At 42.7% G+C, this 53,309-nt stretch overlaps 2 protein-coding genes across 10 annotated transcripts; one reads left to right on the top strand and one right to left on the bottom strand.

The window, feature by feature from the left end:
- The first annotated feature begins 27,198 nt into the window (after window positions 1–27,198).
- Window positions 27,199–43,630, top strand: TMEM263 (transmembrane protein 263). 8 transcript variants are annotated; one of them, XM_050323726.1, is made up of 5 exons: window positions 27,220–27,236; window positions 30,873–30,934; window positions 32,231–32,354; window positions 35,814–35,883; window positions 40,937–43,630. In XM_050323726.1, the coding sequence occupies exons 4-5, from the start codon at window positions 35,820–35,822 to the stop codon at window positions 41,221–41,223; spliced, it is 351 nt and encodes a 116-aa protein (XP_050179683.1). In that variant the 5' UTR covers window positions 27,220–27,236; window positions 30,873–30,934; window positions 32,231–32,354; window positions 35,814–35,819; the 3' UTR covers window positions 41,224–43,630. The 8 variants fall into 8 exon arrangements, with proteins under 8 accessions (XP_050179686.1, XP_050179683.1, XP_050179678.1 ...); XM_050323721.1 differs by lacking the exon at window positions 27,220–27,236 and adding an exon at window positions 27,373–27,478 and having other exon boundaries at window positions 32,234–32,354; XM_050323722.1 differs by lacking the exon at window positions 27,220–27,236 and adding an exon at window positions 27,373–27,478.
- A 1,876-nt stretch (window positions 43,631–45,506) lies between these two features.
- On the bottom strand, window positions 45,507–51,529 carry MTERF2 (mitochondrial transcription termination factor 2). Of its 2 annotated transcripts, none has more exons than XM_050323715.1 (2): window positions 51,500–51,529; window positions 45,507–47,469 (listed from the first exon to the last, which is right to left on the bottom strand). In XM_050323715.1, exon 2 carries the CDS (start codon window positions 47,453–47,455, stop codon window positions 46,262–46,264), a length of 1,194 nt encoding a protein of 397 aa, XP_050179672.1. In that variant the 5' UTR covers window positions 47,456–47,469; window positions 51,500–51,529; the 3' UTR covers window positions 45,507–46,261. The 2 variants fall into 2 exon arrangements, with proteins under 2 accessions (XP_050179672.1, XP_050179673.1); XM_050323716.1 differs by having other exon boundaries at window positions 45,507–47,486; window positions 51,500–51,519.
- Between the last annotated feature and the right edge of the window lie 1,780 nt (window positions 51,530–53,309).

Raw genomic sequence — 53,309 nt, 5'->3', positions numbered from 1 at the left:
CTGAAAAGAAAACAACCAGTGCACTGCTGTCCTCTCAGCAGTGAAGTTTATGCTTCCAAAGGACAGTTTCCAGCCACAGCAACGTCCTTCCCACCCCCTGCCCCCCAAAAAAGTTGGAGCTTAGAGAAATGTATACGATTAATAGTCTCTGTGCTGGCACCTTTCTGAATGTTGATGATATTTTGGGTTGTGACTTGGCTCAGTCTATATTTGCTGCATCCACAGGGAGGATCACAATTTGCTGAGGGGGGAAAAGGAAGCCACCTTTCCCACACAGCAATAGCTAAAGAAAAAACATGTATTGATAATACTGTGATTGTACCTATTCCTCCTCCAAAAGTGGGAGGGAGAAGTTGTCCAGGAGCAAGAAATATGCTTGGCTGCATCTAAGCTGGATCTCGAAAATGTAATTCTGGATTTAGCACCATTCACTGACTGCTTTGAGCTCAGCACAGGCAAGTATAAAGTGCCCTGCAGGTGCAAAGAATTTGTGAACCTTCCCTGAGGAGGAAAACTGAACTAGCTCTGCTAATGAGGAAGTGGGCACTGTGGGGGTATCAGCTGAGGCTGATTGTTGGGACTGGGGAAGCTGTTATTTGAGTAACTGGCCTCTAAATGGATTGCTATAGAGGGCTAAGTACAGAGCATGAAAAAGAGCAAAATCCCAGTTTGTTGCTTTACAAGCTGTAGAATATGCTCCCAGAATTAGCTGATTAAAGAGATTAATAAAACAATAATGGGTCCAGGGACCTTGTTACAAGTGGTATAGCGTGAGGCTTTTGTGATCTGTCTCCTATCATTTGCCACAGGGCAGCAATATTTGAAATAAACAGTTCTTCTCTTTAGTTTATCTTGGGAAACAGGTGCTTTTAGGTTCTACAGACATAAGATGCTGCTTCAAGTAGAAAGAAATTAAGACCAAGCACAGAAGGTTCTGCCTGAATGCTCTAGCTCGAGTGATGGTCATAACTGGGTTCCTGTACTGCAGGCTCATGTAGTCAAATTAATAACTTGTGCTACTGCAGTGCCCCAAAGCTTCCCCTGTTCCAAGGTGATAGTTTGTGGAAAGGGTGCTGCAGGATTCTTTGGCTTATCTTTGAAATGTGACATAGGTCCAAACTTAGCTGTGCTGGCTGGAGATCTGGGAATATCTTGGGACAAAGGTCCCTCAACTCATCGGTGCATCTGCTTCCTTTTGTGCTGTATGGTATTTTCTCTTCAAAGGAACTATGCCTGTGGTAAGATTTCTCTTGGAGGGAGTCTGGACAAAAGTGAGTATTTGTAGGTTAAAGAAACCCAAAAGCCAAAAGAGCTCCCTGGAATTTTTTTGTTTACTGTGAAATTAGGATTTGCTCCTGAATTTATTTTCGAAGTTGAACCTCCAAAATTGGAGGCTTGGGCACATGAGCCTTACTTGAACTGGCAAACTGGGCAGTGAGTCTGACTGGTTTGGGGAATGCTCTCTTTTCCCTCCTCAGCCAGGCACAGAGGTGCTGCATCTGCATTTGAGTCAGTGCCGGACGTTCCTGGCTGATGTGACCGTGCAGTCTGCTGCAGTCTACCACGCTGTAATACCTGGCAGTCTCAAGCCTGGACAGCGATGGAAGGTTTGCTGCCTCAGCAGGTCTGACAGGGTCATCATGAATGTATCTGATTCTGTTATTTCATTCAATTATATGAAATAATGATATTTGATGATATAAGCACATACTTTCATACTGTAATCAGGAAAAGGATCCCTTCTGAGTAAAATGTCAATAGATTTTCTAGCGGTGACTGTAAAGGTAGGTAGTGGCTTTCAGATACGTGTACTTTCATTTCCAAAAAGCCTCTCCCAGTCAGTCCCAAAAACAAAACCTTGTGTTTCAATCTTTATTTTGGCATCAACAATCCAAAGCAACATAGTTCTCATTAAAGCTCGTCAATGATTTGGAAGCTTTGCTTTTCTTTGTTTCCCATTAGAGTTATGAAACAAAAGATGATGGGAAATTGCTGAAATTTGACAGAACACTTTGTTCTTTTGCAAAATAATGCAGATGCATTTGTTTAAATGTTCATGAAAACTTCCTGGCAGGTATTCTCAAATGCTAATTGAAACTTTATGTGCCCCAAAAGTGGTTTTCAGGAAAAAGGGACATTTACAATCTGTTAAAAATGTTGTTGTGAGAAAATGACCAGAACTTTAAAGAAAGTTGCCAAAGGGGAAAACCACATTAGCTTCAATGTTTTGAATATGCAACGTTGCTGTATATGTGTGTGGCCAAAGTATATTTTTCACCCTATATCTGGAGTTTTTTCAAGTATCTGAAAATCTGCAATGGCTTTAAAATACCAAAAAATCCCCAAACCAAACCCCAAACAAATGAACCAGGCAATAGTATATTTCTCTTACAGTTCTTTAAGTAATAATTTTCCCCTACCTGGGTGAAAAATCAATTGTCAAAAGTGGCTTTAAGGAAGAGAATATTACAATGAAGCTGTAGAATTAGTGGGTTGCCAAGCACCCAAGTCTGAAAGAAGAAAGTAAACCCCAAAGTATACAAGATCCCAAATCTCCTGAAGGAGCATTCCACAACATTGTACTGCACCTTATTACCACAAAACAGCTAATAAAATCCTGTGCTTTAATAAGACTGGCTGTAAAAAGACTGTTCCACTGTTCAAACAGTTGAAAGCCAGACTTTGCTGGTCTTTGATGAGCAGCAAGTTAAACAGCTGCCCAGGTCAGATTCTTTTCTGGTCAAGCATGGAAAAGCGATGATTTAGTAGCAGTGCAAAGATGCAGCTCACTTTCAGATGAAAAGAAAGAAAGAGGCACAATTTAATCCTGCAAATGAAAATCTTTGTTGCATTAACATCTTAGTTACTTGGATGACTCTGGCCCTTATGAAAAGTGATAGGGGATATTTCCTGGTCTCTTCGTGCAAAAGAATTTGCTCATCCTGAAGCTGGTTCTCTCCAAAATGCATGTAGTCACTCTAGTGGTGCAATATTTAGACCAGGAATTTTGGGGGGAAGTGAGGTCCTTTTAGCTTTTCCATGTGTTCTCCAGCTGGCTGTGCCCAAGAAGCAGCTCTCTCAGCAGTGGCAGAAGAGCAAGCAGAAGATCCTGGAAAGGTATGCTGGAACTCCCTCCCGACCTCTTCTGCCAGCCAGCTGCCGGGGGGTGACCTGAGTGAGGGCAGCAGAGGCCCTGCCTGGCAGCGGTGGGACCTGGGAGGCCACACTGCCCATCTCCTACTGAGGGCCTGTGGGAAACCAGGGCAGGCACGAGGCTGCAGGGCAGCTGGGGAGATACAGGTGGATATGTGGTGTAGGAAAAGGTGGTGATTGCCTACTTGTAGTAAAGCTGGGTATTTTTCAGGACTCCTCCTCTCACCACCAGCAACGCTGTCTGCAGGTGAGTCCTGTTAATCCTCTGCTTTTACCTGTTACTTGGCTCAGTGGAAGGCTGTGCCTTCCTTAGGTTATTGCCTTTGGTTTGGAGAATTGGTGATGCTTTGGCTGTTGCTTGTCTGTCCCTCGTTTGGGAGGTGTGCTGTGCCTCCATGGCTTGCTTTTCTTCTTGAGAACAAGCCCCTCTTCCTTGCTCTGTACAAGTGAGGAGGAGGGGGTCCCTCAAGAAGGAATCAAACTCATTTGTTGGGAAGGAGGTAGGAGCAGCTCTGTTTCCTGTCTATGCAGCACCAGAGCCACTTTCAATTCCACCATGAGACAACTCTGAGGGCCAGGCTGACCTACAGCTATTCCCATCTCAGTGGCCTCTGTCCGTGCTTGAGGACAGGAGATAGAGTCTGACAGGTAGGGGGAAATAAGCATAAGCCAAACCTGACCATTGCCATAACCAGTCCAACAGCATCATCTGACAACACATGGGTCAGGTCGGCTGCCTGTCCTGGTTGGCAGCTACAGGGTCCAACAGGATCGGGTAAGTTCCTCGAGCATCCTGGCTTTCTCTAGAGCAGGCATGAGCACAGATTACTGAACTGCTGATGTGCTTGGGAATCAATCCCTCCGACAGCATGCCGATCTCTGTGGGGTACCTAGGCAGGCTTTTAGAGGTTGGTGGGGAAGGAATTATTCAGACCACCCATCTTAGCTGGCTAAATTACCCCGGTAGTCTCTTCTAACTCCTTTTCCAGTCACGGATGAGAGAGAGGACAATTCAGAGTAAGGCTAATTTGGGTGCACTGAATGACCCTCTGCAGGAGCTTTGCTTTCCCTCCCTCGACTACAGAGGGAGCCTGGGGAGACCAGCTGGTTACATTTAACTGCTAAATTGGTTGCCAAAAGATGGGTGGTGAGAATTCCTTCCAGTTTCCACTTTGCCATGGACCACACTCTTCCCACAGCAGGATGCTCGCTTGCTCTCTCCTGCAAATTTGGAGACTGCTCAGTGCAATGGGATACAGGCCCCCAGGAGCCACCACAAGACAAAAGCTGCATTACACAGTTGGCAGGTACTGTACAGAGCTGTGTGCAGCGTTTCATGGACTTTAAAGCAGCTTTGCTTTTGGGAGCCTCTTTAACAACGTGAATTGGTATAAGCCAAGTTTTATGTATGTTCTGAAATTTAAAAAACAAAGTGAAACCTCGAGCAAAAGTTGTCACTAGGGAGGGACAGACAATAGAAAAGACTTTCAAGTCCATTCCAGATGTTACAAATGGAGAGGAAGGTGAAGCCATTCAAAATAAATGCTGCTGAGGTTGCCCCTTCCTCTTTGCCTGATAAACCCATTACAAATTAAAACAAAAGCTTCAGGGCATCCATTAGCCCTCTTTTACCTTTTAGAGCTCATAACAGACACTGACTCTGTGTTAGTACTTTTTTAATCAAAAAGGCCAGTTCTTCATTCTAGAAGCTTATAATACAAATTTCTTCTGTATAAAAGCCAGCAAGTGTAAGAATTCAAACCTAAACCTAAACTACCATAATTCCCAGGCTTCAGGATTATTTTATGCTCAAGAAGTGATCTTGTCTGGTAAATCACAGTGCTGTGGTGCATCACACTTCCAAAGGCATTTGAAAAAGCGCAGTAGTTTATTCGTGTTTTTTTCCTTTTTGAGAAGAGAGTAGTGACTGTCTGGATTCCCTCCTGTTTTCTCAGTCCCCAAATGTTCATAACACCCTGTTGGGGAGGAATAATTCCCATCCAAGTTGTAAAACACACTTATAAGTAGATGGGAAAAGCATGAACAGAGCTGTACGGAAAACAAAACCGCCAGGAACAAGATCTTATTTTGCATGCTTCTCACTGTTGTATTTTTGCCCCAATTAGCATATTTTAAAGACAAGGCATTTTTAAAAAAATTCTGCTATATGCCTGAACTGTTCTCAAGCTTTGAACTTTTCCATCCTCTCTATTGATTATGGCCAAGTGACCCATATTTAAAAAGCATTTACAATAAAATTATAGCACTTTCTTTTGTGCTGCCGGCTTTCCCAGTGAAAAGCTAAAATGTTTTAAAATTGTCACTTTTTGACAGAGGTAATGGCTGTAATATATTTAGTCTCTTCCCCCTTGTTGTGCTTAAAATGGCTATGCTAATAAAGGGCACAGCTGTCGATACTTTATGGCCTGCTGGGGGAAAGAGGGGGAACGAAGGCAAAAAACAGATTGACTGTGTGTCAACAAATGCAGCTGGGAAAGAAAAAAAGAAGCCCCTTGAAGGCCCCTGCAACTTAAAGTCCAAGATAAATGATGTCCCTATGCTTAAAAAAAAAAAAAAATGGAGGTTGGAATTCAATAAAGGGAAACTGAAAAGGAAACTGCTTAAAACTGAAAGCCTTTTCTCTGCCTCTAGACAGCTTACAAGAGAAATGAGCAAAACTGACCACAGAAAGAGGGTGAGCGGCCAAGAAAGAAAACAAAAGCCTATCCTGGAAAATATATTGCGTCAACGAATTATCTGAAGTGCATTACTGCCGGCGGGCGGAGTGCGTACAGTTTAATGGAGATGCGGCAACTTTTACGTGCCGCTGCCTTTTGGGGACCAGGCTGCTTTGTGCACAGCAGAGGGAAAAAGGGAGCTGGATTTATTCATAACAAAGCAACAGGGCTGGTACAAAATGGCCAGCGGGGTGATGGTGGATGTCACTCCTCAGGGATCTGGGCTGGGCTGCCCCCAGGGCTTTTGCCCGTCTCAGCAGTGCCTGCTCCTTGTGCTTTAAGGGTTCTTTTTACCCCAGGGCTGCTGTGGTATGAGCCCCTCTGGACTTTGGGAGGCAACACGAAAAGAAAAAGTAACGCTTCTCCCCTTCCTGGGGGCAGCAGCCGTAGGAGGGAATGCCATTTTACACCCGGCAGCCCTGCCAGGCCTCGCTCCATTGCCCGCGGGGAGCTGGGCCCACACAGCACGGCACCACGGCCCCTTGTGCCCACCTGCACAAGCAGTGAATGAGGGAGGCCAGCAGAGACTGGCCGCTCTTCCCAAGCCCTGCACTGGGAGCTGTGTCCCAGCAGGCTGGGGAGGGCAGAGGGAGAGGCACCGTTGCCGTCGGGAAGCCCTGTGGGTCACGGCTGGCCTGTCCTTGCCACCCTGGCTGCGCTGCAGCCGGGTGGGTTCCAGAGATGGCAAACCCCAAGGATGTACATGGGTGGGATCGTGGTGCTTTTGCTATTTGTTAACTAATGGTCTGTCTTTTTATTTTCACAGCCATGTCAGGACCCAGCACAGCACTTCAGACAGAGATGGCTCCTTAAATGCCCAGCTGGGAGGCAGAAACCCTGGGCTGTCCCTGCGAGGGGCTGCAGCAGATCCTGCCTGGCTGGTCATGGGGGACCTGGGCACACCATAGAATGGCTTGGGGCCCTTCCTGAAGCACAGCGAGAGGAGCAATAGGGTTGTAAGGGGTGTAGGGATGGGAAGCTTGAATTAATGCTGTGAGGAAATGGCAACACTGGGTGCAAACCTGCAACAATCAGGCGGTTTTCGTTCCCCGGGTCATGAGGCAGCTTGTTTGCATGGAAGCAAACTCATAATAAAATAACAAGTGACAGGGAGCCATTTGTTCATTGTCATTTCTTAGACAATTATGGAAGATGAGGACAGTTTTTCCCAGCCTTAGGCTGGGAAAATGGCTTTGTAAGTAGTCTTGTTTCCTGGAGGTATGCGGAGAGAACGACTCAGTGCCACCATAGCTCCTGTATCCCTTGGTAAGAACCACGACCCAGGCACTCCTGCTACCTGTTTTGGATCTGGAAAGAGGCTTTCTGGGAAACAAAGGTTTGACAGCAGGTGAGGCCAGGAGAGCTGGTCAGCCTGAATATAACCTCTGCTTCTGCAGTTGGAGGGTGAGGAGACACAGTCTGAGATGGGATGTCCTGCTTTTAGAAACCATCTGCTCTTCTCTTTCACTTTCCTACTTCTGTCATTCTTGAGTTGCACCACCTTTCTTTTTATTTATTTTTCACTCAAGGCCTTTTTTGCTCAATTGCTTGTTCCTATTCAAGAATATTTGAAAAAGTTAGTCAGATGGAAAAAAGAGTTATCTGTTTTGTCAGTTTCCCAATTTTTGCATGTGTGTATTCTTTTTAACCTCTGCAAATTCTCTAAGAATAAGAGGAAGGAAAAATGAAGTAACCAAATACGGGGCAAAATCAGGAAATCGAAAAAAATCCTGAAATTAAATGCCATATCAAATCTTTACTAAAACAGTGGGTTGTTAAAATGGCATAGGATGTGCTCATTTCCATCTGTAATTATTTGGAAGAGTTTTAAAAAGCCTTAATTTTTACTATTCCTGCTAGATTTCATTTGGTAAAGCCCTTGCACCAGTAAAGGTCAATACCTCCCAGTGATTCTGCATCTGTGGGATGAACAGTTTGGTTTTGATTTTCCTTAGAAAAAAGTGGAATTCGGTATGGCTGATGTGCAAGAGGAAAAACTGAAAGGTAGCTGTGCCTAAGGACAGAAGAGTTAAGAGATCCCCCACCCACACTTAGGACCTTGGAAAGCAAAACTCCTTTCCTGTGACCGTGACTCATTGTGTGAGTCCCACTACCTCTTTGTAGGTGATAGTTGGGAGAAAAAGGTGTAAAAAAGAGAAAAATACCTGCACTCTGTGTGTGTGTGATACAAATCATATGTTCAGTCGTGGCCAGGCAAAGGTTCTCCTGAAGTTGGGTTAAAGGTGGAAACACACGGTTCCTGTTAACATTAAGAGGTAATGCAATGAAGAAAAGCAATGCTGAAGCTGAGGGGCACATGCAGCATGACTGAGTAGCTCAGCAGTATCTGAGCTGTAACTGCTGTTGGAGAACGCTGCCCAGCAGAAAATGTCCAACAGGTTCCTGGAAGGTCTGTGGCCCTGGCGGGACTCAATGTCTATATCCAGGATTTGGAAAACAATCTGAAAGGGCTGGAGATAGCACAAAGATGGTGTGTGACAGCCAAAGCCAATGAGTTACACGGTGGCTGGATAATCCCTGCAAAAGTGCCATTAGCCTATTAGGAGTGGATCCCTTCTGTACAGTGCTGGTGAGACCATGACTGTGGGCAGCTTCCATGCCCATAACCCACACAGAGGCCTGCAGAGGCCTCAAAAACCCAGTGAGATGATTTATGATCATACTGCTTAGCACACTCAGGAAGGCTGAGAGGAGGCTGTGTGGGAGCCAGAGCAGATGGTTTTTGTAATTTTTGCTTTGCAGACCACCACAATTTTCCAGGGGAGATGCAAGCCCGGGATAGCGGCTGTTGAGCTCATAGACTTGCTTTGTTTGATCATCATTTGCAGACTGTTTAACAGGGGCCGGGAGACCCTAGGAACCACCAAGAGCCAGAGGTTGGCAACCACCAAATATCTGTGTAGGAAGAAGGTACGTAAAAATTCTGTTTATTTAATGGAGATTAAAAAAACCACCTGAAATAGTGTTTTAAGTGCATAATTGGGCATTGAAGTGACAGACTGAGAACTCTGGTGGGCTTGCTGTCACCAGCAGCTCTTCAGTTAATCAACTTGCTTTTGAATCTGGACAGCCGTGCTTGCTGCTGCCATTGGTGTTTCGTGGGCTGTGGGGGGGTCTGAAGACTCTCAAAATGTCTGTGCTTTGTACCACTTACTTGTAATGCAGGTCTTCATGTCAAAGCCTTTCAGGTATGGTGTGTCCCACACACCTTTTAAACAAAAAATTCCCAGCAAGGAACTGGTCAAATTTTACCTCCTGTTGTTAATATTTATTTTTAATTTGAGGCACCTTTGGATGTTGTCCTCATTGCTTGGTCTATCAGTTTTAATGTATAAAGTTTTAAATACATTGTGTTTCAGCCAGAGTCCTTTGGGACTGGTGTTAGTTCTCTTATTTTAAACCCACTAGGTGTGTGGGTGCCTCTGCCTCCCTCCTAGGCTCTTGTGCTCTCTGCCTGGTCTCCTTTCACTGCATGTGGGTGATGGGTTCTCAGAGATATCAGGTCACCTAAAATTTAACTAAAGGGAGAGGGGAGGGAAGGGTTCAAGTGTGCCCTTTGCCTTTATAGAACATGAAAAATGGTTTGGGGTCAACCTTTCTCTGTGCTATCAGGACCTGGACACAGATTTGTAGGAAATGGGTTTTACTTGTTTTTATGTGCATGAGCAGAGAGTCTTTCTTCACAGTTTCTTTGATTATTGTTTCATCCTTCTAATAACATCATTACTGTGTGAAGGTTCATGTGTGTTTCTGTCCTTTCCCTGTGCTCCCTCCAGTAGCTTTAAACCTACTGTCCAGTTTAAAACACATCCATCAGCACAGTAAAGGTGTCAGAGACACAACACTCCCACATTTAATGAAAATCTGTGCCCTAGAAGAGAAAAGAGGCACAAAATAGGCCCCCTTGAAGGAAAAGGCTCCAATACATGCTCGTAGTTTGCTGGAGAATTTCCCATGTAAATACCCCAGCTCAGCCAGCCCCCAGGTTCCCATCAGACAAACATCTGCAGGAGGCAGATGTTAACCCTTCGGACACACTGCAGTACTTTTGCCATGCTTCCTTCCTGCTCCTTTTCCTCTCCCTGTCCCTTCTCTCCCACAAAGACCCTGGCTTTACCTTGCCAGATGATGTTTAGAGGTGAGTTTAGGGATGCTTATAGGACATTTATGGGATGTGCTAGAGCTCAGGGATGCATCTAAGGTAGGTGTCTCTTTGCTTCTCCAGTCTAGAGAGCAGGTTATCCTACCTGTGAGATCCATCTTGGGAGGCATCAACCATTCTCCAAGAGTGCCCATCCCTGCAGTGACTCCAGAGAAACTGCAGTGGATCAGACACCTATTTTCCAGATAATTAAATCACTGAGTTTAATTTTAATATTGCCTTTCATTCAGGCAGTGAGATCCTGAGACCTGCTCTCAGCAGATGTGTATTTCCAGGTGAACGGGGAGGGCTGTTTTGTCTCCCTGCTACCCCAGAGCTGCCTGGTGAGGTGAGACAGGCTACAGCTAAGGAGCCTGGAGTGACTGTGCCACCCTTGCTCACGCTGTGATCATGGCCATTCCACGTTTCTGGCTGGGAAGGGAGCTCCCACGCAGTAAGTAGCCACCTGAGTAACACATGCGGGCACGTGTGGGTGGCTCCGTGCATTTTTAGCTGTGCTGCCAACACTTCAGAGTGAGTTATGAGATAGCTGAGAGAGATTTGGTCCAGACTTGTGTCTCTGCCACAAAATCAGGTTCAGCACTGGCCAGGCTCTTCTGCCCTCAACCTACCCTTAGATGGGGACAGAGCGGCTGCTGGAACAATTTGTGATGTGAATAACTGCAGAGTGCATCTCCGAAATACCTTCTACTTGCAGACCCCTATAGTGCCCTAAAGGAATCAGCAGATTTGCAGGGGAGGATGTTATAGTGCAAGATCTCAGAACTGTTAAAGGATTTAATCCAAACATTCGAGAGAGTCAGAAAGCCAGTTGGATCCTGACAGGAGGGACATTGGTGCAAAGCCCTTGCTGGGTTTCTGATGCTCAGAAATCTTCCTAACAACCCCCATGTCATGAGTGCTTTGGTAAGGAACTATATAAAAATACCAGAGGTATGTTATGCAATAAGGTGTTTGGGATCACAAGGGAGACCTTGCAAATCTAGCCATGAGGTGGCATCTGCATGTAAAAAAAAAAAAATTAAAAACGAAGTTTCTTTCAGCTGCAACCAAAACTTTGTGCTAAGTTAAATCTCCCCAGCCCTGGGCTGATCCCTGTAGCCCCTCCAGGGTTTTCAATGCATCCAACAATGAAAGTGAAATCCAATCCCATCCAATTAGAGGAAAATGAATGGCTCATCTACAATAAATGGGCTCTGAATAACAATAAGCCAACAAGAGAGCAATGAACTGGAGACAGAGTACAATCTTCCTGAATGTTAATCGGCAACTAACTCCACAAGCTTCTTAGAGGTGGAAAGAATTGAAGGAAAATAGATTAGGGAAGCTTTAGAGCACATTGCCTTTTAACTGCTTAGGCCTCACATTTTTACCTAAATACAAGAATGTTTTTAATGCTGCCTTTTGCAGAGTGGAAGGAGTGTGTGTGTGATGGGGGTGTTTGTTCTCAAAGTTAAATGTTTTCAGTTTATTTGTAATTTGTCATGGTAGGTCCTACTGTATAGCCTCTAGTGTTATTTCATGGGTTTATTTATTCAAAAGCCCTTTCCTAAAATTACAAATAGCAGAAACCTTGGAAAATGCTTTCTGTAAATGTGAGAATTTGAGGAATGAGGCTGAATGAATTCAGGAGTTAGCCTGAGACTGAAGAGAAGCTGGAGAGGTGAAAGAGGAAAGATAAGGAAAACTCTGCAGTTCAGCAGTTGAAGTGCTGTCTGTACCCAGCAAGCTCCCCCAGTGCTGCCTGCTCTCTGGTCCCACCTAGATGCCTTTTCATGCTGTCAAGTCTAGTAATATCTGAAATACCTGCAGAGCAGCTCAGCTGCTGCTTTCCACTGCCCTCAACCTCACAGGTTATTTTTGTAAAGTCAGGGAAGATGCAAGCTTTCCTGACCTGACCCACCATTAAGAAGCCCTTGCAATCATGCAGGCTCCATATTCAAGGCAACCAGGTCTCATCAGACTGAGCTGGGCTGCCTATCCTCTCTATTCAGCCTAATAATTCCCTAATTACCTTTGGGGTTTTGTCCCCTCCAGATAAGCAGAGAACTTATTCACCCAGACCAGCACTACCATCCCCTCTTGCCTACTTTCATCCCCAGGAGCAAACACAGAGGCCATGAGCAGTACTGATAGCTGATGGGGCCCCACCAGGTGAGAGCAGGTTAACCTCACTGCAGCCTGGGCACATGCCTCGGTATATTGGTCCTCTGGGAAGTGAAGCGCTCCTATGCTAGTGACATTTGAGGTCCAAGCCAAAAATGGACTGGAGTAACTTTTAACTCAAATGATACAAAGTGCCTTTATAATTTATTCTGCTAACAGGGTTTACTGATGCAAATATGCTTTGTGTGTTGCATTCTTTATCACAAAGGTCTTCCCAGAAGCAGCTCCAAATTTGCTGTTCCATGGCCAAAAAAGCTGGCAACCAGGTCTGTAGAAAACCAAAGTATTCTTTCTTTGTATGGTAAGATGAAAAATGGAGAGAGGAGCAATATCCCCCTTTCCCTTCCTAATCTGCTGTACAAGCAAGGGGTCACTTGTATTCTTTCAGTGGAGCAAGAATTTGATAGGCATGTAGATCAACTATTAAGTAATATACATGTGAAACTAAAGGGGAATTGGAAGGGGGAATTATTAATTTGTTAAATTAGACAACATTTTTGTCTCGGCAGCATTAAAATAAATTTCCAAAGGCCATTGTTTATTTGAACAAAGAAAGGAAAGGAGCCGTTAGAAGCAGTTTACACAGCTCAAATGTGAGGGGTTGTGTGCATTAATAAGAGCAGTGTTGGTGCTCAGCGTGTAGCACAGAGAACACATTTGCTGTAGTGTGCTGGACACACTCTGTCCAGCACTGGGGAACAACATCACACTCTGCTAGAACTTAACACTGAGAGCAAGAAATGCCAAGGAGAATTTCAAATTCAGCAAATATATTTTTTCTAAAAAGTGATTTAAACTGTAGAACAGGACAAGGTAGTGGCCAGTAGAAGCCCCTGGATTGGACTATTTGGAGAAAAAATACTGATCCTTTCTCTTTCAGCAGCCTCAAAGCACCATCATCCTTCCCCTATCTTCCTTCATACCCTCAGCAGTAAACACAGGCCATTTGCTGAAGTCTCCCACGTTGTTTTGTTTCTCGACTTTGGCTGTCACCAACTGCAAAAGCAATTCTTCAGTTAGTTGGGGATTTTCAATGCAAGAAGTTTGTTCTGCAAGTCCTGTGAAGAGTTAGGATTGCTTTGCTCCCCAGATAAGGTGCAGTATAACATTTAACCCAGGCCCAAGCATCTTAAAAAGCATAAAAAATCCTAGCCTTATTGTGCAAGAACTGCATGGCTTTGTGCCATGTGTTTGTACCAACAGGTTAAATCACTGGTTTATAAAACCAGATTCTGGTAACCCAGTTTACCCCAAACAGCAGCACCTGTTCCTCATGGTTATGCCTGTGGAGACAGGGGCACTGCTTACGCAACAAGTTGCTACTCATCATGAGGTGTCACAGTGAAGGTACAAGGTAGGGTAAGGACAATTCTGATGAAAAAAAAACATTTTCTGTGAGAGTTTCAAAGTAGGTATTTTCATTTAGAAGAGCAATATCCCATGAAAACCAATTCCTTTTTCATAAGTGCTCATCATGTTTTCATTTTTTAACAGAAAGGGGAGCCATCTCCACTTGTTCCTGTGACCATTATACCTCCAAAACACTGCAGCCCAAGAGCTGATGTCCATTTTCTTTTGGCACTGGACCACCTCTCCCATGAAGACCTGCACCAGGAGCTCCTACAGGGCTCCTGCCCCTGCTTCACACAGTGGGCAGCTGATATGCCCAACGGATGGATGACCTTCTCTCAGCCAGGAGTGCTTCCTCACCAGAGACTTCAACATCAACCCTGGGGTAAGGTGGCTGCAGTTTGGAGACTTAGGGCTACCCTCATCTCTCTCCCTCATCCTGGCCCCAAATCTCCATGTGACCTCGCAGTGGCAGCCTGGCCTGCAGCGAGCTGGCTGCAACAATGGCAGAAAAGAACTTAGAACTTGCTTACAGCATAAAGTTTAGCCTTTCCAGGCTACAGGGAGGACTTGCTGCTTAAATCTTTGCTCGTGGCAAAAATCTCAGCACCTTAGAAAAGGTGCGATCTTCCTGCTTCAGTGGCCATGGTGGGCTGCCCCAGGTCAAAAGGATTTTTGGATCTTGTGTCTCCCCTCAGGTCACTTACCAAGCTGAGGACCCCCACATCCATACATGACGCAACCCTGGCTGCTCTTATCACATCCATATAAAATTCTTGAAAAGTCTCTTTTAGGTGCCTCCATCAACTGCACCTCTGTTTGGAAACTAAGAAACAAAGACCTGTGCCTTTAACCTTGTTTGGTCTTAGCCCCTTTTATATTCTTTACTAGGGATAGATGTTCCCTGTCATATTTTGTAATCCCAGCCTGCTGAAGAGGCTGATGCCCAGAGCAGAGCGCAAGGCCAGCGCTGCCCTGGCACTCTCACAGGGCTGCTCCCACCGGAGCTGCTAGAACAAAGCGCTGTTGGAGACCGGCTTTGGCGGCCCATGGCTCCCTACAGGGATCTCTTCCCTTTCAGAAAAAAATCTGGCAAATTTTTGCCTTTTCTGTCCTGGCGGTTGTTACTGTTCCCACATCAGGAGGGGTAAGTCAGGAACAGAATGAGTCGGGTCCCGCAGGCTCCCAGCAGAGCACTGAAGACCAGACACCTTTCCCTCAAGAAGTTTTATGGATGTTGTGTAATTTGTGGGTTGTTAATTAATAACTAACTCCTGCTATGTTAATCTGCTTTTACTCTCCTCTCTGTTATCTACTGGCTGGGAAATCAAGGTGGGTGAAACAACATTATATATAAGGTAAAAATTGTGCCCAGGTAGTTCTTGGAAGGGATGGATGCTCAGATGACTTTTTTGATTACTGACATGAACATCTTGACTGACACCAGGAGTATCAGTGGTCTGAAAGGGAGTGCTTACTGAGAAAAACACTGTTTTAGGAGAATATCTGTCTGGATGGAGGTTTCCTGTGCTGAACTGCATCGTACACATGGGACCACAAGTGGCCTCATGTGGGTGGGTAATACTGCTCTACCATGACACCAGTTGTACCTGTCATGGCACCCGTACTCAGGAGAGTGTGGATATGACATAGCTTTCTCGCTTCAGTTACCCCTCTTCAAAAACAGAAGCAGATTTCTGTCTTTTGTAATTTCCAGAGGCTTTACAAAGGGAGTCAAGGCTCAGGCCAGAGCTGCAGGTAGCCCTTTGGGCAGAGGTGTACAACAGTCATTGAAGTACCCAGCTCCTTTTCTAACATCAGACACTCACCATCTCCCACATTTATCTTATAAACACATACTGTTTACATTCAGATATACCCCTGCTACTGTCTCTCAAAGTCTCTTGGTAACCCCTTCTGCAATCAGCTTGCTTTTATTTGAGTGACTGACCCTATGGATAGTGGTAAATACTTTGTTCCCTTCGATGTCCTAGGGGAGCTCAGCTCCCCAGCCCAGTATCTACATCCAGTGTGTCCATCAGAATTGAGGAACTACCATAATGCTGTCACACTCCAACAACACCACCATCAGCAGGAGGCCCAAACTCAGACCCAGCTTTTCTAACGCACAGCTCTCTGCCACATCTTCATTAGCTGTAGGACTGCAGCAAGGAACATCTTGGATCTTCATGTGCACCTTTACTCTGCTCAGCTTGCCTGAAAAGAGAGATTTTAGAATATCTTTGTCCTGGGGCAGCTAGGATTTAGTCTGCAAGCTCTAGCTGCCCCCTCCACTTTCTGAGGGGTTGCAGGCCTGCCACATCCTTAGAGGCTGCCAGAGTGTAGCACAGTTCATTTGAATTTGAAAAAAAGTACTGAACTTTATTTTGTGCCCTAAAATTCAAATCAGAATGCAATGAGCGCATGCCTGGAGGATGTGGATTTAAAAAAGAGCCACTGAGCTCTTTTTCAGAGCTGTCCATGTTTCCCATCTTTCTGGTTTTATCATCTGGAGAGCAAATATTAAAAAAAAAAAAAAAAAAAAAAGGGCATCTGCATCCCAAAACATGGACCTCACTGAAAGATTTTCACTGATACTTTTCCTGTGACAGAAAAAAACTGACTCCTTAGGCAAGATATTCTTGTTTCTTTTTCATCAGAATAAAATTTTGGTTAACTCAGAGAGGCTACCCTAAATATCTTAGCAGGGGTTGGTTGGTTGGTTGTTTTTAAAAAGGGAGAAAAAAAACCCTAAACCGGTAAAGTTTCATCCCAACTCAGATTTTGACAATTTGGGCAGAGTTATGTTGTTTTGGAAGCACAGTCAAAACTGAAAATTATCTCAAAGTTTGCTGTAGGAAAATGGCTGCCACATTAAGTGGGTCTAGCAAAAAGTGCTCAATAGTTTGTCAGAGAGAGAGAAAAAAACAACTGTGTCCCTGAAGTTACCAGGGCTCCAAACTGGGAAGACTCACCAGGTAATCATTTTTCAGCAGAGGTTTGCAGAGAAACTATCAAGCCAATGCAAGAATAATAAATACTTTAATTATAGGCTTTCTCTCCCAACAGAATACATGGATTTTAATGCCTCTTGCAGGGATTTATCGCGCATGAGAATGTGGTATATTTTTTACTGCTCCTTCTTGCTCTTTTACTCGTGAAATACTGGAGTTCTCCAAATATGATGTTCTCAAAGACTAAATCCTTAGCTGGTAGAAAATGGGATAATGCAGCTAATTCCCTCTGCAGCTATACTGATTTGCACCATCTGTGAATCAGCCCCGTTACATTACCTAGGCACAGAGTGGAGTTGCTTTAATTGTTTTTTCTTTTCTTGATTTCAGTTTCAAAAATTAAACTGTCTTACAAAGTACATGTTTACAAATGAGACAAAAGCCATTACACTGAAACTATTTAACTGTAAGCAGGTTAGATCAGCTGTCCTATGATAACAGCTTCTGATATTGGCATCTCTTTTTCGTGCAGGCTTAAAACTTTACTTGCAAAATCTCCTTGTATTCCTTTGAACTCCCTTGGGAGATTAAAAACAACACCACCAAAAAAAATACTCCAGTTAACACTCCCTCATTTCATTTTTAAAGGTCATGCTTAAAGCTGGCAGTTGTTATAGGATCTGTCCTCTGTAAAGAAAAGTCTTAACTAGCCAGGCACAGACTTAACCTCACCATCGAAAAACTAACATTGTCACTAGGATATGGAGAAACCATGGTGAAGAACTAGCAACAGCCAGACCACGGCAGAATGAGCAGTCGGCATCTGCTCGGTGGGCCTTTATCATGCAGTGTTGTATGTACGATTCAAAATGCACAGAACGATTGTTGAAATGATGTAGACAAATTGACTCAAATTAGTTTAGCATGGGCCACGCAAAGTTTAAGCTTGTTGAGCCCAGACACATAGCAACAGCCGCCGTGCCTCGCGAGGCTCCGCGTTCGAAGCGCTAGCAGGAAAGTGGTATTCCAGCCCACGCTCACGGGGCTTGCTTTTGTGCCTGCCTGCCTCTTTTCTTTTCATTTTGCCTGGCTCTAGAAAGTCTTGGCAGAAGCGAGCCCTGCTGAAGACTACACTAGCACTGATAATTTTATAGAAGTACTTGTGAGCTTTAATGTCATTTTATACTTCCTTAATCTTTTGACTGTTACTTAATGACAAACAAATCCCCAAAGAACTGGGGAGGGGGGGGGAAGATTAAAAGGATTTTGAGATTGTATTCTCTGCTTTCAGTCAAACTGTCCCAAATCCTGCCAACACAATTCTCCAGTGCCCTATGACACCCCTCCCCAGACCACCAGGAGTGAGTTTCTTATTGTATTTACAGTAATCTAATTACAACAGTTCTTCAATTCACAGCCAGCTTTGGTATACGGACTTTAGCAAGAACTCTCCTCTCAGTGCAGATTGCAAACTTTAGTCTTTTAAACTAACACAGAACACGCCCCCTCCCCCAAAAAAATTTCTGAAATGCCTGTGTAAGCTACTAAGATGTGTTCCCCCTCCCACGCCCGCCAACGCTTTGCTCATCTTTTTGTTAAGTTTTTCTTTGTGCCAATTTACTGCCTAAGGTAATGAGAGAGTTCCTGAGAGATAATAGTCTGAAAGGTTATTAAATGATGGTAAAAACAGATTGCCTGCCAGAAAATAACTTTCAAAAAAGCTATTTCTCTAAATATGTGTAGTTACCTTAATTTTTTTTAACTTCTTCCAGTATTTTATAGTTGAAGAAGCAGCTACGTAGAGGAAATATAGACTGAACTTCTTACTTAAAAATGAAACAGTCTTGGCCTAAAATTGTCACTGCTCAAAGTCCTTTGATGCAAATCTTAAAGCTGATTAACTTTATTTAGAAGAATCAGATGACAAAAGTAGACAGAGTTTGTACATAATAAAAATGTCAGGAAAATGAAGATAGAAATTATTGTTTTACATGAAGCAAAGTATAGAACAAAAGTAGCATCCACAGTGAATTAGCAAATCTGGACATTCTTCGTGTATCATTGCAGCCATCTAGCTCCATACACAAGTATTGCACTGTTCAGTTTCAGTTCCACCACAGGTTTTTTCTCTTAGAGCTTTTACAGTAACAATGGGTTTACCAGTGAATATCTTCAGCAAGTTTGAGGGAGTTTTCTCTTCTTCCAGTCTGGCATTTGAATTTGTCAGCTCACATACAGTCTAGTCTTGAACTCACTGAAGTTATTAAAATCTTCACTCCCAAAGAGATTAGGAATAATTTAAGTCCAGTATTACTGCAGAACTTGGGTCTTCCTCCTTACTGTGTTCTTTAGAAGATGCACAGAGGGCAGATGTAATGTATGCTCATAGTGCATTTATGAATGTTTCAAATACTCAGTTTGTCCTTCAATATCTGGTTGGTTGGTTTCTGTGAGGCTCATCAATCATTTTCCTTTCTAGTATGTTATCGGCAGTCCTTGCCATGTCAGAATTGTTTTAATATTTAATTCCTCCTGTTGAGATTCATTGCTATGCAAGCTGAAATGACTGGACAGCCAAACCTCAGCTGTTTCCTACTGTTGTCTGTGAACCTCGAAAAACTGGAAACATAGTAGTGCCTTTCTGGTCCCACATTCAGTCTTGAAAAACTGCTTCTAATGTGCTTTGGTGCTGTTTTCCTCCAAGCAAACTGTCCATGGTAATCCTCAATAAATGCAGCAATTATTCGGTTTGTAAAATCTTTAGGTTTCTAGATAATGTGTATGCTCTGCTCAATCCAAGGAACTCATAATAACGAAATAGCTTTGAAAAGTTCATATGAAAGAGACAGCAGCTGCTTGAATGCCTCCCAACTTTCATCAAAGTGTTTTGGAAATGGCAGATTGTACATAGTAGTTAATTTCTGTGAAATTTAACTTCCATTTTAATTTCTGGGATAATAGATCTAATACTCACAGTCCAGTAATTTATCAGGCTGGGCAAGGTACAGGAAATACTCCTACCCTTATAAAACCAAAATTCTTTACCAATTTGGGAGATAGTGTCATATGAGGGGCACCGTCTCTACCGAGGAGGAAGATGCTGCATTGGGAAGTGCGGAGCAGGGAATCCCGAAGTGTATGGATGCCATCTGCTGGCACTAAAAAATATGGCCCTCCACCTGCCTTGAAGACGGGTGTGGAGGGCCAGATCTTGTCTCTCGGATTGGCATGAGGCAGTCACGTTATTCCATGTTCAAACTCACGTCAGTAAAAGAAGAATTAAATTGCAATTATATAAGCCCTCCTTTAATGGATATCTCTGTGCTTGAGCATTCGGTTTGTTTAATGTTTTGTGTCATTCGGGCTTAGTTAGATTAGGAATAAAAAGGCATCTGTGCTTGCAGCTTTTCTAAAAATCATGTTTAGATGGACTAATCCTCATGTAAGTTTATACCAATTAGACTATGGTTTTATTGTTTTACATGCAATGCTGCATGGAAAGGGTTCTCTCAGCAAAGCAAGGTTTAGCCCAGGTGATTTCCTCTCTCTGGGTTCATAACCAGCTTTCCTTTTCAGGGCAGAAATTCAGGCTTGCTCCAGAAGGAAGTCTTGGGAGAATGAACTGCCCAGGAAGGCCTAGGGATGAAACACAGAGCACCCCAACCAGGCAGAGAGAAGCCCACACTTCTACAGGGGCTCATAGCCTCTGTGAAATTCATGGGGTTCAAAGTACAAAAAACAACAAAAACAACAACAAAAAAAAGGGTATATTTTTAAATTAAAGGAGACTAGAGTCCAACAATTTGCACAGGTCAAATAATTATGAATTTTAGAAATATTTCAAGAGAATTTTAAGGTCTATCCTCTCAGCACACTCCTTCAGGAACTGGTAGTTCAACCTGGAGTATGATGCTAAAAGGCAGTCTCTTCCTCAATACAGTCAAGCCCATGCCTTGTATTACTGCTGGCAAAGACCTGTAACCCATCTACTTATCAGGAAATAAAACCCAAGTATGAGTCCTCACCATGGCTTGTCCATCTCTCCTGGACTGACCTCAGAGTCCAGGTGGGGATGTGAGGATAGTTCCTAGGCTCACCCCTAGGTTTTGACTGAGCTAGCTGAGTGTGGGCCCTGCTCTTCCTTAGCTGCTCAAGTCTCGCAGAAAAGCTGGCAAGAGATAGACCCAACCTGATTCTTTTTTTTTTTTTGGTGAGATTAAACCAGAGAAACAGCTGCTGATTAGGGACCTTCCAGCTCACACATCCAATTCTCTGAGGAAACACCAGATCTCAGTGGAAATGCCCTTTACCACAGCAGTGCAAGGCACAACCTTTCCAAATTTGACACAGACCAACAAACTCAGAGGAACTGAAAAATACAAAATGTCAAAGCTTGTCCTTGCATACCTTCTGGCTCCTGAGCTGTTTAGATTTACAGGCAAATCATTCTCTCTCTCCATAGCATTGCTCCAGACAATAAGAATCATAAGATGTCAGCATGGATGGAAGAGCTGGCATGGGAACTTCCACTTGGGGGAAGGTATGTGATCAGGGTGTGTGATTTAACCTGTGTAGAAATGGGAATGATTTGGGTGGTTTTGCTTGGAAATATTAGGCTGAATTTAGAGAGTATGTTCGCAATTTATAATCAGAATTATCATATTGTCATTTCATAATCAGTGAGTAGTCAGAACATGTTTGATTAATTATCTTGGAGTCTATGCATGAAGAAATGGCACCATCTCCCTCATACTCCCCATAATGCACAGTGGATATGATACACTATATTTTTTCCAAGAATGGTCCATTCTTGTGAGGCTTTATCCTTTACGTGGTTCATCTCAGGAAGATGTCTTCTTTTATTTTTTATTCTAGGTACTTCATGTTGTTCAGAAATGACCCAAAGCCAAGCAAGCTGAGAAGGCCCTCATTATCTGGTGCTTGAACTCTGAAACAGAGTCAGAACCAACAGTGCAGCTAATGATGGGAAGTGGTTAATGATGGGTCAATGAAGGGATATGACTAATGAAGGGAAAAGGATTGCAGAACTGCAAAGTCACTGAGTGCACTGCATGGCAGATAAAACCTCCGTAAGTCTTTGTAACCCCAAGCCTACAGTCGTGTTTTCACCTTCCTACTCCCTTTCCTGGTAGCACACCAAGAATTTCCAAATCACCCGTGGCAGGACCTGGCAAAGTTGCAACTCCCACTACGTGAGTTAAGGCTGACCATGCACACATCCAGCCTCTCTCGGGATTCCACGGGATGTCAGAGGGTTGTACTGGGATGTCCTCTTATCAAGGACAGCAATCCCATCAATTCTTTGAAACAAAAAGGAGCTCTGTGTCTTCTACAGACTGTTAACTGCATTACTTTAAAATGCAAGTAATTAATTGTTATTCTCATCATCACTGCTATTATTTTTATTCCTTTTCTTTAAGAGAAAAAGCAGTTAAAGGAAGTAGAGGGTTTGATTCAAAAATCAGGAGAAGGAAGGAAACTATACACCATATACCGAAGAAGGGTACAAAACCATTGTGTAGAATCTAGATGTAGTTGTATAGAGAAGTCCAGGGTTTGTGAAATCACGTGGTTTCTTTTACTTCTGAATGTTCCTTTCACTCCCTCAATATGCCAACTGTAAGTATGGAGTGATCAGGCAGAAATCAGACACAACATTAGAAAACTGTAGGATTACCAAGTATTCACTCCTCAATACTGTCAATAGGATCTTACTTCTTATTTAAAGTAGGTGACTTGTAGTTCAAAAGTGACATGAAGGTATTTTTTGTGAGTTTTCCCACATCTATTTTACAACTCTGTGTCATATTTGTCTTTTCATTTGTAGGAATAAACAAAATAACAGCAGAAATAGTCTCTGGTATGTCACTCCTGTGATAGGCACAACTTGAGAACAGGGTAAGCTGTTGGCTCTCCTGATTAAGAGCTAGCATTGATCAGACCATTTATTAGAACTTAAGACAGATCCTGGTGTGGTTTATTGTTATGCTGCCACCTCTGGAAGGTACCAACAGTACCTGAAAGCATTTGCTTATCTATAATCTGATAATTAAATAGCTGTAACAAAGTCTGGAGATCTCTTCCTGATTTTGCAAATGCTTCTGTGTCTCATCAGTCCACTGGGAAGAACAAGGAAGCAGAGCAGGGAGTTGAATGTCTAATTAAACTGGTGGAAGGCAAGTACCCAGCTCTGCAGAGACATCTTGGGAGAGAAAAGCAAAGAAAGGGGTGCTCAGTGCCTTTACACGCCTGGGTTTTATCTTTGCTTAGTTGTAACCTCAAAAACATGGAAGGACTTCTTGCTGTGTAGATCTGTAAATCAAATAATGTTAATGTTTTATTTCACAACAAAAATGGGGGCATGGTAGAGATAGACTTCAGGAGTGACCTCATGCTTAGCACAGCGTGTTATTTTAAATGTCAACCTCTTGGGGAAGGTTCCCATGCCAACAATTTTCTTCAGAGGTTCAACACTATGAAAGTGGGTGAACACATATTCAAATGGTAACTCATTCAACCTTCCACCTTCATAAAACAGAGCAAAAAAGCTTACAAAAACAGACTAGTAAGTAGAGCACACAGCTGAGAAAGAGCAAGAAGGACATTTTATTTTAAAATTAATAAAAAGCCAGACTATCACAAAAGGGCTGCTGCACTTCTATGCAGCATACCACACCTAGGAGATTAAACAGAAATATTATCATCTATACCTATTTATTCAAGGCAGGGATCTGACCTTTCTGGGCTCATTTGTTTCAGCAAACTTTGCTCATGCTACTCATGACTGCTCGTATTCATCGGACTTGCAAGATTAGAACATCAAATAACTGCTGATAATACAAAGACAGTGTAAGACAGGAGGAACAATAGTGTTTCTTCTTATGCAATTATCTTTTTTGTTTTTTTAAGACTCTGAGAAACCACTTCAATTATTTTGATCATTTTCCTGTCAGAGGTAAGTTCTTTAATTGGCCAGTGTACTTCTATAGATAGGAAGCTTTTCTGTGGTCTTTGCAAACCTCAATTAATACATTAAACCAGGTACTACAGTTCTACTAAATAATATTATTGCAATTATTTTATTCCATGTTTGTCAGTGTCTACCCAATCATTTTCTCAGCTGTACAGAAGAAATGCCACCCTGCAGGTTGAGCAACAGATCCAGACTGCTTCAGGGGATGGGTGGCTTCAGTCTTGTCCCTTGACCCCAAAATGACACTGTGGCCTGACCTATAAAATGTGGACAATAGAATCTATTCACCTTTGTAAACACTAGGGCAACATATGGTTGAATAGTAGTATGTAAATTTAAAATCTTAATTAAACTGAGGCAGACAGCCAAGTAATCACAAGGCACACACTACTTGAAACAAGCTCATTAATAGTCCTGCTGTGGAACCAGTTTCTTAATGGCTCAGTAATGAGCTAACTACAATCTGCAAAACCACGAATCTTGATAATTTTTTAAGTATATAATTAGATTGTGATAATGGCTTGAACTTGTGTGTGCACATGTAACCAAAAAACGATACCTCCAAGCACTTAACAGACTGAGACTTAAAATCTGCTCTTGTTTATTCCCAATTTGTATTGGTATAACTCTGCAATCATCTGTGTTACAGAAAGCAAGGAGGATACTCTGGCTTTTCTGTCAATACCCGGCACTGTGATGGGACATCAGTAGGATGTTTCATCTGTTACTTTCTGACCCCTTAAGCAAAAATGTTGTGTAACCAATCCACGTCTTCAAGTTCCTTCCCTTTCATGCTCCAGTCACCCAGTACTCCAACCAGACAGTTGCATTTTCTGTGAGACGAAATGCACCTGCAGGTAAGGCATCATGCTTAATCAAACGTGTCTCTTCATATGCAATGAAGACATTACATACGTTTGAGTAGGGTATCCTGCTCTTTCATTCCACCCTGGTTTTGTTAGTAGGAACATCATCCAGCAGCTTCACTACCAAAAAACGTCGAGATATTAATCTCCCTCCTTCCCCTCCTTTCTTCTCTCCTCCCTTCCAGCACATTATTAACCGAGGTCATCTACTCAGGGACCTCATTTTTAAGCCCCAAGGTAGATTTATATTTCTAATTTGCAAAAGCACAGGCCTTGCCTAATCTCTCTCCATTACACCACAGGTATGGATCTGCGATGGGGATGTGTTCACATTCGTGGCACACAGCTTAGGTAACAACACCCCATAAGGTCTATCTCTGGCTTTGGCTGCTCCACTTCATAATCTCTAGGAATGGATTAAATAAAACAGCACATACAGTATCTCACATTGCCCTCCTCATTCAACATGTCTCCTGTTTAGCAAACAGTTCAGCAGGAGTTTGCTGTCCAGTCACATGTCTACAGAATTCACCAGATACACGCTCTCCCCACAGCTTTGACTTTTCACAACGGCTACCTGCTACAGGAAAATGGAACTGCAAGGCCTAGGAGTTCAGCAGACACTTAATTAAGTTCTTAACTTAAATTAAGTTCTGCATTGAGAGAGCAGGACTTCTTTCAGGGCTCTTTCCTATGTCTACGTTGAATCCAATACAGTAAAAACTCCAGCTCTGGCTGCAGCTCCCCACAGATACTGCAGCAGTAGAAGCAACCACAGTCCTCATAGTGGAATGCAAAACTTACATATTTTGACTTTACTTCAATTATTTTCTGCATCTATAATCATAGTGCATTCACAAACAAAATCTAAAACCCTATAATCTAAATGAGGGAACCACTCCTCCACCGGGGAAGACAGAATGTTGTATTTTTTCCATTTTAAAATTGTTAAGAGGATAATTATATCCTATATGCAGTGAAAGAATGTTACTTATTTCTCAGAAAGATCAAATAATACTAAAGACTTTACTGAATATACCAACAGCATACCATCTTTGAAACTATTTATAAATGTTCAATGAATGAAAAATTAAATGAGACCAAAATAATCATGATGACAAAATCTCTGAATCCAAAACCTTTTCCTCAGCTTTGACGTTGGTTTAGCAATGTAATAGGGACAGTGCTCATTTGTTTTCTGTTGTTTACAGAGATGTCTGCCTGAAGTTATTTCAGTTACTACACCTGTTAGTGAAACTTCTCTGCCAGTAACTGTGGTTTTACGAGCAAGTTGGTTCTTTCTGTCAACTCAGCAAAACACTTGACCGACTCAAGTGAGTCCTTCTGTGCCATCCTAAGTCTTTCAGAGTCTGAAAAGATTTTAATCTCTGCAATGCCTTTAATTTTCAGTTACTAGGAGGCAAAACATGCTTCGATGCCTCATGCTGTAAAGTTTATGGGTGATTAACTCTACTACAGAAAAAATATTCAAGCAGCAATTCTTTCTGTCGCCATGAGAAGCTACAGGCCTTGCATTTGAAGCAGAGAACTGCATGTAAAGAAAACACTGCATTTGGCTGGGCCTCAGGGCAAGGGATGAATAGCAGCTACAGGAAAATATCCTCATCTCAAAGATCAAAAAGATGGCAACAATTGCGAGAAGGGTCTGTTAGTACCAGGCAGGTAAACACTAAATAGTAAACACTCTCTGTAAACACTGAGTAGAACTCCTCTGAGTCTGTACAGTATTTCCAAAGAACACAAATAATTCATGCACTCTGTGTGTTCCATGTGCTGGAGGAACCCAAGGGGTGCTCCCTACCAGACACAAGCCTTGCTTTTTCACTTGGATTCTTCCATGTTGATGCTTTCACTGTTCAGATCCAAAACAAAGAATATGGCTGCTATTTGTTCAGCAGGTCAGCAATGCCACATCTCTGTTATCAGCAAACCCTTCTGAGCCCATGCAGCATTGCTCTTATGGGTCACATTGATGCACAAAGGGAGGAGGAAGTTTACATGGTATTTTGCTACACAACTTTTTTAAACTCACAAAGCATTTCATAGGGTATGTATTTCTGTGAGGCTGAGAGTTCTGTTTCTAAAATCATATTTGAAGTACCTGCGACTTCCTCTCTCCCTTAGCCATCCAGCCCTTCCTTGCCTAACAAACTTCCTGTTCATCACTGTTCATCCCCAGAGATCCTTAGAGATGTCCATGGAGAGGTCCCAAAGAAGGGGATGAGCACCAGAAAACTCGTCTTTCCCCAGTTATTCTCACTGGTGTAGTTACCTAGAGAGTCATGCCCTCAAACCATGATGACCACAAGTTTATTCCCTACAGGCTGCGAGAAGCTCTGCTCACTCAAATAATAGCTGGGATACGGGGTGCAATGTAAACATTGCTTAACACAAACCCAGATCTTTGGGATTAGCGTCGCGGCTTCACATCACGCCGCTGGCCCTGGGCTGGGTGCAGCTCCTCGCAGGACAGCGCTGTTCCGTGCCGCAGGGAGCTCCTGCAGCCTCCCCGCTGTGCCAGCAGCACGGCCAGGGCGCCCCAAGGGCGCATCTGCTCACCCCAGCTCTCGTCTGAGGCGCTTCCCAGCCCAACCGAGCGCCGCAAGCCCATCTCCTGCACCCCGCAGCATCTCGGTCAGCTACGGCAACGCCTCCTTGTCCTCTGCCCTGCCACTATCCGGCACCTTCCTTCACCTCGGTGCCCCGGACCCGCAAGACCCTTCGGGGGCTGCCCCGTTCCCCGGAGGAGGAAGGGGCTCCAGGGCCTCTGGCAGCGACGAGGGTCGGCCCCTCCGAGGGAACCTGCGGGCGGTGCGGCGGCGGAGGGGGCGGAGACCGGCGGGGCTCCCGGCGCGGGGCTCGGCGGCCCCGGGGCGGGCAGGGGGCGGGGGCGGCGGCGCCCCCCGGCCGGTGAGGGGCCGCGCCGGGCGCTGGGGCGGGGTCTGCGGGCGCCGATAGGGCGGGCGGCGGCGGGCGCCACGTCGGCAGCGGGGACGGGCGGAGGAGTAAAGTCTGAGCGGAGCCCGGGCTGAGCGAGCCGCGACTGCTGCGCGGTGAGTGAGGGCGGGAGGGCTGAGCGGCCGCCGCCTCCCGGCCCCGCCGTCAGCCGGGCAGCCTCCCGAGCGCCCTCCCCGCGCAGGAAGGGAAACTTCGGGGGCAGGAGGCGGGAGGGCGCCCCGGCGGAGCCGCTGGCGGGAGAGGCGGGTCCGGGGAGCGGAGCCGCCGCCACCTGCCCCCGGCGCGGGCTGAGCCCGGCCGCCTTTGTGCTTCCTGCCGCGGCTCCGCGGGGCGGCAGCGCCGGGCCGGGCGTAGCGGCTCCGCCGCGGCCTTGGCTGCCACGTCAGGGCCGCCGCCCTGCGCCGCGGTGCCTGCGCCGGCCCGGCGGGGACGGGAGCGGGGCTCGCTGCCGGGCCGCCTCCGGAGCTCCGCCGGGCACGCAGGTACCTGCGAGGGGAGGACGTGGCGGCGGGGGCTGCGGGGCTCCGGCCGCCCTACGAGGGATGTGGGGCGGCTCCTTGGGTGCGGGACCGGGAGCAGGGGGGCTGTGCCCTGCAGCTGCCGCCCCCCGGGCCGGGCGCCCGGGGCTGAGCGGCTCCTGCTCCACCTGGGAGGAAGCCGTGCTCGCCTCGGCCTCGCTCCTGGGTGAGCTTGTTGACTCCCCCCGTGAACTTCTCCGAGCCGGGAGAAGCTTTCTTTCGGGTTTTCTTCTTTTTAAGCTTTGCTGTGTTCAGATGTCTGCTGTAGTAACCTCCCCTTTGTTTCATCTGTGTATCTCCAAGTCCAGCTCGATGGAGTAGGATATGAAGAGTTTTTTTATGAACTGTTAGGGACCAGCCTGGTTTTCCACATTCATCCTGTCTAGGCATGTATGTGGTGTGGCCTGGAAATAAAGGCAAGTTATTGTAGCCATACGACTGGTTCTGGTCACTGTGCGAAGTGCAGTGGCAACCTCTGCAGATTCAATTAAATGCTTCCTTCTGCTTGTTTAACTGGGCTGAAAATGAGAATTCTGATTCAGGATGTCACTCAGTAAGGAAGATAAATACCAAGTGCAGGTAGCCTGCCTCGGTGTGTTCACTGCTGTGCTTCAGGCGGCAAGTCCTGTATAATTGGAAGGCTATATGCAGGATAGCTTAATTTAGTATGTAAGTACTGGTTTGTATGCACATCAATTTTAAGACTGCTCAGTAAATACTATCCAGCATTTTTTTATAAATCTTTCTGTTAAACTGTGGTTAAATATTCAGTAAAGTTAATGTTGCCACCTCAGTATAGAAATGGACTGCGTTGCAAACACACAAACCGAAAAGCGGTCCTTGTCCAACAAGTGATCAGGTCCAAATGTAAGGCAGCAGCCAACGAACAGCTGGTGGATGCTAGGAAAAAAACTCCTATTTCATTAGCAATCATGGCAAGGAAGTTCAGAAGCTGCTTTGTTGTTCTGGCTGTTAGATACTGTTGGATTTTGTCTTTGAGGGCCTTCTGGAAAAGGAGGTCTGAGACAGATGTGGAGGTCAGGCATTGGGGAAGTGTTATAAGAAATGGGGAAGGCTTTGCTTCTGAAAACTGAGCTAGCAGGAGGCGAAGGGTGACAGGACTGGTACAATGCAGTTTTCATTGTCTTTTCTGAAGGTATGCCTTCCACCTTGCTGAAACTTACCATTAAATTTCTAGAAAACAGTTTTGGAGGAGTAGAAAAGGGGAATTCTGGTTTCTACAACCTTTGATTTGGTATCTTGTGATTGCCAACATCAGGTGTTCCCCAGAGCCTCTTCTGGAGCCTGGTCTATATTTTAGTTGAGAGTGATGGAGAAATATGATGTGGTAATGTTCCAGTCAGAGTTAAGGGGTTTTTTTTTGCAGGAGACATACCTCTGTTTTGCTTTTAATGGAGGTATGTGTTTGTTTTTTGATACAGATATGTGGCATTACCTTCCCAGCTGTGTAATGAACCCTGTAAACTGTGAGCCTGTTATGTACATTTCTTATGTACAAACTTAGTATCTCCTGGGGGAAGTTGTAGCCCATCCTCCTGTAGGCTTAGAATTAAGCTGTGGTTCACACCTGGAAACTTCTGATCAACTCTTTGTAATCTTTCTCTGAAAACTGTCGTCTTTATTTTAAACTCTGAAATGGGCATGCTTGCTTCCAAGCCAGTCCTACTGTATATGTAAATCTGAATTTTGAAACCTGGCTTTTAAACAGAAGGCTTGTTGAAATGCTAGCTATGCTCTTGGTTTTTAGCTACATGCTTTCTACGTGCCTGGATTTGTTTTTTTACTTTAGCTCTGTTAGCATTGACTCTTTCTTCTTGCAGAATTCTGCTCAGTCAACTCTCTCCCTTGCATTAACAAGCTGAAAACCACATTTCCATGTCAGCCGTGCGCTGAGGGTTATGGCTGAGAGAACAGCACTGGGCACAATTACTTGTGACACGTCACAAGTCCCAATCCAAGGTGTAAAGCAGGGAAGCTGATAGTGAGGGGTCTTTGTGCAGCTTGAAGCAGTACCCCGAAGAGCAGCTATGGGTGGGTTTACCTCTTTTTGGCTTCATGCTTATTTTCTTGTTTAATTTGGAGAGTAGAGCACTGTTTCAAAAATTTATTGCTTGAAGTATCATTCGTAAAAATATTTTTTTCCATGTACTTGAAATGCATTGGGTTCATTCATAAATCTGCTGCAGCTGCTGAAAGAAGGGGAGGAGAGCTGTGCATGTGGCAAGGGTTGATTCTTTTTCCATCAGCTCCATAGCCAAGCTTCCTAACTGCATAGCTGGTGGACAGAAAGAAGATAGCTTTTTTTGTGGTGGACTAAGACCAGGCGATGGGTTTGTTTGCAGTTTTGTCAGGTAGATAGTTCTAGCACTGTCTGCTGCTGCTGCAGCCGTCTGGAGCAGCATTGTGCTGCCACCTGAAACTGGCCCCATCCTTAGGTAGTTTCGTTGCTGCCCACAAATATCTGAGTAGTGGCATTGAAACAAGGTAGTTTTCACTGGCTGCTGCTTGGGCCAGGTTTGCTGTGCTGAGACAGTAGGGCTTTTTGTCTGTGAAGTCAGAAAGACATCAAGGGCATCAGCTGAAGCTCATGAAGTTACTCACACGTCTGTAATGAATAGAGCCCACTTCTCAATGGAAGGCTAAAACTTTACAAGTTGCTGTCCAAGGCTCACTAAGGAGTGGTTGTGTCTTAACATGGATTAACACACTTATAGCAGTCCTCATGATAGCACATGGAGCAAGTAAGATTTATCTCCATTGCCCAAGAAAACAGAAGGCATCAGTGTTTCAGTGAGAGAAATCTCATAAAATGTTGACATCTTAAGGCCATACCAAGTGTACTTCTTCCGTGCTGTGGCATTTGTATTTGATTCCCACCTTACACCCATGACAGGTATGTGACAGTGGCACTGTTCCATCAGATGTCATTAACCTTCTGCCTTTCTCACAGGTGTATGCAGAATATTTTTGTGGAAACAACTAACTAGAAATCTTCACAAAATATTATATTTGGTGAGTAAGTTTTATTTTAATTAGCTTTTATGTGAATGTATGTATAGTTGTACCACTACCTCTAGAGCTTCCTGACGCTTTCATTCAAGGTCTTATAACACAATGTTGTAAATAGCTCCTGAATTAAAAATCCTATTCTAAACAAATTTTTTTTACAACAGTCTAAAACATTTCATATTTCCATGTATTTCATATTTCCATGTATTTCATATTTCCATGTATTTCATATTTCCATGTATTTCATATTTCCATGTATTTCATATTTCCATGTATTTCATATTTCCATGTATTTCATATTTCCATGTATTTCATATTTCCATGTATTTCATATTTCCATGTATTTCATATTTCCATGTATTTCATATTTCCATGTATTTCATATTTCCATGTATTTCATATTTCCATGTATTTCATATTTCCATGTATTTCATATTTCATAATATGAAATATGTGTGCTTTCTTTCAAACCAATTGGAAGATTGACTTCCATTTTTATACTTTTAAATTTTTTTTTGTATGAAGGTTTTAATTTATTTTAATGTGTTGTTAAGAAAGATGAGAAGTTATCCCTTATTTGGATATATTATCTGTCCCTTATCTGCTTATATTATGAATAGCATCCTCCTAAGTACACAGGGGAAAAAGCCCAAAAGTAGTTTATGTTTATCACTTTTTGAAATCTCTTTTAAGATCTGGGTTTGCTTCCACTTCTTAACATGAGAAAACACAGATGAAGAAGGAAACTGAAGTGTGTCATTAATAGGCTAGATGTCTGTTTCATGAATGAGTTCTGCCTGGCCTCATGGAGATCCTACCTCATTCCATGTGATCATTTAATGCAGATGTTAAATAAAACTCGAGGCTTTTCCCCAGTGACACAAGTCACTGTGAATTTGGCATTACACGGTAAAAATGCCAAAGAAGGATGTCTTTGCTTGCTTTCCTTTTTCCTTTTCTTTTTTTGGCTAGTTCTAGCATATTTTGAAGAAGATTCTGGAAAACATATCAGAAAGCTTCCAAAGTTCAGGATTCTGATAAACCTTTGCCTTGCTGCATATGCTTGCAGTACTGGCAATCATTGTGACTAATGGTTCATTGCATGTGGGGAACTTTGAATCTGCAGTTTCCAAGTATCCAGGGTTTCTTAACCAATAGCATGTCTGAATGACCTCACCATCTGCACAAAAGTCTTATAGTTGCACCTCCAGATCAGTGCCTTAGGTGTTAGCTGAGTTGTAATCTCTCTTCGGTCTCATGAATTTTGTTTTCTTCTTCTTTGTGGGGACGCCTCTTCAGCAGGAAGCACAAACAGGAACCTCCCTTAGGATACACTGCAGTCCCCCTGTGACCAAGGGGCTCTGATGTAAAGTGGGACATACAAGCCTGGGTCTTAATTGACAAAGGAGGCATTGAATTGTAGGTGAGTGCTTTCACCTCGATGGTATTGTAAAATATAGTGAGTGGTAACTGCTTTTCTAACTCACATTTTTGAATAAAAAAATTATATTTCTGTCCTCTTTGCCTGAAGACTGGATGAAGTAATCTGCCACTAAGCAGTTACTCCAGGCCTTTGACTTCCAATCAGTAGAAATACTCTAAATCTCTGGAAGGGAGCCAAGTTTAAAACATGCTCCTCTCCATAGTATTTCCCATTCACTACATATGCACCCTGTTTAGCACACAGGATTTTTGGATCACTTTTCAGTCTTTTAAGTTTCCTGACATGTTAAATTGGATACAAGGATGCATGACACAGACTGTAACCTAGATATCTGAATATTTTCTGCAGAAGTCTTTTGCTGGATTTTGGCCTTGATCTGTAATTCACTGGAGAGCTTCTACCGAAAAAGACTTTTCTGACAGTGATGTGATAATGTTTTCACTTGCACTGATGCTGTAGGAGAAGAGCGAGTAAAACCTAGCACGGGCTGCTTAGGCACATCTCTTGCAGCATCATAGAATCATCAAGGTTGCAAGAGACCTTCAGGATCATCCAGTCCAACCATCCACTGGCACCTGTAGAACCACACATCATAGAGTAGTTTTCAACTTTCTGATCTGCAAACCCCTGGAGGCTCCCTTCTGTGTGGAACAAATTTAATCCTACCAAGAGTGACTTATTTCCCTTAGCTGATCTTCTCAAGCCTGTAGTTCTCCATTGCCTTCTGGGGTCTGAAAGCACCAGTTACCAGTGCCTGTGCTGTGGAAGATAGATACACTGTGATCTGTGTAATTGTCAGTGAAGTATTTCTGTTGCAATTGTTAAATCGTTGCTTTGCTCATTTAGCTTTGCAGGAACTGGAAGCAAATCTGACTGTCCGTCTGATGAGATTATGGAGAGTTAAGAAAGCATCTTTTACCTGTGTTGTCTGCCAGTCTTTAACTCTTTTCAGTGAACAGGTCTGGTCTTAGTTGTATGATGTTGTACCCTAGTACAACAGATTCTTGGGGCTTCATCTGGTCTGTATCTTCTGTCAGTGCTGCTGCATCCAATACCTTCTTAATAGCAGAAAATACTCAACCTTGTATGTAGCCTTGTGACAATTTCTAGTGTTCTAGCCATGTCCAGAACTGGTTACTTATTCCAGCTTCTCTCTGAACCTGTTGATAATCCCTGACAGTGTTTTCTCTGTCGTCATAAGATTAAATCATTTTTGTGAGCCTTTGTTGACAGAAAAGTTCTGGAAACTCAAACAGGTAATTTCTTCTGGGCTTCTTTTAGGAGTTACATGCTGGCTAGATACAAATATATTAGTGGAGATTGATCTTTATAAAAAATAATTTATCTCTTTACTCACTGGTCTCCCCTGAGTCTGCTTTAAAACTCTTTTGGTCACCTTCTCATTCCATTGTTTGAATTAAGGCTTACTAGGTTCTGAATTTTATTGTACTATTTTTAGGATTTTCCCTAATGCAGCAAATAAACTCCTTCCAAGTTCCTGACAGAGTAATCATCTTAATGACCAAAATGGCCACATGTTAAGTAGGAACGTAGTTGCTTCCTCTTGGTACAGATATTTTGATCTAATAATATCAGGGCTATCAGTTTCTTACAGCATCTGTCTTCTCTTTCTTATAGTGCTTTATATTTTTGTTTCATGTGTTAAGTCTTCAAACTTGTTGTCTTGCTACTCTACAACTTCCTGAGGGGAAGAGGAGAGGAAGGTGCTGATCTCTCTGGTGACAGTGACAGGACCCGAAGGAATGGCATGAAGCTGTCTCTGAGGAGGGTTAGGTTGGATATTAGGAAAAGATTTACCCAGAGAGTGGCTGAGTACTGGAACAGGCTCCCTAGGGGAGTGGTCACAGCACCAAGCCTGACAGAGTTTGAGAAGCGCTTGGACAATGCTTTCAGGCAAATGGTGTGATTCTTGGGACTGTCCTGTGTGTAGGGCCAGGAGTTGGGCTTTGATGATCCTTGTGGGTCCCTTCCAGCTTGGGATACTCTATGATACTTTCCTATTTCTTAGTTTACATGTTTGCATTTCTGGCTTTTGAGCAGTACTCAGTCAGCATTTCCATGGAATTGGCCATCCTTGTAGTAGGTACTTTTGCTTGCTTTCCTCAGCTTCTTGTGTAAAAGTACCCTGAGTCGTGAACTGATACTGGTAGTGCTGATTGTGAGGACTCTTTAATATCCAATTTAGGCTTGCTTCTCATCCAGAGATCATGATTTAGCATGTGGGTGCCACTTTTTACTGTGATGTTTTGACTTCATAATTATACTGTGAGAGTTTTAGCTGTTGTTTTCTAGGTGAGTCTTCCCACTTGGTTCTGCCTCCTCATTCCTTCTTCAGATCCCACCTATTGCTTTCTCACCCAGAGGAGGTACAGAGGGATCTGAGCACAGCAAGAGAGATGGGAATTATTTTTGTGGTGGTCACTGACTCCTGGAAGAAATTAAATATTTAAAGACTTGTGCAGGGAGAAGGGAACTAAAAGGTCAGTGGCAGGAAGATAGGATGCTGACTGGTATAATGCAACTTGTTTTTCCTTTTTCTCATCTTGGTGCCTGCTGAGGAGGGAAAGCAAGATGAGCAAGAGAGCTCAGGAGAAGAGGCAAGACTTAATAACAAGGCATGCTTTGGTGGGGGAGGAAAGCAGGAGGGAAACCTGGACTAGATATTGCTTTCTTCCCCTCCAGAGAGAAAACTCAGCTCAAATCAGCAGCTCCACTTACTTTCTCTGTGCTTCCTCTCACTGTCAGGGACTGCTGCTCTAGAACTGCTCTAAGAAACAGCTTTTGGCGTAAAGAAATCTTTTCTGAAATGTTTTCATTGGGAAGTTTTTGTGTAAAGTTAAAACAGTCTAGTTCTGCTGCTGTCACCACACCGTTTATGCAGTACTGTGACAAGATAAATTATGTGTTCCCATTGCTATTCTTCCATCTTGTTTTCATGGCATTTGTTCAAATTATGCTACAAGGACTTGTTTCTTTAAGCTATTGCTTTCCAGGTACCTGCAGATCTTATAGGCATGCTGCTGTCATTTCTCTAGTGTCCACCATCTCTGTGATCACTTGCCTTTTCCTTTTCACTGCATAAACATAAGCTGTTATGTAGCAGAGGTTGTTTTGTTTTCATACTGGTTGTCTTCCTGATTGCTTTTCAGGTTCAAGATGTACTTGGTGTGGGGTGGCAGCTCTCACCAAGCCTGCTGATGTGGTGGAGGGCTCCTTTTTCAAGTATTGAATCTGGCTGAAGAATGCAAAAGCACAGATTAAGAAAAGAGCAGCAGTTTGACAGCAGCTGCTAGCTTATCTAGTAAAGAAAAAGAAGCTCATTCTCTGTGGAACTTAAACTACTTGAATTTTGGATTCATGGATTAATTTATGCTTTGCCAGAAGAGATGTATAGCATATGTGAATTTCTTTTTTTAGGCAATAATGAATCAAACGGACAAAAATCAACAGGAAGTCCCATCATACCTTCATGATGAACCACCAGAAGGTATGTACTAGTGTTCATGATCTGAAGTAAATTAACCAGAAGTTCATTCTCTCTTTAAAAAATGGAAAATGGATCTGAAAGCTTTAACTTCTATTTAAGTAATAGTAAACAAGCCAGCCCTGGGTAGGGATAGGCATGGATTATTTTGCACTTCTGCATTATCCTGATTACAATAAAGATGCTGAGTATAACTCAGTAGACAGCTGTACCTGTAAATTATAGAGAAGATGGGCAGATACTGAAGGACTTAATTTGCAGATTAGTTTCTAGAGATATGAATTGGTCTAACGGGTGTTTATTTCTTCTGTTCATTATGAGAGATGGGAAGAGCCCAGCTTCACTTTTGGACACCTTGCTGTGTTCATAGTGCTTGTGACTTTTGAACAAGATGTTTTTAAAACTATGTAGAACTTTATTACCACTTTTGGAGACCCTTTTTCATCATACTGTGGTTCTAACTGCTGACAGTCTCATGGTTTCATAAAAACAAACACTCACTTGACTTTGTTAATGCAGAGACATCTTGGTCTCCTGAACCAAACGAATTGTAAATTGATTATTAGATCTGCAGAGGAAATGCAGTTGCAAATGCACAGAGTTCTTTCCAGGCTGTGGACTGGCAGGTTAGTGAAGAGTCCTGTTTGCATAACGTGACTGGAAGCATAGTAGATCAAAAGCCATTCTTGGTGCACAGGCTATCTGTGTTTTGTCTGCTCTTGCTTTAAGACCAAATGTGTTGGTTGTAAACGTGGGTGAGTCATGATTCCTCTCTATTTGTTGCTCTTCAGTTTATAATGGCCCTTTAAAGCTCTGTTTGTTTGTTGTTGGGTTTTTTTCCCTCAGCTTTTATATGTTGTATAACTGAATAATTCAGTTGAACAACAGTATTATCCACTAATTGTAGCAGAAGGGATTGAAGTGGAATAGCTCACTCTATTCTTAACAACTATAAGGCAAAAGACACAAGTACAAGAAGATGAGAGGGAGAAATAGATTTTCATGGCACAGTGATTCTTCAGCTCTCCTATACTTGAACTTGTTAGAGTATCATGGTGTGAAGACAAAAAATCTTGCTTCTTCTCGTCAAGATCTCAGAAGCATTTCTGATAGCAAATGCCAGATTGGAAACTATACCTTAATATGTGTTATCTTCAAGTCTAATTTTTAAGACCAGGTTTTGTTTGCTTATTTGGAGTTTTTTGCCTTAAAGATTGAATTGTGTTTTATACATGTTAAACCTCTTGTATAGAAAGCCAAGTGTGGTCTGAAAACTACAACCTATTCTTTGAGTAAGGCAGTGAAACAAGTGAGCATTTTTTCTTTTCCTAGAATATTCCCTAGGTTTTCCAGATGCAGCATAAGGGCAGAATTTGATAATTGGTTATTGCAAAGTTTCATTTAAAATTTGTGAGCGGTTAAGACTTATTTTCTTCCACACATTTTCTTATTTCATATTGACAATAACCAGTTTGAATATGAAGTTTAAATAGATGGAGAAAGTTGGTGTAGTTAGAGGAAGCAGAATGAAACACAGCTTATCGTAAACTCCATCCTTGAAGAGGCTTTGTCCTTCCAGTTCTGATTCACATGCACTCTTCCAGCCTTAGGAGTTCAGTTAAGATGTTGGAACACCCTTGAAGAACAAGCTGGGTTTGAATGTTGTACAAGGCTTCATATGTGATATACTTACACCATCACAAAAAGACGGCCAAATGTGGATGGAAGGCTGCTAGTTTAGTGCCGGCAGGAAGATCATCTCTCTGAACAGGCTGCCAAAATACTCCTTAGAGGAAAGGCTCAATTCCAAAACCAATTTGCAGCTTTCCGTAAAGATAGAAGTAGTTCTAGTTTGTCCAAATCACACTCAACAAGCTTGGTGCCCAGAGGCTTTAAAGAATGTGTGGAGGAAGCTTTTCTGCTCCTGCTTTTTGAGTAGTGCTGTTCGGATGCCGTATTCTCTGCTTTGCAAGCGGCGCCAACCTTTGCAACCTAAGTTCATTCGAACTCTTGTTCGTTGCTGGATTCCTTTCAGCAGGAAGCTGGCTGCAAGATAGCTTGATAGAGCCAACTCCTGGACAGGGAACTTGTGTCATTTTCTCCCTCGATTTAGGAATGATCTGGTTTACCTTCTTTTTCATACTGTTTAGGAAAAAGGAGACCAGGGTTGTGTATCCTAGAACAGAAATCAACTGGCAATAAAACTTTGCAGCTGTGGGGGTTCATTAGACCTCATGGACAATGCAAACTGGATGGTAATCAGAATGTGTCAGCCATTACCAGAAATTGTTTATACACTGTCACAGTCTGTATTTACACTTGTGAAATGTAGATGATGTCAAAGGACTGGCTTCCTGAAGTAACGTGAGGAAAAACACATTAAGATTACTTTTGTTTGTTTCTCTCTTGTAATTAATAAGTTAGTGATGATGGATCATTTCTTGCTGGCATCAGATCTGATTCACTGAAATCAGCTCTTAAAATTCAATGTGATAAAACTTTTATTCCTATTTCACCCTCATGATAGTGAACCAGATAGGTGGAAGTGAAACACTTTCTGAACAAATCTGTTACAAGCTCTGTAAGTCTGGCCACAAGAACCCTCTAGTGAATAATAGCTAGACATTGGATTTTGTAGCAGGCTTTGCATACTCCTTTCCCAGTGTGATTCTTTAAAGGCTTTCTGTATGTAAATAGAAATTCTGATCTCTGTGTGCTTGTGTTGGCCGTGCAATTTTGCTGGAGATTTTCATGTTGAAAGCTGCTGGCCTAGAATGAGCCAGCAAGGTATTACATGGCTTTAAGTAAAAGGCTGCAATATATGTTTTTAGGTTTCTTTCCTTACTTTTTCTGTTTATCTATATCAATTTCTTAAATAAGAGACTACTGTCAGCTGGAAGCACTTCCAGTATCTTCTGCTACCTTGAGCTGCACTATTGCTCTGTATCCTTTTTTTTCGTTTTTGTCAACCTTGTAAGAAATTCTCTCATTTGGGTGGCATCTTTTGTTTGAATTATTCCAGGCATGCACACAGGAGCTCTGAACTTCACACTTTTTAAATTAACTCTGAGTTCTGAGTCAGTCCTGGCATTATCACAAACTCATTGGCAGTGCAGGGAAAGTTGTTCACCCTAGGTTTGATTTTGCAGAGATGAGTGCTGGGAGGTGACTCTTGGAAATTGTCCTCTGGGTGCAAGTTGTCAGCAGTCAGGGCACTGGAGACAGACTTGTTCTGCTGGCTCTCCTAAGGCATGTCGCAGTGGAAAGCCAGTGTGTTGACAGGGCTGGATAGAGGTCTCTGGTGGATCTAGATCTGATTTTTCCGCTATCTCTCTAGGCTCCTTGTCCTTTTCCAAGTATGTTATTTCTGCTGCTGACTCCATCTTCACATCTGTTTCTTCCCTAGCTCTGCCCTTTGTAGTTCCACTTGCCCTTTGCTTGGTTTCCCCTGTTGTTTTTCCTGAAGAGAGACAGATGTTAAATCCCATATGTTATCTACAGGTAGCTAGAAAATAATTTTAAAAACCCAAATCCAAACAACTGTGCAACTCTTACCCTGCTTGTGTTCACTGGCTAAATCTTGCCATGGTTCTCTCTGAAATTGGTGAGGTATTGGCAAGGGAGGAGCTGAAAAACGCTTACCTGAACAATGTTGTTGTGAAAAGCAGAGATTTCCCCAGGTTCACCTTGCAGACAAGTATGTGTCAGGGCTACTGGTTTATAGATGCAGCAACTGATATTTTCTTATGTGCTTAAATACCACATTAACATACTGTTTCATATTGCTGTTTTTTCTTTCGATGATGCTTGTGCCATAGCAGGGGCTGGAATTGGAGTCTTGATTCCCTTTAGAGGCAAGGTGCATGTATCTCTTAGGATTTTGATGCCTACTTTAGAAATATAAAGTAATTCTGAAACAATTGGAAGGCAAAGTGGCTAATTCCAGAGGTCTTTCTATTGCTCTAATACTTTCTATTATTTCGAGGCTATGTAATTGTACCATAAATATGGAATAGGAATTGACTTACAAAGTACTTACAAAGCGTGAAACTGCACGAAATGCAGGTTAAACATAACATTAAAAAGAAAAAAAAAATTCTTGTGGTCAATAATATGCAGAAATCCTATGGTTGGAGACTTGGTTTTGTGCATCATATTGAAACTTCTGTTAAGAGCCTTTAACTCTTGCTATTAATGCCTTTGGGGCCACTTTTGGTATTTAATGAGCTTGTTTGGCCTTGGACTTTTCACATACACATGCCCCTTCTTTAGCCAAATTACAGAAAAGACCTTTTTGGAATAAAGTTAAATTTGTATACAGGATGAAGAAAGGAAGTGATACAGAAGACTTGGCATCAGTTTTGTCCTCATGCTTCTTTTGACAACTCTGATTGCTCTCATTTGTAACCTTCTCTTCCCTCTTTCCTGACCCCTGCACAGAACCCCTGTAAGCACATCTTCAAAACAACAATTACTAAGGAAAGAAGTAACTTTGTCTCACGGTGTCCTTTTCAAAGAACAGCTCTTTGTTAATAACTTTTGCCTCTGCTTCACCAGGAAATTTTTTCCAATCCTTCCTTAGAGATTTGAACAGCAAGGTGGTGCTGCTGCCTTTTGAGGGTCTCCCCTCTGTGGGCTAACTCAACATTAGGATGGGGGCCATAGGAGGATGTGTCATTTCTCCCTCATTATAAAGTCCAGAAATGAGACTGATTTGGCCATGAGACTTTCCAGAGTCTAGGAAAGTAGTGGTGCATACAGAGGACAGAAGTTTGTCAGGTCAGACTCTCTGGGAGTCATATGCCTGGTATTTTTAGACTCAGTATTGACTTGTTTTGTTAGAAAACAACACAGAGGTATGTCTTGCTGCAGCAAAGTGTCTTTTGTTATTTGGAACTAGGTGTTGTAGGAGCATCCCAAAAGAGCAGCCTGCAAGGTAAGTACATGCTGTGTGCAGTGTCTGTTAGGCTAGAAAAGGAAATACTTACGCATAACTCTTTTGAAAATGCTTTAATCATAGCACTGAGACTGATTTGTTTGTTGTTCCTTTCCTTAGGTTCACTAAAAGACCACCCGCAGCAGCAGCCTGGGGTGCTTTCTCGTGTGACTGGTGGCCTCTTCAGTGTCACAAAGGGAGCTGTTGGTGCCACAATTGGGAGTGTTGCTTGGATTGGAGGGAAGAGCTTGGAAATTACCAAAACAGCGGTGACATCTGTGCCTTCAGTGGGAGTGGGTCTAGTCAAAGGAAGTGTTTCTGCTGTAGCTGGAGGCGTTACAGCTGTAGGATCTGCTGTTGCAAGTAAAGTGCCTTTAACAGGAAAGAAAAAAGATAAGTCTGACTAAAACCAAAACTGAGACATAACTCAATTCTCCAGAATATTACATCAATGGCATTAAAATCTGCTAAGAGTGGGACCATGAGAAGCCATGTGTCTTAGACACTTTATCTTCCAACGAGTTGTGCAAGTAACTCGATTTCATCTGAAAAGGACAGAAGAAGCTTGGTTAGCACAGCGTAAGAAGATTTATTAGAGCCTAGATTGAAGCTTTGTATCTGGTGAAATGTTACACTTGGTAACTATAGAAGTAAGTGTATCTGAAGGAATAATACATATTTGAATATTCATTTACTGTAAGTCTTCTGCAGTTTTGGACTAAAATGTGAACATAGAAGCTTGGTCATCTCTGCTGTACCACTGATACAATGAGATGCCAGTTCCTGTTCTCAGTGGTTTCCACATGCTCCTGCTAAGGATCCTTCAGCTGTGTAAAATCATTGCTGGATGTACCCAAACAGTCTTGGTTATGAACCTGTATTTTTAGGCAGCCTGTAAACTGTCCCTGACAGCATTCTGCCAGTGCAGACTGGAGCAAATAGAACTGAAGGTGTGCAGAAATGGGAAATGAGTGGGAGATAGAAGTGAAAAAGATTGACAACATGGTAGAAGGGATCACAAAGAGTAAACTAACTTAATGCCTTATTAGAAAAAATATCTTTTTACTAGGTGAAGCTGTGTACAGAACTGTCTTGTCATTTCAGTGCAGTTCCCAGACTGAGCTTTAGACTCTTTACAAATCCTGATAGCTGAATTTTTTTGTCAGTTTTTACTGAAAATACCATTGCTCCATCTCAGGTGTATTTAATGATATGCATCTATCTCCTGCAGGTGAAAACTTGCTTCTAATACATTTTTTATAGACACTAGGAAAAAAGATGGCTTAATGGAAACTGGGCTGATTGTTTGTGGCTATCTAGCACAACTGTCTTACTTGCTAGAAATTCCTTTGTGTAGTTGGAAACCACTGAAGAACTAGCAAAGCTGTTGTCTCAACTTCGTGATGCACCGGGTTGTCTTCTTGTTCTGTTCAAGCAAATGCAAGGAATTTTTCGCTACATCTCTTTCTCATACTTTACATTTTGATTTTTGAGTAAAACGTAATACTTTTATTTAAAACAAACCAAAAAAGGTAGATGAGGCCTTAAAGGAAAAAAAAAAAGAAACATCATTCCAGTAATTTGTATACTGACAGGTTCCAAATATTGACACACCTCAAATGGGAACATCTGTAGGTCTTCTGTAATGTGTGAGGCAAAATGCACTTGTAAAGACACAGCTTGAGGTTGCCTTAAAATAGAAGCTGTTGATGATCTTTTATTTGTGTACTGACTTTGCAAATAAGTAACCTCTTTAGAAGCCCATAGAAGGCATCTGTTCATGTCGTTTATGCAGTATTTTCTACAAACTTGTGTTCCTATGGAGAACTTGTAAGCTTACTTTTATAGTGTCTGTGGTTGTACTAGAAGGATATATGGGGGGACTTTTTAAAAATGGAAAAAAAAAAGAAACATATCACTTGTCTAAAACTTAGTCCTCTGTTCATGGGTGTTGAATGTACACTATGTCTAAATTATAGTACAGTAGTCACCCAATCTCTCTGAGCCATTGGTACTTCAACTGCACTCTGTAATTAACAACTTTATTTTAGATCAGTAATTGTGTATGTTGGAAGCATGATACTCATAAGCATGGGAACATGGGGTGGTGGGAAGAGCATCTGCCCTTTCTGTTAGATGCACCAGCTGCTTAGTTCCAATCTCCTGCAAGGGCGTAACAAGGTAAGTTTATGCAACAAACTGAAGACTTTAACTGCGTTTTATAGTCAAAAGCTAATTGCATAGAATATAGTATGGTTTAAGGGTACCAGTTAGCTCTAGAAATGAGCTAGCCTGGGTATCCGAGGCAATCTAGCTGCAGTGTTTAATTTAGTATGGTCTGCTCCTCTGCAGTTTCCAACGTAGCCATATCCCCAGAGGGCTGCCACTGAACTCTTTAGAAACTGTCTGGAGCACAGTGGTATTTGTGACACCCAACTAAACACCCTTCCTGATAGTTTTTTGAAAACATGAATGTTGAACTGGTCATACCCTTTTTTTTTTTTTTAATTATATTCCTTAATTGTTAAACTATGAAACTTGCAGCAAAACAAGTGTGGTCTGAGATAAACAATGTTAGATCTGTAAAGAGCTGCCAACACTTCATTATGTTTTGTTCATAACATATCCTGTAGCTATTGCTTCTGAGTCTTGTAACTGAAACACTTTTACATGGCGTATGGTTTTAGTTTTCAAAGAGCTTTGTCCTATATCCTGTGTATTTTCCATTCACTTATGAAATTTGCTTGATCTTAAGAACTTGGCCCGATTCTGTCCTGGCACCTGTGAAATATTAAATTGTTGCTGTTTCAGACATTTGAAAGCTTCCTTAGTTTTGTGGAGAGGGGCATACTTAGGTATAAATCTTCTCACAGCGTCATGCCCCAGAACATCTCTTATTTGCACCTACCTAGTGCCAACCAGCTCTTAACAAAAACTGTAACTTCATTGTGTAAGTTGTTCACAGACACAGCACAAAATCCCTTGCACTAATTTTCTTTTCAATGAGGTTTGGGAGTACCCACTTTTAAGATCATAGTGAGCTGAATGGAATATGGAATTTAAATTTTCAGGGCGAGTGGGGTTTTTCTTGTGGGTTGGGGTTGTTTTTGTCGTGGCTTTATTTTACTCTCCTTTTCCCAGCCCCCAGTTGGAAAGGGGAAATGTTTATGAAGGCACCTTATATGCCTGACTGCTCGTTCTGTAACAAAAGGCTTATCTATGGCCACATCTTTATGTGCCAGACTAAAACAGTACAAACTGGTTCACGTTCACTGTGAGTAACAAAGAGACGAGGAAGTGGATTTCAGCAATACAATGTTTTGGTGATTGGGAGGTTCCCTGAGGTTTTATTACAAGTGAATCCTGTGAAGAAGAGAGAAACAGGTCCCAGGCATAGAGTTATGAATAACTGACTGAATTTTCATCTGGTGGTAGAGAAAAAAAAGCATTTCTGCTCATGCTTTTGTTTTGAAGGGGGAGGAGGAGAAATTGAAACATTCAGAATAGAAAATTTGTGATAACTCAGGCCATGATTGACTCATGGAAATGTGTCCTTTTCCTGTTCTGTTGACACTGAAGATATTGTAAGTGATGGGAATAAGCTGTTTAAAGAACTTTAAAAACAGATACCTGTAGAAATGCTGAAACTTTTCAGGGAAAACACTGTTCTGGTCTTGGTTTCCTTTTCATCCTGAAATCACCAGCTAGGTCTGTGGCTCAGTAACAGATTGTGTTATGAACAGCTTCAGAGAGCTGAAATGCCCCCTTGTGTCTGAGGGGAAGGAGGATTTTGAATCCAAATAATATTGCGGTCTGCCTAATAGCTGAGCACGGAATGACAGAAAGTGGCAAAGGCAAGTTCCTGTGAGTTTGTAGTATGGCTGTCTTCCCAGTTCCCTCATAAAAACCGATAATGTGTTTTGAAAGAGTCAGCAAAGACTCAGCCTAGTAACACAGCCTGACTTTTTTCATGGTGGGGATACATGCCCCTTCTTACATTCTCGACACTGTTGCACGTGCTCCTGCAGGAGCGGCATTTACCCACACGAGCCTGCGGAGTGGTGAGTTTAAGACCTTCAACTGTTGAGATCTTGGCACTGCTCTCACCAGGTGTTTCCAGCCCTTTCCAAGCTCACAGCAGATAATGTGGCAGGCTATATAAAGTCATCATCTTGCAGCCCACCCTGTAAACCAACGATTTAATACCAGCTTTCTTCGGCAATTTAAAACTTCACTTTAAGAAAAGGAGGCCTGGACTTGCAGCCAAAATGTGTGTTAAAAATGACCTTGAAGAATGGCCTGGAGTGAGGGGGCTGTGTAACTGCTTTTTCTCCTCCTGTCAAGAGGGAACATGTGTGGAACAGTTGCTTAGGAAAGTCCTTCTGAGAAATAAAATCACTGATGATCCTAATTCTATTTAGATGATCAGCAGTGATGATGCTGTTTTATATTACCATTCACAGCCTATAAATGAAAAGAAATCAAATTCCCTGAGAACTTAAATGCTGTCTGATAGTTACTATTTTGAAAGCCAGCACTTGTTGACAGTTATCATTCGGTGTTATCTGAGAAGCAGTGCCACCCATATATTTAGAAACTGTGGCAGCTGTTTGAAAATCTGGTAGTCATTTTTAATCACCAGTGGTTTACAGACTAGAGTTTTGTTATACCTAATATAAAAACATGGCTTTTTCCTTTCTCCTGCCGTCATTTGAGACTAACCTCAGTCTCTCCCTAATCTTTCCTGTCCCCAAACCTTGCTAGAAAAGAAGAAATTAAGAACTAGCAATAAATGTTTTTCCTCCTGCCCCAATTTTTATGCAAAAGAAGTAAATTTTGAAGTCTCAGAAATGTAAAGGAGGCTGTCTTGTAGTTTCTTTGCATTATGGTTTGTACACAAACATATTAGGGTCTTGCTCTAGCAGTCACTGAGTTAAAAAAATTATGTCCTGCCCCTGTACTCAAACTGCACTCTGGCTAGGCATTCCTAACCAAAGAATCAAGTCTGTTGCAGGTCAGGATCCAGGAGCTAGAGCTACTTACTGCAGCCATAAGGAATGGAACCCCAAGAGAATATCCTGAAGTCAGCGAAGCAGTGGGTTGCTGAACACTGCTAGAAAAATAACCCTCTTTTGCTGTTTTCAGACAAAAACTGTGCTAATGACTACCACAGGATGGTCTGTGCAGAGACAGCTGAAAATCCAAAGCAGTTAATGCCCTGTCAGGTAAGAAAATGTAACGTGAGGTACTCTCTAGAAAAAGGCAACCTTTACCATAACGAGGTTCTGTGACAGTATTTGAAAGCGTTAGAACGGTACAAGTGTACAACAAAGTTGTGCCTAAAACCCCCTCCAGGACAAAGTACAGCATAAGACTACAGTTTGGGTAAGATTACTTTTGTTTCATCTAAAAAAATCAACTTTTATTTTGCATACAGCATTCAGGTTAATCTTCTATGTGTATAGGGGCAACGGGATTAAAAATTGGTCTTTCCTTCTTTGATTGTATCTTTCCATAGGTGACTTCAAAATCTTTCTTGGTACCATTCAAGCTTTCTAGATTTCCACTCTTTACGTCATATCCTAGTGCGGAGAGCTTTTTAATTCGGTACTGAACAATTTGTGTTGTCAACTCCAGCACCATTGGTGTCTCTCTAATCTGTGCTACAGAAATCCCTTCCTTCAGTAGTCCTTCAAGTCTTTCTTCCAGAACTGGAACAGAATAGTAGAGAAGGGCTGGGCATTTCAGCACTAGTTCTTTTAGTTCTTGATCACTGCAATTAAAGACACTTTTGGAAAAAAGCATACTCTTCTGCATAGTAGTAGAATTAAGTTGAAAAATGAAGCCTTTAAGTTTAGACAGCAGCTGTAGAACTTCATGGTCAGTGAAGTCATTCTTCTGGAGAAATTCCAAGTTCTCCTGGATTGTGGTGGAGTTATTTAATAAAATAAATGGATTTTGGCTCAATAGTTTCAGTATCCAGATCTTCATATTTGCTTCAGAACCTCCTAAATTTAAATAATTTCTTTGTAATGTCTCTATCACATTTTTGTTTTTCTCAACAGGATTATAAAAAATATTGGGTGCGCTTGTCAAGAACCTGGTGATTATATTATTCTTAAGTCCTAGCTCTTGAAAAAACATTATGTTTGCCTTCTGATTCTGGTGATATTTGGTAGTAAAAAAAGACTCTGGAAATTGCTCTATTAATTTAATCAACTGTTTTTCATTCTGGCATACTAATTGCCACAGAGCTCTTTGAGAGTTTATCTCTTCAGGGGTGCAGAGAATTGCCTCTGGGCAACGTTCTAAAATGTTGGCTACAGCGGTTTCATCTGCTCCCATTTCTTGTAAGATCCCAGCAATTTCTTTAACATAGGCCACATCCTGGAGAAGGACCCATTCCTTCAGTCGGCGTATCTTCTTAACGTCAACTGACAAACTGTAGAGACTCTCAATGGTTTTTTTATTTTCCTCTCTTGACTTTGTATCAGTTGTGTAACTGGAATGTATTAGGAAGCTTCTGCTTGCTGCTTCAGGCCATACTGATGAAAATATCAATCCTGGGTTACAGCGCTGAGATCTTGAGGACAGAAGAGTGAATGTGTCTTTTGCAGCATGAGCGACTCCTCTCAACATTGTGGAAGTCAGCCCTGTGGAGACAGAACAACTGTAAGAAAACACATTTAAAGAATTAGTTAATGCTTAGAATTGTTCATGTTTAGACAGAGCTGGCATAAGAAATTACTCTCACCAGTGCTTTTGTTACTAGCTCAAAATCCAGCTTTCACACGAAAGCGAGAGGGGAGGAATATTTTTGAAAGGTTAATGTTCTGACGGATGTGTCACTGGAACAGGAACGTGTCTGCAAGAGGCCTGATGGAGGGGCAGTGCTCTGTCCATATGAACGCTTGCAGTCATACAAGATCCAAACTGTCAGCCATTTTCTGCAGCTAACACAGTTATTACATTACAGATCATTTGCACCATATGAGAAAAATGATTCACCCAATTTCATTTGACAGTCATCCCACTAAACTAATAAAAACAGCAGCTTAAATATCTTTCTTAACTCTTATGAAGGTATTTGCTTGAACTTCTCAAGCATCATTTGGAGTGTGACTTGTTCCTTCGTGTGTCAGAGACAGCCCTGCTCAGTGCTGCTTGCAGTTCGTAGCCTAACTTCATTGTGAAATCATCCTTATTAAGGAAAGAAAAAAAATCACAGAATCCTTTATGGATGTGTTTTTCACTAGTCGAGTCTGCTAATTGAGTTCTGAATAAGCACACTGGTATTTTGGGGGAGGGAGCAAGTACACTAACATTTCCAGGTGCTTGCTTCCCTCTCCCAGCACCTACTTTTCTACATCTGCTTTTTGCAATGATGCCTTATTTCTGGCTTCAGGTCACTTCTGTTGTTGCCAGCCAGTAGGCAGAGCCCTTGTGGAATAAGTGCGTGGCAGTATTGGAGTCCACATGGGAACCCCAGTTTTGGGGAACCCCACGCCTCACCTTTGCTCAGACTGGCTGCTGGGTATCACCAACAGCCTATGCACTGTCACCCGCTCTGCAGTGGCCAAAGGAGTCACATCAGTCAAACAAAGATATCATCAAATATATCTTTAACTTCCTAGGTGGTGTTTTCATAACAACCCTTTGGAAGCACCAAGTCTGAAAGGGAAAACTGCTGATCTGTGAAATACTCGGCAAATGGCTGCTGCTGGTAACATGCTCAAACTGCAAAGAAGAAAACAAATACAATTTTGCATTTAACAGTTCTCTTTGGACAGTTGCTTTCACCTCTTTGTAAGTATAGAATGCTTCAGAAAGTGTCTACATTAGCATTCTGTTAAATTACTCTGGTTGTTTTGGGTTTTTTTAGATGAGAAATTACTGTTATGATCATGCAATCTAATCTCCTACAGAACAGACTGAGAAACCTGTCTTAGGAACAGTTATACAAGATTCCTAGAGTCTTCCTTATAGTCTGTCTTCCAAGAAAATACCTGGGTTGTTTAGAGAACTTGACAGATCCTCCATCTAATTGCCAGGTAAGGTTAAGTATTTTCTAGAGGTAAAATACTTTATCTCAAGAAGGTGTATCTTTGCTTTTAGGTTGCTTTTTTATGCTTCTAAAAGCTGGACTCACGTTACTACATCATAAACTAACAGAATAATTTCCTATATGCAAGCTCATGTTATTAACAGAAGCTGTTTACTGGTATCATGTTGTTTAGTATTACTTCAAATCTCTGAGGCAAAATCCGATTGCCTAATGAAACTGCTTGTGTCGTAACCCCAAAGCTGATTGTTTTGTCTTCATAAACTTTGTGACTTGAGAAGTGCTGTCCAGCAAGCCCCACCACAGAACAAGAGATTTTTCCCAACAGCCCTGAAAGCACTGGAAGTGTAGGTAAGTCACAGACGTTTTGTGTGCTGACCTTTCCGTGTCCTGAAAAAGTGACTTTATCAGGGGAATGCAAACGAAAGCCTCTCCTCCACAGGGAGGAGACAAAACTGCTCTGTCTGAGCACAGAATTTAGTGGGTCCAGTGAAAGTAAGTAAATCTCTGAAGGATCAGGGCTCTCTTCATTAATGCTTCAGCCCAGCTGGAAATTGCCAGCAAGTATTGTTAAATTTGTTTGGGATGTCAGATGATACAGTACAAAGTGGAAAAATAGCCAAGACTTACTTCAATATGCAGTCCTGCTGTTAAACAAAATTGTGTTGTGAGTAATGCAGCCACTTAAAATACAGTAATTTTTACTATTACAGAGCTTTTAAAAAATTCTGATAAATTGTGCCCTTCCACAATCTAACATGGAAATGACTGTTATGCTCACTTCAAAAAGGCTCTAAGTTTTCTGAAAACTTTTGACATCACAGTCAATCTTTTTCCCTGTTGGTGAGGATCATCAGAAACACAAAATACTATAAAAGGAAAAAAAACTTTACTTGCTGAAATGCATTTGACTGGGGTACTCAGGAGCCCATGTAAGTAAGCACTATGCAAAATACAACATACAAAAAAATAACATGAATGACATAATGTCATGGTGTTTATAGAAACCAAGATGATGATTAAGAGTTATGATTTAGTGTATTTCCAAGCCTATAGGTGACAGTATCACATTTCCAGGGTATGTAACCAATTCCAAGAATTCAGAGTTCTTTTAAAGCTCATGCTGGATCTAATGCATGCTCTAATGTGCAGGACCTCACTGTAACTTTTTACATACTTATGTTGCTGTGGGGATTGTAAATCAGTTGAGAGATTAAGAAAAAAAAAGCCAGCTCAGTTGAGATGTTTGCTCTCATGGCCAGCAGCACCCTCCTATCATCAGGTGTTAGAAGAGCAATTAGGAAATGAAGTAATATCTATCTGGAAGTACCTGTGATCCTGCTTGCTAGAGACCTGTATATACAGAGTAAAGGGGTGCTGTAAGTTTCAGTATTTAATTTTATCTCATTTAATCTCATTATTTCTGAGATCTTCTAAAGGAAATGGATATGAGGATCAGCTGGCTGATTCATCCCTCATTTAAATTTCTGAAGGTGTGTTTTAAGACTCAAATTTCATGTTTAAAAATTAGCAACCTCTTACTCATCTTGTATTTTTCAACTGCTACTTTGTGCTGGTCACTACCATTCTCATTACCTCGCCACAGCAAATATAGTAGGCTGTAGAAAATTAAATGAAACTTCAGAAAGCCTAGATTGAACTTTGAATTAACGAGGAAGAGTAGGTATCTACCTAGAAGTGAGCGGTGTACACAGGATTTGAATGGTCTGTGAAGAAATCTAGGGGGGCGATATGTAGTGGTTTTGTAGATTAATGCACAACGGAATAAGTGTTCATACTTCTGCAGTTATAGACAAAAAATGAATCCCTGCTTTTGCATCATTAGTGGAAATGAGGCAAAGAAGGATTACAAGATATGCTAGATCAACATAAAGCTTTCTAGAAAAAACAAATCAAAACAAAACAAAACAAAAACCCACAGAGGATTCTAGAATAATCCAGGTTGGAATGGACCTCAAGTGCTCAAAGCAGTACTATGAAAAAAGACCAAGCTGATTTGTCCATGGATGAAGCCCACCCCGCCTTTCAGGGTTACCTGTTCTACTGCTCAACCGTCTTCGTGGGGAAAAAGCTTCTCCCTGTATCTAGGAAAAACATTTGCGATGTGCTTAAGGACGCACCGCACTATTTAAACCAATGGTCCTCCAGTGGTGCTTTTAGTACCGAGAAAACAAGGTTCTCTATCGCACCCTGCTCCCAAAGCCCGGCCCGCGGGACGATCCCTCTCTCCCCCTCTGGCCTCCGCTTGGGGGCGGAGCGGCAGCAGGCGGATGTCTCCCTGCGGCCAGGACGGGAGCAGAGGCTGGCAGGCCCGGCAGGCCTCTCTCCGTGCGCGCCCCGCCGCCGGTTATCCCGCTCCTGCCGGGACCTCCCGCAGCCGGTTATCCCGCTCCTGCCGGGACCTCCCGCAGCCGGTTATCCCGCTCCTGCCGGGCCTCCCGCCGCCGCTTATCCCGCTCCTGCCGGGGCCTCCCGCCGCCGACAAGGAGGCCCCGCGCCCGGGCGCCCTCGGAACCGCGCGGCCTCTCCCGCTGCATCCCGCCCCCTCCATCCTCACGGCTTCCCGGAGAGCGGCCGAGCCTCCACCCGCCCGCGCTCACCGGCCTCAGCGCCGCCGCCCGGCCCCGCCGCCGCGGGTTGGAACGGGGATGTGCCCTGGGCGGGAGGCGGTGACCGGGATTGCGGGCGGCAGGGCGTGCTGTCCCACGGCACCCGGAACTCACGGCCTCGTCTGCGGCGAAATCTCACGGCGTTCCATCGCTTGTTAGAGCAGCGTTTGATGGGACGAGAAGGAGATAGAGGGGGTTGGATTAAAACAGCTCTCAGAGAGAATTAGAGCGGTAAATAGAAAAAAAAAAATACTTTGACAGTCAGTCATTCTGAAGTAGTCTGATGGCAAAGAGTCAAGTATTTTAAGGTTAGGCTTGGTGCCTGTATTCCGATGGGAAGCAAATTATTAAGAAATTCTTTACAGAGAGGGTAATCAGGCACTGGAATGGGCTGCCCAGGGAAGTGGTGGATTCTCCATCGCTGGAGGTTTTTAAGATGAGACTGGATGTGGTGCTTATTGCCATGGTCTGGTAACCAGGGCAGTAGTGGATCAAGGGTTGGACTTGATGATCTCAGAGGTCTTTTCCTACCTGGCTGATTCTATGATCCTTTTGATTTGGTAACACTGAATGACGATGGGTGGTTTGTCTTACATCATCATATTTTCTTCCATATGATCGCTGCCTTATTACAGATTAAAAAAACATAAATTCACATATGTAGCTGTTGGGTCTATAGTGTTTTGGCTGGTAGCATTTCAGAACTGTGAAACAGAGTTTTGAGCTGTGATGATGAGAACCACCTTCCTCTACCTTTTTGGACTAGAAAGATTATACTAGGGCTGTTTGGAATTTTTGAACTAACTCTACGTCTGCACAATCACATCCTTCAGAGAGTGAAAATTACTGCTGTTCCCTCTGGGAATACTTCTTTTGTCAGCTACGTGTTCAGTAATCTGTGCTGCATCTGTGAAAAATATCAGTTGAACTCAGGAGAACTGCTACCAAAAGAAACCGTGCTGTAGGAACGCAGTTCAGGCTTTATCTCCTACATAACAGCTGTTTCAAGAACAGTTAACGATGTTTGTAAATGTAATTGCATACAGTGATGTTAAAAACAAGCATCTAAAAAATGCTTCCAATTTGTAATACACAATGTATTGTATATTTGCTTCTTTCTGGTTTTGTTGCTTCATGCCTTCATGGTATCTTTTTTCCCTTCTAATTGCTCCCCACTCTCCTGATTTTTTCATTGTCTGTAAATTAGCTAAATTAGCAACTGTTAAAAAATAAGTTATCCACAAGAGAACACAGTAGCGAGGTTTACTTTTATGAGTTCCTTGATTAACTGTGATTCTATTTTCTTTTCCAACTAACTTGGAGAGACTCTTCCCTTGAGATTAGATATTTTAATTAATACGTTCTTCACCTTCCTTCCACTTCTAAATGAAGAACAAAGTGTCTGACATAGAAGGTATGGCTAGAGCCACATAGTGTTTTGACATAATGATATGTTAATGACATACTACAGTTGTTATTTAGCCTGTAGCAACAAACAGCTTACAGAGTGATGGTTTTCATGGTTGCAATTTGCTTATGAAGCCATAAGGTGTAGTGAGGCAGGGCTGCTTCCACCTCAGTATTCCTTCAAGGCAGATTGGTTGATACTGGACTTTATTCTGGGCCATCTTCAGTGTGGCAGCCTTGTGGGAGGCTAGCAGGGAACATAAAGAGTATGAATGAGTAGTTTAAAAGTCTGAAATAAAAACTATGTTGCGAGGTGACTTTCCTTGAAAATAAGGACTCCTTCAATGTGCTCAAAAATTACAGAATTCGAATGAGTTTGATGGACAGTGGTCAT

Source organism: Myiozetetes cayanensis, unplaced genomic scaffold, assembly GCF_022539395.1.
Source record: "Myiozetetes cayanensis isolate MyiCay16 unplaced genomic scaffold, myiCay2020 scf3, whole genome shotgun sequence".
NCBI lineage: Eukaryota > Metazoa > Chordata > Aves > Passeriformes > Tyrannidae > Myiozetetes > Myiozetetes cayanensis.
This window is presented reverse-complemented; position numbering and strand designations above follow the sequence as displayed.

What these genes read in the sequence shown, in the direction of transcription:
- MTERF2 (XM_050323715.1), bottom strand. Translation starts at nt 47,455, where the DNA reads ATGTTGAGAGGAGTCGCTCATGCTGCAAAAGACACATTCACTCTTCTG.
- TMEM263 (XM_050323729.1), top strand. Translation starts at nt 35,820, where the DNA reads ATGAATCAAACGGACAAAAATCAACAGGAAGTCCCATCATACCTTCAT. An exon ending in TCATGATGAACCACCAGAAG is followed by an intron (nt 35,884 to 40,936) that starts GTATGTACTAGT and finishes TCCTTTCCTTAG; the next exon opens with GTTCACTAAAAGACCACCCG.